The sequence below is a fragment of the Larimichthys crocea genome, chromosome XIII (assembly GCF_000972845.2).
Source record: "Larimichthys crocea isolate SSNF chromosome XIII, L_crocea_2.0, whole genome shotgun sequence".
NCBI lineage: Eukaryota > Metazoa > Chordata > Actinopteri > Sciaenidae > Larimichthys > Larimichthys crocea.
This window is the reverse complement of record NC_040023.1, coordinates 34,107,439-34,179,527: the sequence shown is the minus strand read 5'-3', so window position 1 is coordinate 34,179,527 and position 72,089 is coordinate 34,107,439. Positions and strand designations below refer to the sequence as shown.

The 72,089-nt window shown below is 41.6% G+C and overlaps 3 protein-coding genes and 2 long non-coding RNA genes across 5 annotated transcripts in view; 2 read left to right on the top strand and 3 right to left on the bottom strand.

Annotated features, from left to right (window-relative positions):
- The first annotated feature begins 18,883 nt into the window (after positions 1 to 18,883).
- On the top strand, positions 18,884 to 24,684 carry LOC113747256 (uncharacterized). The gene is made up of 3 exons (XR_003463499.1): positions 18,884 to 18,955; positions 19,736 to 22,885; positions 22,931 to 24,684. It is a non-coding gene; the product is annotated as an uncharacterized LOC113747256 (long non-coding RNA).
- plcl2 (phospholipase C like 2) lies at positions 24,318 to 55,121 on the bottom strand. The gene is made up of 6 exons (XM_010742981.3): positions 54,670 to 55,121; positions 37,826 to 40,309; positions 36,403 to 36,606; positions 32,136 to 32,211; positions 27,581 to 27,690; positions 24,318 to 25,383 (listed from the first exon to the last, which is right to left on the bottom strand). The coding sequence occupies exons 1-6, from the start codon at positions 54,928 to 54,930 to the stop codon at positions 25,180 to 25,182; spliced, it is 3,339 nt and encodes a 1,112-aa protein (XP_010741283.2). The 5' UTR covers positions 54,931 to 55,121; the 3' UTR covers positions 24,318 to 25,179.
- LOC113747257 (uncharacterized) lies at positions 33,974 to 36,395 on the bottom strand. The gene is made up of 2 exons (XR_003463500.1): positions 36,034 to 36,395; positions 33,974 to 35,991 (listed from the first exon to the last, which is right to left on the bottom strand). It is a non-coding gene; the product is annotated as an uncharacterized LOC113747257 (long non-coding RNA).
- A 3,719-nt stretch (positions 55,122 to 58,840) lies between the features above and the next one.
- Positions 58,841 to 63,730, bottom strand: LOC104928647 (cysteine-rich venom protein). The gene is made up of 9 exons (XM_027287177.1): positions 63,455 to 63,730; positions 63,151 to 63,234; positions 62,590 to 62,593; positions 62,183 to 62,286; positions 61,303 to 61,393; positions 60,791 to 60,933; positions 60,243 to 60,331; positions 59,915 to 59,997; positions 58,841 to 59,786 (listed from the first exon to the last, which is right to left on the bottom strand). The coding sequence occupies exons 2-9, from the start codon at positions 63,208 to 63,210 to the stop codon at positions 59,644 to 59,646; spliced, it is 717 nt and encodes a 238-aa protein (XP_027142978.1). The 5' UTR covers positions 63,211 to 63,234; positions 63,455 to 63,730; the 3' UTR covers positions 58,841 to 59,643.
- A 7,687-nt stretch (positions 63,731 to 71,417) lies between these two features.
- Positions 71,418 to 72,089, top strand: part of rftn1b (raftlin, lipid raft linker 1b) — a 108,335-nt gene continuing 107,663 nt past the window's right edge. The window contains exon 1 of the mRNA XM_019279111.2: positions 71,418 to 72,089. This exon is cut by the window's right edge and continues 60 nt beyond it. The gene's annotated coding sequence lies outside the window, so the exon portion shown is untranslated.

Here is a 72,089-nt window from a genome sequence, read left to right as displayed (position 1 = left end):
GCACTTACACGAAGGCTCGAGGCTCCTATTACTTCAGCGGAGCTGCTGAGTGGCCGGCAGCGGAGGACTGTGGTTGCACTGCACTGGGCATCTCCCAGGTGTAAAAGCAGGGCATCTCTGAAAGAAAGAACAGGCATACTTAGGCAAATTGAACCTTTTCTGACCAGGAAAGATTTGTGCATAAATAATCCACCTGCTTTGTCTGTTTAAGTCACATAATTGGGCTGCAGCAGAGAGCAGAGTGTCACTCTCGCCTTCATTAACTTCAGGAAAGTTTCTCTTCCCTCATGAAGTAACAAAACAGAATTTAAATACAAAACACAACTGAGCTTTTCCACTTTGTCCATTATTTTTCATCACATCTTTGACTGGTAATTGAATATTATAGACAACAAAGCTGACACTGCCCGCTATGCTGCTGGATCTGACCATAAAACATGACTCAGCATGAGTGCAATCTACCGTATCGTTAAGAAATTCACATGCAACGCTGTCAGTAACCTAGACCACCTATAGTAGACCTTCCTGTCCAATTTGTGGCCAGTGTGCATATTAATTAGCTGTTGTCTTCTGTTTGATCTGAAGTCACAGCAGCTGAGTGACCAGAGTTTCTTTAGAAAGCCCAATAATTGTGATGTGGTTGATGAATGAGGTGAAAAAAACAAAAACAAAGGAATTGACGCGGCGGAGGATGAAGGACAAGAAAGTAATACTGATATAATCACATCAACGTTTATCAGCCGGTGGCAGCAAGAAAGTAAAAATCATTCATCTTCTTTGTGCGGTGTTGAGTTGACTAACAAATTATCTGCCATTAAATATGGCATATGGCTATATGTGTCTTTGTAATGAATCCGTGTGCAGCCCGTGGAAGCATGTTTCAGTCTTGAACCCAGCAGCGTCTGTGTCAGCGTGATGATCAGACGTGTTGCCTCCTGAAATCCCTCAACCTTGTCAGCAACTGGTTGAACTCGGCGTTGAAGACATTAAATGAAGCATTCGATTTTTTTGCAGAAAGTGAGAACTGTGAAAGATCCATTTAACAGAAGCACTTTTTTTTTTGTCTGGCGTTGACCTTGCTCTCATGCTCATTTGAAATACTCATTCTCTCTGCCCTGGCTACCTTTTATCGCCTCTTGACAGTATGAAAGAAAGGTTGTGCTTGTGCTTTGCTCTTGATGAGGAATTTGCGGTTTGACTCCGTCTTGCCTCTGGTTAATCATAGCTTGTTAGAGTTTCTGGCACATTGAAGAGCCAGACCACACGGCTGTTTGCCTGTCAAACAGTCTGCAAGAGCAGGGCAATTACAAAAGCAAACTTTGCTCACACTCCTTGGCCTTAATGAAAGGGAGGTGTGTGTGTGTGTGTGTCTGCATGTGTGCACTTGTGTGTTTGTTCATGTGCACAAACTGCTGACTGGAGGAGTCTTTTTGATCTGAAATGGTTTCTGTAGTTAAATCTAATAATACTTTGACACTCATTTTTGACCCCCGTGCTTGAAACGTAGTCTTAGTCTTAGTCTCTTACTCTTTTTGTTCAAAATTCAAACTGTAATGAAGCTGGTAATGTTATATTATTATATTGTTGAAAATGGACGGCAAAACTGTCCCGAGAGCATCAGTATGTGGAAAGACTTTGAGTTCTACAATGAAGATGGCAAAGAAACCAACAAAGATGAGTCGACTATGTAGAAAACTGATGTCTTCCAACTATAGCATATCTGTAGACTTATCTGCTGGCTGGCTTGCCACCCAAATGAGACTGCAAAGGTACAACAGATGTGTGGAGCAACATCAAGTGTGCAACCTCATCTGGCTGTCTACTGTCACTACAGACGTGTGTAGAACTGGCATCACCGATACAGATATGATGTGGAAGATGTGGCCCATTGGTGTGGTGAGAGGGAGTGTCTTGTCTTTTTGTACAGTTGTGCATTGTGTCCTTTTGAATTTGGACTTTTATTAACTTTCCAGCTACCTGTTATCTCCTCTACAAGAGACACACGTGTTGTTACTTCAGTGTACCCAGAGCAGCAGGGATTGTATAACTTCAGTGGACGTCTGATTAACTGTGGCTCCAAACTATAGTAGAGCACTTTCACTTTGTGATTCTCGTCTGTAAAAGGTAGTGCAGACTTTCATAGTCACAGAAATACTTTAAGTATTTCTGATTTATAGACTCCATAAGCTTTCGTAAATAAAATATTCCCAACAATAACCACATCTGATAAAAATGCCAGTCGTGTCAGCTTTTACTTAAACATTAATGAACTGGCAGCGAAGGCTTGCTTGTGTCTTTTTTTTAAGAGGCGGTATTAGGCACCGTGGAGCAGTTTCTCACTGCAGGCTGACACCGCTAAGGTTAGCCTGGCATTTCCACCGGATTTGATGCTTGTTGAGAAAACCAGGAGGAGCAATAGATCAACCAGAATGGTAAGAAAAGACAATGTCGGAGAGAGCAGCTTCAGTAAAGAGAAGGGCGACATAAAGACAAGTAAACTCAATAAAAACAATTTGCACACTGTATATGTGATACATGTATATTGCAGATTAGTTTATATAGAGTGTATATGACCGTCTCCTGGGTAGAGATTCAGCAAGTCAAAGAAGTCCGTGAAGCTGCGAGGGGAAGCTGATTTGAACACTACAAAGAAACCCAGGGGATGTTATAGAATATCTGCTCACACTTCCTGAAGCTAAACAGACTTGTGAAGTGAAGCAAATGATGTCGAAGTACAAACGCAAAGTGAGCAACGTCAGCCTTTATCCACTGTTGGTGCGAGTGGGAGCCGAGAGGTCGGAGTTTTCTGGTTCTCAACTCTGACCTGCTCATGGGTTAGGGTTAGGTAATGTCCCTCTCTTAGTTCGATGTGCTCTTCATATTCAGTTACTCTAGTAATCATACTCTGTAAACCTTCAGGCTATGTGTAGACAGAGAAACTTGTATTTTTGCAGAGTGCAGTCCCACTGTGGTGAATATGGACAGCTGTACACGTGCGTTTGGTTTGATTATATTACTTAGAATTAAAAACTTTTCTGACAGCCAAACATCTAGCAAGTGCAACAACACAAGACATAGACAACCAGTTAATATCACTGACTAGTCCAGCAGCAGTCAGTCCAGCTCGGCGTCTGTCTTTCAGCTTTTTATTTCACCAAGCTCTCACCAACCACTAAAATAATAATAATAATAATAATAATAATAATAATAATAATAATAATAATAATAATAATAATAATAATAAGTTTAATTTATAATGCACTTTACATTTGAATCAAATCTCAAAGTGCTACAATACACACAAAAAGTATATGCACACAAAGCAACAAAAACAAATAAATCACAACAGAAGAAATCACGTCAAATACGATAAGATGTGGAAAAAAGGAAAATTTTAAAAGTCAGTCCCACATTTACTCTTGTCTTGACTTCTTGCTCGCCCACTCTCTCCTTTGCTTCCTTCATCAATGTTAACTTTGCCTCTGATATCATGTCCATAGATGATGTTGAGCCTGGTTACGTTGCCCACTTGCGTAGCTCCTGTTCTGGCACAACACCAGCTTTGCTCCCTGTCAGCATTCCCCTGAGCCCTGGGCCTTGAAAACCTCCTTTAACCAGAACACCTGTGGTACAAACACTACGACTAAGTCCTCCAACCCTACCTGACGTATTGGTTTCAGGACCAAGGCGACAACCTCTGTCTCAATCTAGGAGAAGGAGCTGCACCCATCTCACTCGTCATTGTGACTATGGTGGAGACTTGACCTTGACTCATCTGTTATATCCACGTGTTTTCACTTCGGCTTGTGTTTTTCTTTTCATACATATTGTTTGAGCGTTGCTGGAGGGAGCCTGAGAATGAAGTTTGGCTGCTTCACTCCAGTCGTTTTGCATACGACAATAAATAACTCAAAACGTATCAACATCTGTTGCGCTCGCCTCCTCAAACGTAAAGAGAGCAGCGAATATTAGAAAAAAAATATTGTTATTATCACCTTTTTATTATTTACTAAAAGTGGCAACTCACACGATTTTTATGTTTTTGCTTTTGCTTTATACGGCAGCCTGTTTGGTTCTAGGTGTTGATTGCCGTGGTGTTTATGCACGGCGGATCCCCAGAGATCACTTGTCAATCAAACGGTGAAGTATGCGGTTTGATTAGCATGTGCTAGTATAGTGTGACGTCTTTTTTTTGTTTGTTTCTCCTGATGAAGTTGGGAGAAGAACAACAGAGCGTTAAACCCTGAATAAGACATTAATGAACTGTCTATAGCTTGAAGCTTGAACAATACAGCTGAAATAATCAGTTAACTTGGGATAAGTCCAGCGTAAAGCAACAACACAAAGTAACATTAGTATTTAAAAAGCCAAGTTCTGACGGTGAGACGTGAGATTTATTGGCGCTGTCATGCCCAGTTCTGTTTCTCCCATCAGACAGATGTGATATTTACAGATGTTTCATCACGTGACCTGGACCACGCAGACGTACGCCACATAAATTGGAACACGAGGCGCTCAACCTACATACAAGTTGAGCTCTTCAGTTTGAATAGATGCCACGGCGGTAATTAAATCTTACATCACTCGCATGAGACCGCTGTCATAATTTTTTGGATTCGTGGTAAGTTGGCACATAGCCTGGATAACAATGAGAAAACAAAAAAAGTGAGTGAAATGTGGAGCTCAGACACAACTCAAAGGCACATTTCTGCAAGCTGGAATTAAAATTTGATGTGTTTTTTTTTATTCTCTGCAATCCATCCGGCTTTTTTGACATTCCTGGTCAGCACGTTCCTAATATGAGCAGCTCTCCAACAAAAGACGACGCAACAACTGACGATTCATTATTGATTTCCAGAAGACAAAGTTCAGGATCGACTAACGCTTAAAAAAGATATTTTGTTACCATCAGTGAGAGGCTGGATTGAAGTGTGTTTATTTTTCATGAAACATGACACAATTGATTATCAAAAATAGTTTGAATTTATAAATTTCAGCTGTAGAAATATTTAGATTTCTAGATCATGCTCCCTGTTTGGTGTTTCTATGGTCCAGAGCAGCCTGCCGTGCAGAGAACCTGGAAGCTCAAAGCCACTGAATCAGTTTTATCTTCATTACGGGAAATCTTTGTCAGTTTTGCAGTGCTGGTGTCTACATCTCCACTTCCTGTCTGATAACAAATGAGCGCATACACCGTCACAGTCTAAACCTGCTACCAGTGGCAACGCCAGGACCCCGAGTTGTTTCTCATCCATATTCAATCCCTCTGAATTGGGGACGGTGACATATGGTTGGTACTCGCGCTACATCTCCCCCTCCTCTGTACGAGAGATACAAATTCAGAATTGGATTTAACACTTCAATTCCCCACTGACCAACAAGGCTGACACAATTGCTATGCTGGATATGCCACACACACACACACACACACACACACTCATTCTGGTGTAATCCAATTAGAACATGTTCATGCCGGTGTGTGTGGATGTGTGTTCAGGAGAGGGTTTATTAGAAATTCACATCTGAACGCAGAAGTTTTCATGATGTCTGCTTCTAAAATAGAAAGACATTTCAATTATACTTCAACGTAATTGCCAAACCTAAACCTGGAAAGCCGTAGATGTCAGCCAGACCCGACCTCTTCTCTCACGTTACTGCACACTTACACATCTGTGACTGTGATGTGTTAAATAGTTAACAGCGCGCTGTCGATAATGACATAGCACCGGCCTTATTGTATTAAAGTTTTAGCGGATTTCTCCGCTGCGGCTCGAGCGATATCAATAAATAAATATCACTTCCACGAGAAGAAGCCGACATGATCCATGAGCTGCTTTTACACGTCAGACAACAACACGCATGTCTTAACTATGAATTCTGAACAGATGCTGCTCCCTTTGTACATCATAGTTAGCTTTATTCCTCGACGGTGTGTCCCTTCAGTGATAATCAGTGAGGAATCCTAGGAGCTGTGAGGGTCGATATTGTCTTTTGAATTGATTTCTGGAAGTCGGTGCCCATGAAGCATCAGCCAAATAAACAGAGAATGTGCTGATTTAGAGAATCTGTGCCGTTTCTACTCACTTCAGTTCATCTTCTGTTAATTCTTCAATTGTTTCACGAGAAAACAGAGCCTGGATTCGACGAGGAAAGTGCATTTTGACAAACTTTCTCCTCCACACACGGATTAAAAGCCCGTGTCGTGTGATCTACGGCCACTGTGAAGTTTGTCCAGTTCACTTCCCCCCGCTGAGCGATAAAAGTCACCCTTAATTCCTGTCGTAAAAAAAAAAAAGTGAGGACGCCGTTTAGGAAATCTGCCACCGAGGCATCAGCTTAGGTTTCACAACATTACATCACCTGTCTAATTGATCCGCTTGTTTGGGCTCATTTCATACCTGCAAGGAAGTGCTGATGAAGGGGGTCTGTGTGTGTGTGTGTGTGTGTGTGTGGCAGGTATTAGCCCTGACAGATCGCACTGTTAATTGCTAATTGTGTTTCTCATTAGGCGCAGGGGTGACAGGTGTTGTTAGAGTGTTGTGAGTTCTTTCGGCGCTCTCCCATGAATTGCGCTCGCTCCCCGCGCGCCACATTGCCGATCCGCTCGCTAATGGTTCCCCCGAGAACTCCCATCAGCCCCTGGGCTCGGTGCAGCAAGGGGTCGGCTTTAGATACTGTGTAGCAGCAACAGCCGCACTGGGAGGTCTCCAAACAGAGAGCTTTGTCAACTAGCACGTCCTTTTATCACAGTCAGTATAGTGCTGTGTATGTAAAGTTTATTTGTTCTGCATTTGATAAGGTACTAAATGAAGTGAAAGCACAGAAAGTTGCACGGATCAGTCCTGTAAGGATGTTTGTCTCAAGGTTTTGGGTGTGGTCTTAGATCTAAAAAGGCAAAACATCTTCTGCTCATCTTTGCAAACTCTTTCCTGGATGAACCGAGGTTTTTGAATGTTAAGATATCAATATCCAGCGACAAGCCTCCTCTCTTTTTTCATTAATATCTTCTTCCTTGGAAAGTCTAGCTGGAAGTTCTTTGTCTGAATGTGGAGATATGACGTTCGAACATCTTCCGTGGGATTAAAGAGCGCTGGGGTCAGCTCCCCATCCTGTTTACGTTTGTTTAAAACGTATTCGATGTCCCTAAGACCACTTTTACTTCCACGTTACAAGACAGAGAGGACTCTAATGTAATGCACTTTAGACGTGTCACATTCATATTTAAAACCACACTCAGCCGGTTGAGCGTAGCAGGTCAATAATTCCACAACTGAGTCTTGTACACACCGGGGACAATGAAATATGAAAATGTGTGCTATTTTATTGGATGTGGTAATTGCATGTTAGACCATCAGCGAGGACACAAATTGTTCCTTGGTAAAGGCCTGATCCGTATTTTGAGGATAATGGATAATGGGCTTCTGTCCCATTTTTGTTGAATTGCTGATAAAACATCTGCACTTATTACACATTCATTTCAGTGCTGGGGAAAAAAATAAAGATATTTGATGCAACATGAACAAACAGTGAGCTGATGCCAAGTTGAGATGTCACAGAGCGTTGGTGAGTTTTTCCTTATTTGGCCAAATTTTGTGAGATTTATTAAATGTGGTTATTTCACAGTTCTAAACTCATTAACGAGAACAAGAGATTCAACAGATAATTAAATGTAACCACCTGAACTAGACGTTTCCAGCTTCAATAGGAGATGCTCCAGAATTTACTTATCATTGGATCCCATGGATCGATGGGTTCGTCCGCCTTGAAACATTTTGAGTTCCCTAACCTGTCAGTCTCAGCCTCAAGCTCAAATGTGGCTTTTGTCTGGGACTATTTTCTGTCGTGAATTGATGCATTTGTGCATGAAATTTAAAAACTTCAGTGCCCGTGTTCTTTGTGCTGAAGGAACATGCCACCAAGTGCAACACTGGTCATTCTCACAGCCACTGTGGTCGTCTCGCCCCTGTATATGGCAGTGTGTAGTGTTGTTGTATGTAAATACAGGTGCAGGATCACCAGGCCCTGATTGGCCCCCAGCTATAAGCAGGTGTGGCCCCGATGTCACCGGGTTCCTGGTGGTCCAGGATTGGAGGAGCACTGTAGCTGGTCCTGGCCAATCTGGCAAAAAACTGGAAGTGCCTGAACATCCGGGTTGGCTTGTGTGTTGTATGTTGAGCCTGCCTCTGTGTACGACCTGTTAACTGTTGTTAACTTGTTTTTGGGGAGGCGTTTTTGGACCACAGTGGGTTTGCAGTACTTCGTGCAGAAATATATATCATCACCATCCTAAAGCACTGCTGCTGTAAAAGAACTTACGTCATACATTTTGTGCTTACTCTATTTTTGAACTCGGTCTTGACCTTAACACACAGTGTGCAGTATGTAATAGAATATTCAGCGCTGGGAGTTGATTGTTTTGGTGACTGGTAATTATTGTTGTGCAGGCCCTTGTGTACCTGCTTGGCATGCTGCGTCTCCTCTGTTGAGCCTTGTTGTCACCGGCTACTAATTACAGCCTGAGGACGAGGCCTCTGGACAGCCAAGTTTGAGTGAGGTGTGTCCCCACGGCGGCACCTGCCTGTCCCTCACCGCTGCTATTAGCTCGGCGTTAGCTCCACTTGGCAGCCATTATTAGCCTGGGTATCAACGTCTGGCTGACTCACTCTGATGTCTGTCACAGCACCCATGTGGATGCTCATTGTTCCGGAGACCTCGTGGGGACGCACTGCAGCCCAGAGTGCTAATAATAATAATTACCCCTCAGAAGACAGTTGGGTCCCCACTTGTGCAGCCATGTTTACAGTCAACTCCAACTGAGTCCCTGAACACTAATAAGGTTTTACCCCAGGGATGGGCGACGTGTAGACAGGAGTGAGATCAATGGCAATGTACCAATATCGGCCTGTTACTAGAAAGTCAATAATGGGCAGTAGAGATGTGCTCATCAAGATTTGGGGCCTCAGAATAAGGACAGGCATGGAATATAATATTCATAACTATGTTTTCATGCCTGAAAATAAGAATCTTTTTGTCTTTGTTTGTTTTGTTTGTCTGTCCTCTTCCATGGAGGCCGCCAGGTTGAAACCCTGTGTTTCTACAGTAGCCCAGAAAAGACAAACAAACTAAATACTGACTCTAGACGGGGCCTTTCAAATGTTTCTAGAAGGTGAAGGTGATGTGAGGACACACTGGACCTTTTTAAGTGTCAACGTAACAGAAACTGAACAAGTTTAATCGTTGGTGTGAGTGTGAAAGAAAAGAAGAAGAAGAAAAGATTTTTTTTACAGTATTACATGATTAATAACTAAATTAGTGGGAAATCGGAAATAATATTTTAGTTCAGAGCACAGAAACTATTAACAGTCAGTCACTGAGATGTTTCTAATGACTAATTTCGCCCTTGATTAAGCAAAAATTAAAAATATACTTAGACTAGTCAAAAAGTCTAAAAGGAAGAAAACACATTTAGAAAACAGTCTGCATACACACACACAGCACAGACACAGCCGGGCTCCACAAGTTGTTAAATGAGATACGTGAGGACAGTTTGTTACATTATCAGCATTTATATGTCAGCAAACATGTTGGGATACGACTGAAATATAGGAAACATACGGAGGATATCTTCCTGTCGGGCAATGTTGTGAATATGAAGAAAATGTTTTATTGTTGTGGGATATATTTGATTTCTTTTGAGGTTTTATTTATACATTTTCTTTACACCACTGGCTGCGTTAACTCTGTGATGTGAAGAATGAAAAACGAGGATTTTGCAATGCTTAATATCATCGTAGTTTATAATACTCTTTGTCCTTACCAGTTCCACTGTAAAGTTTCTTGCATCTCTGTCTTGTGGCAGGTGGCTGCAGAACATCTGAGACCCAGCAGTTACCAAGCGTTCATTAATAATTAGTGTAACTGACTAGTATCTGTGATATTGACTTGTCATCTAATCGTTCGCATCCCTACTTACACGTATACAGATGATGATAGTGTTATTATTGATTGTTGCAAAGACAACTCGGCACAGTTTGACAGTGTTGCTCTCGAACGTGCCCTCAGCCTCCAGCTTCATGCATCATCCTCATTACCGTCACATTTCCCTTCATTCTTTGACCTTCACCTTCCACTTTGACCTTTTGCTAATGTGTCTGTTTCACATGTCTTCCTTTTCTCATGTTTCTTCCGCTACATTAGCAACTACTCCATTGAGAAAACACACACACACACACACACACACACACACACCCCAGCATCTCCCATCTTGAGGTGAGTCCAGATCTCTGGGGATCTTTTTATTTTCCAGCACACACAGCAGATCCATCCAGTGCCAATTATCTCATTATCTACGCTAACAACTTCACCAACAACCTATTGACGGAGCGAGTAACGTCGAGCCGAGCTTTTGTTTTGAATCCAAACGGGGGGTGGGCGGCGGGTGTGGTGGAGGTGCGAGAAAGCTCACAGGGGAGCAGCTGACGTCTGTAGTGCGTGGCTTTATGAATGATAACCTGTGGAAACTGAGGTGAGTCTGCAAGGTCTGCTTACAGAACATGCCAACCGATCTATCTATTAGACATTCATCTTCCCTTTTCCTGAGTAACTCGAGCCTGTAACGGCGACGCTGACACCGATCCTTACACGAGCACCGTTGACGGCCCGCAGAAAGTTCGCCACCCCCTTAGTGAGGCCGTCCTGCAGCAGCGGCTGGTGTAGTGGATGCACCGCTCCGATGATGGGATGTGACAGCAGATCCCTGAGCAAGGCTGAAGTGTCCACACACATCTTTGTCCCTGTCACACACACGAGAGCGCGGTGACACCACCACAAACCAGTCAGCTGGGCCTTCAGATCGCTGCTTTTGTGCACGCTTATGTCTGCGTGGGTGCCTCGCTAAATGCTTGATGTTTCACGAATTAAATTAACTTGACATGCATATTATGGACACTAATACCACAATAATCCTGAAACAGTTGACAAGGCAAGTTCCCTTGCCAACAGCCTGCTAATCTTTTAGTCCGTCAACAGAACATTAACTGCCGACGGTTTTGATAAGTGAATAATTGTTTAAGTAATTTATGGAGCAAAATGATGAACTTTTTTTTTTGCTGGTTCCAGCTTCGCACGTTGAAGATTTACTGTTGTCAAGTACTTAACTGCTGATTTGATGAAGTACAGCTGCACTTTGGCTCCATCTGTAAGAGGCCAAAGACAGATTGCCTGAAAATATTTGCTTCTGTTTCATTTCTTGGAACTTAAGAATATTTCTTCTGTCCATTTTTAGGAATGTGAATGTGTGGGCTGAGTTTCATCCGTCATTAATTTGAGTTCTGCTCATGAAAAGACCAAAGTGCTGATAGTACGTCAACAAAACTTTCATCAGGTTACTGAGAGAAACAAATCAAACCAGTAAAAAGAAAAGTTTGTACTTGTTGCTGTATTCCGGCTATAATTTAAATCATCCACATATAAAGTGGCAGTAGGTATTAACGTGTATATACTGTGGGTTCAACAGTTATTAGACGGTAAGTGTAGTTTTAGTTGTTTAAGTCATACAAAAACAGAAATGTTGCGTCTGTGATATCTCAGATAATCTGCAGGTTTTTAAAGTCTGGATTTGGGATCATCACTTGATGCCATCTTGGCAGTTACTGAAGCCAGCAAGAAAAAAAAAATAAATCCAAATTTTGGCAAAAGCGAGGGAGCTTTGACGGAGCTGAAGAGCGATGTGCAACTGCCAATAGACTGAGAGACCTGTCATCATAAAGAAATGAATAAAAAAGGATTTATATTTCAAGTGAGAAGTTTGTGGTTTTCTCAGTTTCTTCGGCACAAATTATTTGGCACATCTATTGGCTATGAATATTTTCCTGTGACGTCATGCTCAGGGTGGGAAACTCAAACGTCGGACTGTTGTATTCAGGTTACAAGTCGCTTAAACGTTCAAAATGAGGCTAATCGTATTAAATCAACGTTTCCTGATTGATTAGCAAGTATTGTATTTTACACCAGTATTAAATGGGAATGTTGGAAGTGGTTGAATGCTAATGAATCTGTAATTGTAGCTTATAGGTTATGAAATATGTTTGTTTTACCTTCAAATATAGGCTGACATCCCTCCAGATCTTTGCTGTCCAGTGTCTTTAAGGTTGCAGATCAGTAAGAAAGTGCTAATACAACTTACAGCCTGAACACAAGCAGCATTGTCTTTACTTGAATATGAAATATGGAACATGCCTGGTTTTCAATCAACCCAAAGGGTCACGTTACCCCGCTGATCATCGAGCTCCACCTGTAGCAGCCCGCATTAAATTCAAATCTCTAATGTTCGCCTAAAAGTCTCCGGCACTACACCCACTTATTCGAACTTTCTTATTCTCACGACCATTGCGTTCTTCCTATGAACGATGCTTGGCTTTTCTCATCTGTTGTTCCCCGTTGTTGGAACGCACTACCACTTCCTACCAGAGCAGCGGCGTCCCTCTCTACCTTTTAAAAAAACTCCTGAAGACCTCCAACTCTTCAGAGAGTACCTCCTCTCCAACACTACACCAACAACTGAATCTATCTCCTCCAGAATTGTCACAGTACCTATCGCTGCACCGACGTCCCAGTCGCTCTCTGCACCTTGATTGTTTCCCATTTTTGTAAGTCTCTTTGGATAAAAGCTAAATGACTAAATGTAGATGTAACGCTGGTTGGTACGCCTCTGTCGTCCACCCTAAAATATTTTGACAGCAGTTGGATGAAACGCAGCAAATGGAATCTGTGTCGCTGTGCGGCAATTAGTAAAGCGTGTTCACGTGCTAAATTAAGACGGTGAACAACTGGTTTGAAATGTCTGATACATGTTCACTGCAGAGAGCAGCTCTGAGAGAACCTGCTACCAAGTTTGTGAGGCGGACCCGAAGTGTTCCGCAACATGTGAGCAGCGACAAAGTGATGTTTTGATGGTTCAGAGTAGATCCGGTTTGTTATGCCTCCCCCGCTTTGTTTCTTTCTACCTGACTCTATACCATTCATCTTATCAGTCCCTCCTCTCCCCGCCACCAAACAACAGTCCATCCAGATTCCACCTTCTCTCCTCCCAGCAAATACTGTTTAAACAACCTGGTAAACATGTCTGTCTTCATTCATTAGCCTGCTTCTCATCATGATCAAGCCTCCCGATTTAATGAGGCAAATAGATATTTCTGCGGTGATTGTCTCGCTCTCCCACAAAGTATTAAGACTATTAAATGGACACATCTGTTTTTAATTAGGAGCTAAAGTCACCTCGACGCTGCCTTCCATGTTAATGGACTCTGATTCCATCAAGGCTCCCTCAGCCTGACAAACAATACCGCGCCGTGTGGTTTGCAGTAAACAAAGGGCCGAGGATTTGTGATAAGAAAAGGAAGGACAGGCGAGTCTCCTCAGTTCAGACCAAGATAATCTGCATCGCATAATATCAATATGTCATTTATTCACGAAGAGAACGATATCCATGCAGATTGTTGCAGTACGCTAAAGAAATTAGGTAGCCCAAGGATTAGCAGATTGAACACTAAAGCGGCAGATGTTCCTGAATCAGTGAAATCTGCAGTGGAGCTGTCCAATCGGAGCGCAGCATTGTTGCCCCTTCTACCTGTTAAGACTTTAATTCATTCAATAAATACAACTACAGCCGAATTACATTTATCTAGGCAAGCCAGGTGTGACTGAGAAAATATATAACACATCAACAAATCCATCTCTGCGGGATAAAGACTCAAAGATGTCATATTTTCTGTTCTTAGTCAGATGAATTATGATTGCATGGAGCTTTAATCAATTGCAGATTGTGGCTATAGAAAGTCTCTCGGAGGAGCGATGGTTGAAGAGTTTCGCAGTAGAAAAGTTTGCAGCGTTTGCATATCAAAACGAGCTCCGCCGATGTATCCTCAAAGGCGAAGTTTAAAAAAAAAGTCTAAAGGTGTCACCTGACGCTCCGGCGCTCCCCACGAGCCGCTACGCCTGTCAGCATTTACATACAGCGTTTCATGGTAAAGGTTAATTTCTGACTTATTTTGTTGTTGCTTTTTAAGGGAAAGTGCCATATGCTCACAGCGCCACTACAGTGTTTCCTCACAGAGGGGAGCTGCGGTGCATTATGGGAGCCCGGGTTACCGCATTCCCCTGGCATGGAGGCAGAAAGGAAGTGGGCAGGTGTGATACTCCGGGAGGCAGCTCCCAGCAGAATAAGACATGATTAGATGGAAAACTCATGAGCAGCTTCAGGGAGGGGAAAAAAGAGAGACTGAGGCCGGCCGGTCTCTGAGCTCGACCTGCCATCTAGTGGAAATCATATTCACATGCACGTTTACACATAAATTACTCATAGTCTGCTCTTAATGCACACATTTTTATGAACAGAAGAGGCGTTATTTGTGGCTCCTGCATAATCTCTTTAAAGGACAGAAACTCCAAAATTGTCAGAAACAAGATATTACTGTGATGCTGTGCTGCAGACGTTCGGCTGCATCTTTAAACGTGCTGACGCCGGCGCCCCGTGCCTGCCGGGAAACAGCAAAAACATTAAACATTAAAACAGGTCATGGCTTCATTTAGAAGAGGAAATGCTGAGTTGATGTATTCAGCTGTGCATCTGAGTGTCTGACTCCCCCCTGGGACTGCGTTACACTTACACTGCTCCCCTTTAGCCACCAGGTGTCAGTAGACGGCCACACATCACAGGCAATACCTCAGAACACTGTGTCTTTATGTTTTTAAAAAAAGGTGTTGTAATTTATTGTAAGAACTTCATGAACACTCAAGTAAAGACATGTTTCACAGCTAAAACACCCCCGTGAGTGTGATATAATAAATAAATGGTGTGATTCTTCAGCCAAATGATAATTTAATGATGTTTTTTATTTTATTTTAGGTCCAATAGAAACAGCGTCTGTATGGGAGGTTCAGACGAAGCAATAATAAGCTGAGAGAACATTTGATTATGAGTCTAGTCACTTAGAGGAGACCTTGGCAAGGACAGTTGTTGATGTTGGACTTACAGGAGCTCTCAGGTATGATGCGCAGGGGAGGCGGCAGTTTTTATCAGACGACACAAAGGGCATTTTAGTTGTCGAGATAATAGCTGATGGCCTTCACGGCCGGCCACGCTGTTTGTCTGTTATGCAAACACATTTTGTTTTACTTCCTCTTTTTCTCTCTCTTAACAAATGCTTATTGTACCATACCGTTTCCCTTCTCTCTCTGATTCCCCCCCCGTCGCCGTTTTTTTCTCTTCAAACAATGGATCATATCACAGACAGGAACCAGCTGCTTCAGCAATTACATTAATATCTGTCCCAGAGTTTATTGGTTCGGCGACCACTCTAATCAAGTCAAAGGAAACGAGGCTATTCCTCTTCTTAGCTCCCCCTCAATCTGCTTTGATTGAGAACGGGTGTCATTCCCCCCCGCGCCATTAGTGCCGTGGCGTACAGTGTTCCTCTTAAACATTACATCCAGGCAAAGGCGAGCGTGAGTTATGGTGTCAGACACACAGGCAGCTCTGAGCAGAGAAATCAGCAGCCCCCCGACCCTGCCAGCGTGCCTCTGAGCAAGCGAGGCGAAGCGAACGGCCTGTGACCGCAAAGTGTCACATCAGCCGCTGTCACTTTCCGTACTTTAGTGACTGCATTGTGCCCGAGAAGAAGGCGCCATTATGCGTTGGAGAGAGGCAGAGTATAGTCAGAGTTTGTTTGGGGGGAGAGCTGGCGAGGGGGAAGCAAAATCCTGACAGCGCAGTTATGGCACCGGTCCAAACAGAGCCACAATGTTCAATGTGCAAGAACAAGTCGTTACTGTGTCGCACTCTGAGAAACACTGTGGGCTGCGGCGTGACATTGTCCGTAACAACAGGTCATTCAACACGACTTCCTTCATGAAAATCCCTGCCAGCTTCACTTTTTTTTGTTTTTTTAGTTTCATGATGATTGTTCCAAAGAAACAATTACCCCAAAAATGGCTTTTGCTTATCTTTTATTTTTGGACCAGCGCTTTGTTTACTTATTTCACCTGGACGTCCCGTCAGGATCTGGAGTTTCTCTTGCAGGACGGATCCGTCCGAGGCAGCAGCTGTTAAAATGTTCAGTTCAACATTTGTAGAAATACGTTCATTTATTTCCTTTTTTTAAGAGTGAGATGAGAAGATTAATATCAGTATTGAGTATATCTGTAACCTGAAGCTGTGAGGCGTTTGGCCTCGCTCTCTCCAAAGTTAAAAAATAACACCTGTTAGCAGCTTTAAATCTCACTTAACGTGCTCTATCTCTTTCATTTAATCCCTACACAAACAGAAATATAAAAACATTTTGTGGTTTTATTGGGAGTCATGTGCTGTCATTATTTATTGGAGGAGGAAAGATAAGAAAAAAATGGCAAATGTTCAAGAATTTCCGTCAGAAACACTTTCTGCTTTCTATTTCAAAATAAGTATCTAAGCTGTCAGGAAAAAGAATTCAAGCCATCAAACATTGGCAGATAAATAAAAAACTGTGTAAAAATCGGTCAGGGTCAGACTGAAACTGTTCGACGTCCCTTTGACTATGTCTTTGCTTGAAGAAAACACCTCCTGCTTTAACAAGACAACTTGTAAAACAGAGTGCCCTGATGGCTGTTGGTGATATAAATTTGGCTTCCATTAAATATCTCTGGAGATAAGCGCGTCAAACAGTATCTCATCCTTCCAGTTGAGGGGGAAGCGGTGTTACTGGCTGATGTATTATCCACGGCAGCTGCCCGACTTCTAGAGCGTTACTCACTGTCCCTGAAATGAAAGCCCTGTCTTTCATCCTGAAGATGAGCACTCTGCCGTATGACTGCGTTTACTTGAAGCTCCTCTGAACACCGCCTGTGTGTACGCCTGCTCTGTCTCTTCCTTTAACTGCACAGTCGTGGGGCTCATGACTAGGTCATGATCATGGCAGTGCTCAATCTGCTGCGAAGGCACTAAGTGCTGCTGAAGAGCGACCGCTTGCTTCCCACAAAAAGGGGAAAGACGGCGCTCTGGGACGGGCAGTTTAGTGACTAGCAGAGCATGAAATATTCACAAAGATATGTGGGGTGGAAAAGGTAACTCCGCCGCAGTGAGGGTGTTGCTGAGGTACGCCTGGATGCCTCGAGGCGAGGAGATTCTTTGAGTAGAAGCAGATGTATGAAGTGATTCTGTCCTATGAAAGGCTCATTTGAAAGATTAGATACACTCAAAATGGGTTGGTGGTGTTGCTGAGATTCCTGGTACCTCCGAGGGGCGACTGTGACTTGGATGGTAGAACGGGTTGTCTTCTGATTGCACTGGTCGGTGGTGGGACGATCCGCACCTCCCCCTTTTTCAACATGTTGAAGTGTCCTTTGCACTGCAGCCACTGGGGATGCACAAGCCGGTGCATTCATAATTGCTAGTCCCAAGCCTGGATACATGGGGAGGATATTCAGTGTGCCAAATTATCAACCTCTATCGGGAACAGTTGGAAAAAAAAAAAAGGACAAGAGCGAGGGCCGATTTTTAGACGAGGGCTGTGTGCGAACAGTCGATGAACCGTGGCTGCAACGCAACGTCATCTTTGTCCCACTTTGGAAGTTAAGTCACAGTCGTAACATTTCATTACTGCGGTCTGCTTCGAGATTCCACCAGCTGATTTCACTCTCCCGTCTGACCGTCTAACCTCACGAAACAAACCAAAGTCAGGGAAAGATTGACAGTGGAACCGGCGTTGAAAAGAAAACAGCGTGGTTATGATGACATCAGGCAGAGAGAAACCGGCAATCACGTTACGAAACAGCCGTCAGCCTCGCTTCAGACGCTGACTGACTGATGTTTACTTATCCACTGTAACTTCATATTACAGCCGATGCCATGTCATCTACGCTTTGGCCCACTGCCGTGAGAGTGATGTCTCTCTCTGTCTAAACAACACGGACAGTGTCTTCATTTTCTTTATCGTCTGGCAGGAGGATGTCGTCCATGTGTTTCCAATTTCAGAAGCATCCCGACACTTTTACATTCAAATACCGACAATGTCACAAACTGTAACAGGCTATACCAGAGTATCTCATTTAACATAAGAATAACTTGTGAAGTCTGACTGTTTGTGTGTGTTTAAACCTTTTCTGAGCATTTTCCTACTTTCAAGACTAGTCGACCAGTTTGGATTTTTTGCGAGCATCCCTATTCGAGACACGGTGGTATCACAACACATTTGTACTACATGACAAAGCTGCATTATTATAAAGATAATCTTATATAATTTATCTAACGATATATACTTTATGTAATGATAGCCGGCTTGTGACATAAGTGATTTTGCTCTTTACATCGACAACAAAGCGGTGGCAGCAGCAGAAACAGGCGTGTATCGACGTTGCGAGTGTTTCTGGTTGTCGATAGAGGTTGATAAAGGTTATTGATTTTTTAAATGCTCCCTCAGAAGTAACCTCATTCAAGAAGCGGTTACTCAAAGAAGTACAAATCATGTTCAGTACATTGGCTTTTGTTAGTTTGTGTGGCCCTCTTTGATTTGAAGTCAGAGCAGCACCTTCAGTCTTCTGGTGTGCTGTAGTAAGGATTTAGTTTAGGTTGGAAATGTGCCGAGATCTTTAATGTGGTGCTAAAATCTCAAATCTTTCAACGCCACGTATAAATTCCATTTCACCTGCTTTTGTACTGCAGTGATCACATCAAAACTGTACCAAAGTCAAACCTCAGCAAATATAAAAGGACCGGCCTGCATGTGTGGGTACCACTCGGGTTAGCAGTGAGACATGAATCTCGTGTCAGCATCTGTCTCTGTTCCACCCAGACCACCTTGTGTTTTTTGGGTCATTTCCTGCAGGTCGCAGAAACCGGATCATAAACAAGCTATAAACTGCAACGCATTGATCCACTGAACCATTTGGCAGCTGGGGCGTTGACGCTTGAACGAACTCAAAGGTTGTTTACTTCGTTAATTAACTGTCAAGTAGTATTGTTGGTGAATGTCTTAGTTTGTAAAATGTCAAATGCCAATCACAATCTTCAAATGCACGAGTTGATGTTATTAAATCACTTATTTTGTCCAACCGATGGCCTAAAACTCAAAGATATTCAGTTTACCAGTATGTAAAACAAGAGTGTAATAATAGCAAGTCATCCAAGTCAATAACCACTTGTCACTCTTTCTTATTCTCTTCTGAGCTTTCTCCATCAGCGTCTTCTTCAGTCCTTTTGCCTCTGTCATTACGTCCATAGAGGCTGCCGGGCCTGGTTACATTGCCTGCGTCCTCAGCTCCGGTTCTGGCACGACACTAGCTCCAACTCCCTGCTGTCTATAATTCTCCCGTGACCCGGGCCTGAAAACCTCTTCTCTCTGATCGTCCAAAACAACAAACAAACTCAAAATACCAACAAACCTGAGCTGGATATTGGCTAAGAGCAGCTGTAGTTTTATTATTTTATGGTCGAAAAGTTACACAGTGTTGTTTTGACTATCAAAGTAGTCACCAACATCAGTGACATTATCAATTATTAGATTCAGTATTTGAGTCTACTTTGAGTCATTTATCAACCAAAGCTGCCACTTATCGTTTTCAGCTTCTCGAATCTGATGATTTACGTCATATATGATACTCAACTAAGACTTTTGGGCTGATGGTTGGATAAAATGAGTGATTTGGAGATGCTCATATGTTCATTACATTGATTTGAGAGAACGGTCTGAATCTTTTACCACAGGGAAATGCAGGCGATGCTATCGCTTTCCATTATTCTGACCGTCTCTCGGGTCACTGACAGCACCGCTCACTCTTACACGCACTTGGCGCTGGGCTTAAATGTCATTGCTCTCCCCCAGCTGATGAGGCCAAATGCGGGGCCACATGTCTGAGACGAGAGCGGTGCGTTCAGTGGAAGGGACTGTGCATAGATCAATAACCTGAGGGAGCGAGGGAAGAAGAAGAAACTGTGTTAGACAGAAGGGGCGGATGGAGGTTGAGTGTGATGCATTCAATGACCTTTACTCCGTTTGGGACCTCATCTGTAAAAGGTATCTGGAGGCTGTCACAGTGCGTCAACATTGTGTTTCGGCTGCAGAGAACTCAGGCACCATCCTGCCAGCAGTGGAGCTACCGCAGGATTCGGCAGATGATCTAAACAGAAAACATCTTCGCCGAGAACACGTCCTTTTGTTTTACACGTTGTCCAAACATTTCCCGCACAGGCCATTTGAGTGCCACCGCTCTGCCGTAAACACCCAGATGATGATTTAAGTTGAGACGCGGCGCTCGACGGGACCAGACTCATCCATCCGTCCGTCCATTCATCGTCACCGAGCTGCCGGTCCTTACTTCTGGGAACGGCGAGGGCGCCCCGTCTGCTTTCTGTGACAGCGGCTGATTCATTCCAGACAATGTTTACCGTCCACGGTGACTCTCGTATTGTTAGCCAGACTCCTGCACAGTTTGAGAGCTCAAACCTTTAAATGGCGAAACCCAAGACTCATCGAGACACATGTTTTGTCATTTGGTCCAGCCTCTATCACGTCTCAGGTGACGTATCCGCTGCACAAAGAACACTTCTTACTTCAAGTTTACTAAACTAAACCTGCACTTTTGTCATTTCCCCCCCAAGAAGTGTTTGGATAAATTGACGCCAGAAGAAACTAAACAGCGGTCTGCTTTTAAAGTGACGTTAGATTCACTGTCACTGACGGTACATCAGAGCGTTTAACGATTCCCTGCAACTGCAGCACACGGCTTTAAAAGTGCAAACAGAAACCCTCAATTTGAACTCTCCTATGGCCAATAAAATCCATTTTACCCAATCAACATTATGTGACACGATAACGCTTGTCAAAAAAAGCTCTTTAAAGGGTGCATTAGAGGCCCATTCTGCTCAGTTTACTTGTTGGTTACACGTATTCAGCCGAGGGCAGATCTGTCTGTCTGAGGTAATAGAGCAGCAGGAATGGTTTTGTGTATATATGTTTGCACGGCTTATCTGTCAGCGATACGACAGGCGGGCTTTTAACTCGGTAAGAGGAGAGATCATCATAAAAATCCACCCTGCCTTCCAGCTAATTGTTTCAAAAAGAAGAAGTCATTTGAAGACTTAAGCAGCGGCTTAAATTAAATTTCTATTTTTATACTGTATGACTTTATAATCTTAGATCCACAGACGGATCTCTTGACTTTGTCAAAGTCTGGATTAAAGCTGAGTGATGACTCTCGCATTAAGGGGCTCTAAACGTCATTTATTCTTTGTGGCTCACTGTCCAAATAAAGTTTGTGTGCACGGCGGTGACTACACAGCTGGTTCGTAAAACGGTGCCTGCTTTTTGCCTGTGTGTCTGGAGGCAGATCCATCTGAAGCTTTATTTCCCCCAGGCGCTCTCTGCTCCACTCAACAACACGTGGAGCTAATCGATACTGATGCATGCACTCCGCGAGTCCTCCTGGAAAAACAGCTGCGAGAGTCAGAACTCGGTGTATCCGTCTCTGGAAATAAATAATGGCATGCTCACGTGGCCTTGCAACAAACATGACCGATGCGTATATCCTGTGTGTTAAATGTGCGTCGAACCTCTGGCGAACTCGGCCGAGATGTTTTAATAGAGTGATTTTGAAGAGCAGCAGCAGACAGAGCTTTAATTTCTGGATTAGAAACCAATATTCAAGCCTGTAATAATCCAAAACCACAACGAGGGAAAGAAAAACATGAAATATTGCTTTGACCCGAGAGTGACATTTTACCCAAGAGTGGTTTTCCTATTTATTCTTTTTGCCGCTGAGAGCAAGTGGAAAGGAAACATGATTTAGTGCAACGCTGGGATGTGAATTACTTTTCATAGCGGCTTACAAAGGGGGAGTAACAGCAGTGCGGGGAGGTCAATCCAACATGGTGCAGCCTCGAGGGAGAGTTCAAGAGTCGGGGGCCGGGTGGAGCATCGAGCGGCTCGCTGCTGGGAGGAGAGAGCTAATCAGTGGGCAGTAAGAGAGCAGGTGATGGGACTTCACAGACGTAAACATTGCTTAGAAATGAGCTTGTGGAGCACCGGATAAAAGCCGCTGCTGGGAACAATCTGCTTTGTCCGCACAGCGTGTAAAGTGAAGAAACGGAGCATTACTTATTCATGCCGCTTTCCCAACAAATTGTCGAATTACACAGAAGACTAGACACACAAATCTATCCAACATTGTTTATTCAGAGGTTTTTTTTTGTTTTTTGGACTTGACAGATAAAGAGATGAGACTGGAGTACAGTTTGAAATGCTTCTCTCAACAACAATTAGAAACACGCCGACTGGCACAGCACTGAAACTCAGAGACAACGTTTGACGCGAGTCATGTGATCTGCAGGAGGCGTGGACGGGATTTAAAACCGTAGAGCACAACATTGTGAGCGATTTTTAAAAATCATTCAACAGTCCAGACACCTTTTTTTTTTTATTAAGAGAATTTCCTGTGGATTCAATAATTGATTTCTTGCTGGTGATTAATAGTTTTAACTAATTAAGCACATGCCCTAAAAAATCCATGGAAAGAAGACGAGCCACAGTTCTGCCAACTTTTATTTTTTAAGGCTAAAGTGTACGGACTTGAAGTTAGGCCTTTAACTGCGTATCTACCACCATGTTTCTCTTTTGGATCAGGCTCAACAGCTAAAGCAAGAGACGGATCTGTAAGCACGTTTTTCACACGGCTAGTTACCATTAATCCAGGCAGCCACAGTGCACAGCTGTCAGCGACAGCATTAACACGACTTTTAGCCGTCGATGAATCAATAGTACACAGAGCAGAGGCACCTGACACGCTCTACAATAAATCCTACTTTCATCAAAGTGTTTGTCTCAACTGTGTCGATTCATCTTTTTTTGGTATTTCGGAGGTTGTACTTCTATTTCGTGTTTCTACTTTTTTTGGTATTTCGGAGGTTGTACTTCTATTTCGTGTTTCTATTTTTAGCCTCCTCTCGCTGATATAAACACCGTGGACAATATATTAAGACGTACTTACTCAAAATAATTCAATAAAACTCTGCGGCGGCCTAAAAAAGGCGACCATAAAAAGCGAATCAACATCTCTTAAAAGCAGTTCGGACAAACATTGAACATTACAACCTTCCTGAATGTGGCGTTTTATTGCAGGGCTGTCGTATTAGACCGTTTAATTGTACCTATGTCTACCTGATACACTGGCACTAAGCGTAGCTCATATAAACATGGCAAACTTTTACTGATGATTTCGAAGCATCCTCAGTCCAACCTGTAGAACATAAGAAGAACTAACGAAAGACACAAATATGGACTGTTACATGAAAAGCAAGCCAGAGGACTACTGCAGCAGCATGAGGAGGGGGAGGCATTTTAAAAGACTAAAACTCTTTTCTCACTTCCAACTGATACAGTATGCTTTAGTTAACAGTAACATGGCACGATTAAATCACAGGGTGAAATACTACTGTGTCAACCAGGAATGGTTATGAAGCTATTATTACTGTGAAGTTCACGTCCGTCTCAACCGTCTCACCAGACCTGAGTTTAAATTCTTACAAAGGGTTGTCAAAGTGTCGCGACTCATTTCGTCCGACAGCCTCGAAAATGTGACCAACTGCGAGATGAAACATAGCAAAGCTCGTGAGCGTTGGACAGCGAAACACGTCTTCAAACAGCATGTGTGAAATTTAACCACAGACTTTCTTGTTCTTGTTCTCATTCGTAGTCTACAATCCAGATATGTCACGTTTGTTTCCTGTGAGACGTTTTCAATCGTTCTGCTCTGAAAAATAACCAAATGATTACAAGTAAACAAGGGAATTCGATTTTTTTCTCAATGTGGTGTTTTAAAAAAAAGAAAAAAACTTTTTATGCGATGCAGACTTCTGAAATTATTTTTTTACGTGTTGGAACACTAAGAGTTGACTCTTTAGCGCCCTGAAATGGGAGGACCATGCCGCTGAAATAACAGATTCCCAACTATGAAAATGTGTCAGCGTCCAAACTGTTTTTGAGTGTGTCGTGGTTCCTTCTCATGCAGTTGCTGGTTGAGACTTTGCTTTTGTTTGCGCCCCGTAATACATTCTGTTATCAGTCCTTGTGTCTCGACGTGTCGGCGCTCTCCGCCGGGAAAACTCAGGTCACTTTATTTTTTTTCCTAGTGACAACCCTCCGATATCAGATACCTACAGACAAATAAAACTTTAGTTTTTTTTCCCCCACAGACATGTATATATATTTTTTATAAAATAAATCTTATATTTCCAAGTATACAATAATAAAATGATGCACTCTGCAGAAAAAAAGGTAACAGGAAACTCCATATATACACATAGTATATTTATACTATTTTGGCAGACAAGAACATGGACAAAGTTCAGTATTGTAAACAGCTCTTTACTCTCGTGACGTTTTCATCCGTCTTTCCTCGGCTCCTTCCGCTCGCTCCTCGCTCGCTCTGTCCTGTTACATTCATAACTCCAGAAAAATTGTGCTTTAAGAAATCTCTTACAACAACCTGACGTCTCGCTCTTTTTTTAAATTTTTTGTCTTCTCGGGTAACACCCCGGTCTGCTGAGTAGAAGTGCACTGTCTCTGAACAGTAGGTCAATGTCTTAATCGGTCACGTGGCTGGTAGTTCACTCAGCTCCAGAGTCTGGGTCAGAGGAGTGAAGGGAGGGCAACAAACTAATGTTAGGACTGTGGATTTATGAGTTTTATGCTCTGGAAAGTTCGGATTTATGTCTGACACTGAGTCGTCAGTGTTCCTTTCAGCTTTCCCTAAAGGTTTCTGTTTTTGCTGCGTGGTGAGATTCAGTATTTATATGACGTGTGCATATAATGGCCGGGCAGCATCAGATGTGTAGCATGTGTTTAAGCTTTCAGTGCAGCTCCTGAACATTTTAAGACTTAGAAGTAATGATAGTCATTTTCCGAACTTCTCTCAAACCTTGTGTGATCCGCGTCCTTGAGTGGCGGTGGCATTTTATTGACGATTACAAGGCAGAAGTCTGAGAGGTTACAGCTGTGCCTGGGATGCAGGAATGTACACGATGGAATGTGGAAAAACACATGATGCCGGGATAAAGACACAGAGAGCTTTGGGTTTTTGAGCTCAAGAGGCAGGAACAGAGTAGAGGTCTGAATGTGGGTGCCGGGAGAGCACCGGAGCAGGACTGCGGGTCTTTTAGTTGTCCTCATCAGTGAGCTCCTCCTCCGCGGTGGCCTTCTCAGGAATGGCCTCCAGGCTGCGTCTGCTCTTGGACTCGGAGCCGGAGGAGCTGCCCGTTGGTCCGCCTTTACTCAGGTTACAGGTGAGCGCGGCATAGTGGATCTGCTTGAGGTTCTCCTGGACTTCACTCCTGGCGTGCTTCAGTAGGTCTGCCTGACCCTGAGGGGGCGATGACAGATCAAAGTGTTACAGGAGACATGAAGGCCATGACAGCTTCTGACACGTCTAAATAATTTTGACATAAAAGTCACAACAGCAGTCTCACTCGATCAGACCTAGTAACATTTCCAACACGGCACAAGTCTGAGTTAAATGTCATCACGTTAATGTAAAGTCAATACACAGAGAGCTTAAATGTCCAAACCGTAATAAATGATCATTTCATTACCACATAGACACGTAATAGACCTCAAACAGCCAATATCATACTTACTTATCATACTACATACGTACTTAACAAATATGAATTAAGGTGACGTCCTCGAAATATCTTCTTTTGTCCCCAACCCAAAGAAACCAGAAAATATTCTCGTTTGAGAAGTTGGGAATTATTTTAATAGTTGACATCTAATCAGTTAAACGTTAGAAAACAGGCAGCAGACCTTTTTATTTAGAAGTTGGATCTGAAGGCAAAACAACTTTTAATAACCATCACTGATCATTTCCTTCCAGCTCAGCTCCGGCTCCGTCTCACACCAGCTGCCAAGTATCACACCATTTCCATCAAGGTGCTGTCACGTCTGCAGAAAGCTGTGAGGAACATTTACGCTGAATGAAGAGAGGTCGTCCCGTTAACAGCTTTAACTGGGACGACCTCTTGTCATGAAGCCAGCTATGTTGTGTCCTCGTATGAAAAGGCCTTTGGACGCTGCGCAGAGTTCCAAGTTTGGTTGGACCGAGGCCATTTTAAATCTTTAAGACCTTCAGTCGATCACTTGATGTACTTTTAATGATCATTAAAAATCTCAACTCTGTTTATGTAACGAGTCTGCCAACAGTAAGATCCATACAAGTAAAGCCTGATTAAACATGGACACAGCACACATTGTGCTGACTCAACAACGGGCGGGGACGAAATTATTTATTATTATAGCTGAGCTACTCGTGAGGTCATCATGACCACATACGAATAAACATATAAACATGCAGGAGGTATAATAATTACACCTCACATTGGCTGGTTATAAAAGATATGTGGCTGAGACTAGTGACTCCCCAAACACCGGTGCTGACCTCCACACCGCCTTGTTGTGTCCGTAAACTTTGATTTTAGTCAAAGGCTTCTTCCTGTGCTTTTATTTTGTTAACTGTGCCTTTTTAATTATCAATAACTCTCTTTCCTCTCTTATTTTTGTGCCAAACAAATCACAGGATAGCTCTCGAATCAACTCTCTCTGAACTCGCTTACTTCCTTGATCAACCACCCACCCACCCGATCACAATACAGGAAACCAACCGGCTGCTGTGTTTAGGAAGTGATAAGAAGAACCAAAACCTCTTAAAAACTGATCACACTAAACTCTTGCAGGTATTGACTTATCTGTGTCTCAGTGTCAGAACAGTATTGGGTTGCAGGAACAAGCAGCACAGAAGCCCCTTGTGATATTAAAGCCTGCTAGGCGGTTTCCAGACCGCTGAGTCACTGGTCACATCTCAGATTTGTTCAGTGATTCAGGCAGATCTGGTACTGTGTCTGTTGATGAACGTCAGCCAGTCTTTGCCTTGTAGGCAGGAAAAAGAACGTCCTCAACATCTTCCTGTAGAGCTTGCAAGATTCATGAAAAACAGCATCAGAAAAATGGCAAAACACAGCTGCATGAGACAACTTGACATATTAATCTCAGTGACATTTGAGCAGCCGTCAACCACTTCCGCGTTGACTGAAACAAGGAATCGGCTAACGTGAATACGATATCAGGCTGAATGAATGAGGCCAAATCAAATGGCAATCGAGTCTGATGATCAGCGTGGATGACGGTAATTTATACAAGTGAAACCTCGCTCATAGGAAACAGTTTCAAGTGTTGTTTACTAGACGCAAGCGATCAGCCTGTGCACATCCAGCTCCCATGTGTTTGCTTCTCATGACAGCTGCCCTCAGACACCAGCCTGTTGTCCAGCCCTAACAGGAGCTGTCATTCCTACAACAGCTTCGACAAATGTCCATGAGGGGGAAAAAAACTACCCAACACCACTGACCCTGAACTCTCTGATCATCTCTGTGTGTCGTGGAAATATGAGAAGTAACACATTTCAGATTACAGTGCGGTGCGGTGGCAGCGGCACGCTTACTCAAACAGGAAACAGGATATGTTGGAGTAGCACAGTAGTCAGTGTGTGTGAATCAAAGTCTCACCTTCAGTATGGTGATGTTCCACGTGAAGCTCTCCACCGCCTTGTGCAGCTTCCTGCCCTTCAGCCCTTCCTTCACGGCCAGGTCATGGAGGTTCTCGTGAAATTCCATCGCTGGGAGAAAAAAAAAAAGATGATGATGATGAGAACGAGTGTGGAGTCCGTCTTTATGGTCGGGGAAGTTCATGTGGTTTGCGAGAGAAGAGCATTTGTGAGGTGACTGGGAGTCTGGGACTTGTAACTGGGTGCTAAGCCTGTTGTCACTGTGAGGAAATGCATTAGAGAAAAGACTCTGGCATGTCCTGTCAACATTTCACAGTCTCCCCCTGCAGCGGAGGGGCTGAGTATGTAAAAGTACAGAGACTTCCTGGCTGTGGAGGAGGATTCCTCTCTCCCCACTCTACGTCTGCAGGGTGATAATAGCTAGCAGCGACTGATAGCTGGTGTTGAAGGGGGAAAAAAAGGAGACGTCAGGTGCAAATTTCTGAACAAATTTAGAAGACAATCGGAGGATGGTGCTCGAACAGTTTGATATTTCTCACTGTTTTCTGGATCGCAGAAAGAAAAGTTAGAGAGGAAGTGTGACTGAATTAATTTCTATTCTGTCTCGGTTATTTGATAGCTATCAAAGGCAAGATATATCCGGTTTCTCTTGGGACTCTATCATTAGTTTTGGCAGCCAAGAGCCAGTTTGATGAACATGCGTTGCCTCCTTCAGCAACGCCTCGCTTCACAGTCATATATCTGAAATCTATATTCTGGAGTTAAACATCGGCAAGTGGAGAGAGAAGCACAGCCCAACGAGGTGTTGATGGGCTGTCAACGGACGGGAGTAGGCAAAATAAAAAAAAAAAGAGAGAAAGCAAGACAAAAAAAGGAAGCAGAGAGAAGCCCCGCAAACAGGGAAGAAGAAGCAGAGGGGAGATTCGGCGTAGGCAGACAGACATGACGTTCTTTCACTGTGGATTAGCATCAAGGCATCGAACAGAGGAGGGACTTGTCTCCTGAGGAGCTTTCCCACCTCCTCTCTTCCGCTCCCTTTCTTCTTCTTTTTTTCCCCCCTCTGCATGACTGAGTCTGAGGAAGGACATGTTTAATGTTGAGGAGCTTTTTACAGTGCAGCGCAGAGACACTGCAGCGACAGGCGAAGCGCGGGTTTGTGAGGTAAATAAACCAAAAAGGGAGCTGGAGCAGACTTCCTACTACGCACAAAAGCCCATTACCGCGTAACACACTGCGTGCACTGGAAACTCCTGCAGAGGACGCACGAGTTTTCCTGCTCCGAGCTCTGATATCAGCTAGTGTCGGCCCCACCGGCCCCTGTTGGTGCCGTTGTCATGGAAACACAGTGTGCATGCAAGAGAGACTCCCTTTCCTGTGAAATCGCCATAATAGGTGTTGGGCTGGGCTGTTTGACGGCCTCCCAGCTGAGGATACAGGTCTGTCACCAGAGCTCCGGCGTGAATACGACCTCAGACCAGCGGACAGAATTTACTGACATACTCGACACATTTATCATGTCTGCACAGAGATCACACCACCGCGCCTAAATCACGTTTCTCTAAGACCCACCACTTCTTGTGTTCTAACGGATCAAATCATTTCTTTGATATCAAGTCGCTGTTCTGTAACTGCTGCCACCGTGCACGTGAACCATGACTGTGCTGATAGAGGTGCACAGCTACCTCTATCTCTCTCTCTCGCTCACACACACACACACACACACACACACACAGGGGGTTGCCTAGCAACATTTCATGGAGTCTGGCAGGCAAGAAAAGGGGGAAGCTCGTTCTCAGCAAGGCATTTCAGAGTCTGTGAGGTAATTCTGCAAGACAGCAACTGTACATTAAAGGCTGATGCTACAGTACGGAGCGTGACCTGAATTATTTATTGGATTGATTATTGATAAATCTTTCAAAAAAGATGCAAATGCATCTACTCATACTGTGCCACTGGTAGAGCACGTTGTCAGACAGAATACGGAGGAAAAGCTGTGATCGTTTAACGATGAAAACAGCAATTCATCTACTGCTTATTCTTTAGATTACTCACACACATTCACACTCACTTTAACATTTTCTTAGAGACTAAGCTGACTGAACTACAGTCTAAAACACAAATTACTCAATTTACTATAATGTCTGGCGCTGAAAAGCAGGAAACCCTCACATCCGAGAAGCTGTAAACGGTGAATGTTTGGCACCTTATGTTTACTGAAGCACGTGTGTTTCACAGAAAATTGCTCTCAGGAAATCTACCTTCGAAAAGACATTTCAACTTGTCTAACACAAACACTGGCTCTGTGCTTTTGTGTCCTGTAAAATGTCACCGCAGCTCCACTCTGCACACCGTCGTCGTTTGTTCACGTGGCATTTGAGAACATCTTCTGCACTGATCTTGTTATTCTGCAGCAGGTTCAGCCATCCAGCTGCCCTGAATGCTAAGTGAGTGTCGGGTGAGGGAAGTGACATCCGTGTTTGGGCTGCAAACACCTGACCGTTCTCTGACATCACCTTCTGAGGGAGGAAAATGGGCCCTGTCTGAGCAGACGTGATGGATTATTCACAACTCTAATAGCTGTTGCTGCTGGAATGTTCTGCTCGCGCCGGAAAGGGGGAATTGGGTTTGTACTGACCCAGTTTCTGCACAACAGACAAGTGCACGAAATCACAGCACATTTAAAAAACATGTACATGAGTGTGAGTTTGCATGCACACACACACACACAGACACCGCTGGTGTGCTGCCGTCACTTCAGGATGGAAAAAAATAAATCAATGCTCACGTTCATCAGTTTGCCATCTGTTGTGCTTTTACTTTGCGATTGTTGGCTGCTGATTTTTCTCCAACTGATTTTAGATAATCATATATAATGGCGCTTTGAGCCTCGCAAAGCTTCTGTGGAGGCTTTTGGATGACTTTTCACTGCTGTGTTATTCATTCGACTATTGTTTTATGTGAAAGAATGATTCACTCTGACAAGGCGTTCATCAATAAGGGCTGGAAATCTCGCCGTACCCCTCAGAGCACGGTTACATCAGATCCTGTTGTTGTTTCCAAACGCACAACTCATGAAACGGATCGTCATCTGCCCTCGAACAGAACCTACTGCTAATGAAATGCCATGAAGGAGAGTGGGATTTAATAATGTCTGGCAGAACTCTCCTTCAGGCTTCTGCTTGTTCTTTCAGAAGAGTGATTTACACACGAGCGAGTCCCATGAACGGAGAGCAACAGGTGGAACTCGGGCGCCACAACAGTTGACAACGTGCACGAATCAAACAGTGTGCAGTATTAATGTGTCAAGCCAACACATTTGCACAGTGTACATATTGTAAATAATTTCTGCTAATCCTGTAGATCTGTACGCTGCTGGCAGAACAGCAGGGGCTCTCGCAAACAGCATAACAAAGATGCTGACGACGGCCTTTCATACAGTAGCCATTTTAAATAGCTGGTTCTACGGCCAAACAGAAAATGGCCAAAATAAGATTCCCAGCTGCACATATGTGAGCCGAGGCTTTAGGGGGGGGATCTCTCTGATGCCAGTTAGCTCAAGCACGACTTTATCCCAAAGCCACTGGCTGGTAATTGTTAAGGGCTGGACGGTGGTCGAACTGAAAATGCCAAAAGAAGAAGAAGAAAAAAAAGAAAGGCACACAAAGCCTTTGATCCGTGTTCGTTAGAAGACACAGTCCTCCTCTCTGATGTGCCAAGACAATAGAAATTGAATATTTTATAAGTCATCCATCTGGAAACTAATAAAGCTGAGCCGTGGTAATGATGGTCCATCTTTCCTCCCTTCCTCTCTCACTTCCAGCGAGGCTTACGCAGTGATAAATTAGCCTCCTATGCTTCTTGGATGGAATTCATCGCCAGAAAGCGCCACGTTGTGGAGCACATTAATTTCAAAACTGAATTTTTTCTCATTAACAGCTTTTAGCCATACATCTACATAAAATGAAACACCAATATTAAACAGGAATTTTCAAGGAATAAAGACAGACCTCTGACAGTCACAGCAGCATATGCCAAGATTTTTTCCCTCTTGAAGCTTCGTCTGCATGCAGAGCCTTCAGTGATGAGCTGCCAATCAAACCTTTCCTTACCAGAAAACCTGAATGGAGTCACTTTACCCCGGTCTACACGAGGTCATTATGTTACACTAGGCTGTAACACGTGGGGGCCTAACTGACATGCTGTGTCTGATGTAGAACTACAGGTGGACTGTTCGCTTTGATGTCGTCCTGCTCCACTTCTCTCTGAACCCAACAGCAAACCTTGTGATCAGAATACAGCACGGGGGCTGTTACTGGTGTGAATTAAACACCCCTGTATGATCCACGGCTTTTCAAAAGGGAACACGCTGACTGGATCACATACTTGAATATGATTCAAATGCTAATTCTGCTTCTGCATGTACGCAAAGCATAATCAGCTCTAACCAAATGTCAAATCGAGTGATCTCTCTCTCGTGTGGCTTCAGAGAGACGTTGGGCTTTCAGCCGAGCATTCAGGAGCTACCTGACAACCTTTGCCATCGGACCATCTCTTACCTGCTTTTTGAGTTTGTAGGATTCTGTCATACACCCCCTCAGAGCTCTCCAGCAGAGTCTTGCTGGTCTGGATCACCTGAAACGAGACATACACATTGTTCATACTTGCCCCCCCTTTTTTTTTTACCCACATCAGCACAAACTGGCATCCCACGTGAAGGCAGGAAGCAGTCTGCGCCTGTTGGCCGGGTGTTTCTATCCAGGGAGGGCTCCGAAAAACAAGCTGTTATTTACAGCCACGTCAGTGGGTGTGGTCACTGAGCTGCATTTTTGAAAGCCAAAATTAGAGGGAAGGAGACACGAGCGATTAGGGTGTTTATTAAAAGTCGGGTTTTTCTTCTCCTTCAGGAACAGTGTCTTTAAATATAGATCCGTCAATCCTGATGGGCTGGTTTTGAAAATATCTCTTCGAAAGAAAAGGCAGATGATCGAGGTTATATGATAACGATCAGACTTGAGTCATTTCGAAGCAGACCGCTAACGTGTTATCTGTGAAAGACGCTAAGTTTAGCTCCTGTGGTGTTATGCTCAGCCTTAATTGAGTGCACAAACTGTGCTGACCTGCACACTGTTAAAACTCTCATGGTGGCCATTAGGTCAGACTCAAAGACTTTGGGAATCCATTTTTATATTAAATGCCAACGCTGCATCCCCCTTCCTCCCTCCTCCCACCCCCCTACCACAAGGACGACGGCACAGTGGTGCTTCATGAGGTTAATGATGCATATGTATGCTGTCACTGAACGAGGTAAATAAGCACTGAGTGAACACAGTGCCTGACAGACCATCTGGATCTTTGTCTCTGATTATCTTAGTAATAGCTTAATTGTTTCATGTGAAGGAGATGATATATTTAGCCAAATGCTTTGCTCTGCTCTTGATTTCAATTAGTGCGGGCCGGGTACCTTGGCCTTTTGTGTATTCAGAATTGTTATAATTGACTTGTACATTTACTCGTACACTCGCTAAGTGACTTAAGTGCACCACAAGGTCATGTCACAAAGCCAGGCTGCCCCGCTCAGCTGCCAAGACGGAAAGGACGGAAAGAAAAACACTTTTATTTAAGCTCGGTATAACAAAAGGCCAAAAAAAAAAAGAGCAGTGACCAACGCTGTGCCCCTGAGATCGATCTCTGGAGCAGGCCGGCTCTGTGGTCAGTCAGTGAGAGAAGAGAGAGGGAATAGCACTGAGGGAAAATGTGAAAAAAATGGAAACTAATTCCAGCATTGAGACGAACAAACATTTTAATTAGTAACACTCTCATAATTTAGATTCATCAGAGGTTAAGTCTGGTGCTATTCCTGATTTTTATAATTGTCAAATCTCAAGACCTATTAAAAATACATAAATGAGCTACATGGTTGCACAGGTGACGTACACTATGCTGCAAATACACAAGAGCACCAAACGTCTATTAATCCTCGACACATGCACTAGTTATTTCTGTTTAAGTAACTGTGAAGTAAAACGCTGTTTGAAGAAGCCTCCACTGTTAAAAAATATTAAGCGTTTGTCACAAATTTATCAAGATTTTTGTCATCAGTAGGAACTAATAGGCTCGAAGCTGAGAGCCCCTGACTGAGTCAGACAGTGAGAAGATATTAGAGTCAGGTTAACACGTTGTTGGTGGAGCAGTAAGAAAAATATAGTCCAACGCCAGATTCATTCTTTAAAAAGGTCCAGTGTGCAACATTTAGAGGAATTTATTACATATTCATGAATATGTTTTCATTAATTTACACCTGAAAATAAAATAATAATCATGTTTTTGTTACCTACAGAGGGAGCAGGGTCCGCCATGTTGCATGCCAAATACTGGCTCTAGATGAGGCTGTTTCTTTTTTTGTGGCTACCTATACGCTTGGAAGGTAAGCTGAGGTAACCTATGATTCAGTTGGCTGCCAGATGCAACCTTTAAGAGCATCGTGGTAGGAGAACTCAGGATTTAACACTGAAGATCGTCTCTAATAAACTGGTTGTTGAGCTGTCGTCTTATCAACGTATCCGGATGTTTCCCACTGGATAATCCTCAAATCTGGCTTGTTTTAATGCCATGACAGTTTCTTATAGTAAGCTCATTTATTCACCTTCCTGAGTTTTCAAACTTCCATCACATCATCACAATTTAAAGCTAAATCATTTTGAGAGAATTAGTGAGGGATTTTCTAAAGATAAATATAAATCTGCGGCCTTTTTTAGCCTCTAATATTGTGCGACTTATGGGGGACAGATACAGTTTCACAAAACCTTGCATTGAATCACCATGTTCTGCTACGAGCAGTCATGACTAAGTGATTGTGGCTGTTTGTCACTCCGCAGCTGCAGTTGTGGCACTTAGAGCTGTCGCACATGCTGTGATTACTTCCCTGATGGGAGAAGAAATTACCGTCTTGGTGGCAGACGCAGCATCTCAAATGTATTTAAAGGCTCATTCCAAAAGGTAAGTGGGTGGACTTTGGCCCGCTAAAGACGATCTCTTGTAAGTGGTATGTTTGGTTCTATTATCATCACCCACATTTAACAAAAGACAAATGCTCGTTTATGGTGATATTTAAGGTGATGTTATAGATTAGCAAAACCATGATGCATGAGTATGCAGATAAAAACATAACTAACACTTGGGCTTTGTGTTCTTTAATGTTTGAGAGATTCCCAACTTATTTCTGTTTCTGGGCAGTACCTTAGTTCTGTTGCGAATAAAACCAGAAATCAGACCTTCTTATCTAACACCATAAGCTGGCATCACACTGAGTCCCTCCACCTTTCCTCAGCACACACACACAGCCAGGGATTGAGACCCAGATTCTATTTTTGCCAATTAGGAAGCGAGAGCCCAGTTATTCCCAGCGGTGGATTTTGACACAGTGCCTGAATTTCTAATTGTACTGTTTCATACATTATTTACAACTCTTTAAGTTTGGCTCTCCTCGTTTCATGTACGCCTCTGTGCGTGTCAGCTCCTTCCTGCCTCCCTGTCTCCTCTGGCACTCTGCAGATGATCAAGGCCTGCAGCCTCAAACCTCTTAAGCCCTTGCTCTTAATTTATTCCATTTTGGTCAACCGTCAATTTCTTCTTTCTTCCATCAAACTCAATTTTCTTGCCGCTCTTTCCATCAGGGCCAATTAACTATCCCTCCACTCAGGAGTCTGAGTAGAGCTGAGGGGGTCACCTTAATCGGCCTGCGACTAAGTCTTTCAGCATCAGCGCCCTTTTCAGAAATCCATCTGTGAGTCTCAAGGGATGAATTCTGCCACAAAAACAACTGTTTCCCAGAGCTTTGTTTCTATTACAAGTTAAAAAACATGGGAAATGTTTGCGTTCGTTTAACATGTCTCAACTTTGTCTGAAGTGCATCTTAAAGGTCTGAGTAAATTGCATGTGTATCAAACCAAAGAACTTTATATGATACCAAATACTCAGTGTGTGCCATCACCACTGTGTGTTCACCTAACAGTACGTCCTACTTCTGTTGTAAATGTGTGACACCGAGAACAGCTGGGCTCAGACAACAATGCTAAACACTGAATCAGATCTTACAAGCTGGAGTAAATATTCTGGGGACATAATGTTACAACCAAAAGCATAGAGATAAATCTGAATAATTTTGCCTAGAGTAATTAAGTTGTATCAAAGTCGTTCACTTGTTGCTCTACTTCTGCCAGTGGATTCTTTGCAGGGGATGTCTGCCTCCTGCCTGGAATAATGATGGGAAGTCGGCTTGTTTATAATTTGCTGAGAATCAATGTAAGAGAACAGGATGTTAAGGCTAATGGTGTCTGAGAATGGCCTCAATAGCATGTTGCATAACTTGCGAACATTGATTTTATTACTTAACAAAAGCTCCAGACCAGTTACCTAACCATCTCTGTATGTCCCCATTAAGTCCAGACCAGTTACCTAACCATCTCTGTATGTCCCCATTAAGTCCAGTAAAGCTGAGGTATTGATTTAATTGGTCCGAGCTAGTTTCTGTCTTCTTGAAGTCTTATTTTTCTCCCTCAAAGTTTGAATTGAGAACATTGAATTTATTTGTTCTATTGTGTCTGCACAAGAACCCTCAGGAGACGAGGAAGAATAAAGAACATTTACCTCAAAACAAATCATGCCTGCTGATTTCTTTTTTATGTATTCACTTACAGATCTGCTTTTATATTTTATCTGCAACGATCATTGATTTGTTTTTAAATTGTGGCACTATGTCTAAATCATCTGCTTGTATCTCTTACAGGCGTTATTGCTGTCCAACTCCTTCCGACTACTACTCACCATGTCGTACGTGGTGACCACTTTCTTGAGGACCTCTGGTAGTAGGCCTTGGGGCTCCAAGTTAGGGTACTGGTCGCTGAGGTTGAACACCAGAATGGGGCTGCTTTCGGGCCCAGTCAGTCGAGGGGAAAGGGCCAAGATGCACTGCTTCAGGTTAGCCACTGCTGAAAGGCCACACAGCTCTTTAAAGGACACAATGGCATTCTGCAACAAGAAGAGAGAGAGGTTTACACAGACATAACAAGCAAAACATGTGTCTAATAGTTATGCCATTAGTCAAGTCTGAAAGGAAACGAAGAGGAACTTAATATTCCATGTTGCTAAAATCTGGCACGGATCTGATTTAAATATATAACCACAATCCCTCAGAGTATCAGCCTGTAAGAGGATGTGGTTGGAAGCTCACTCATTACCTGTGAGGACTTTCATTTTGGCACTTGTTAGCTACTCATAAACACTTAATGCTTCTGTACTGACACCAGCGTCACATGGAACAAACACACACACAGAAAGCCTAACCTTCCTGTGAAAGGCCAAATTTAAACCCTACGTAAACAACCGGAGGGACAAGCTGTGACAGGGCGGCCAAGATGTGTTATAGTCTCAAGGCCAGTGTCTTGTTATCACACAATGACTGCAATATAAACAGGGCTACCGAAATAAATCCTAATACAATGCCTGAAGAAACACAACATGAGACCAACCACAAAGTGTTGTGACAGCATTTCTCTTCCTCACAGAGACTTCAAATGTGGATTGAAGACCACAAATATGGAATAAATGCGATCATGGAAAATACTGTTTATGATCCCAGAGGTGGCGAAGCTTGCTCTGTATCAGTTAAGAAAAAAATAGGGTGTGGAGTGACACTGCGTTTGTTTTGATTAAGTCATTTTTAACAGCTTGCCAAAGGCCATGTTCGTCTGTTGTACCTGCAGGGATTTGAACATCGTGAAAAAATGAACCGATCGTTTCCTCGTCCATTCCACTGTAACCTTTTGCTATTTAAAACATTTGAAGTCATGAATATCTATTACACAAATCTACCTTTCAAACAGGAATGTCATCGTTATGGTTCTCAACTTGTCTCCCTGCATGAGTTGCGCAACACATAAGGATTAGATCAAATGTAATTCAATCAAGGCTGGTGGTTTTGTGTTTCCCTTTCCAGAGCGGGAGCCTTTTTAGATTCAAGATCCTTTGTAGTAAATCTGGTTATAATCTATCTTTGACTTGGGGTTACATTTTCTCCAGTCCACCTTTTCACAGAAAAACATTCCCATGCTGGAAGAACAAGTAATGCAGTTACCACATAATAAATCATCGATGATATTGCACTATTGAGCCAGTAGTGACACATCACAGGCTGAGGGTATAAGTGAACACAATAACCATTTAAGGGAGTTCAATTTAAATGTCTTACCTGCATGTTTTCTCTGAGGTCTGTTGCCTCCCTCAGTGGCAGCAGGGCTGTTTTGAAGACATCGTCCACAGCCTTGATCAATAGCACTCTCATGCTGGCATACTCTCTACTCCTCTTGCCCTTTCGTACAGACAGTCCTCTTTTGTGTGGTTTGCCACCTCCTCTTCGATTGGTTATGGCCACATGAACAAACAACAAGGTATGTGGCAGAACCTCTCCTGTGAGAGACTGCAGCGGCACATGGCGAAAGCCTGGCTGGAGACACTCGAAGGGGATCGTGTATTGGCCGATGAACTCGTCACCAATGTAGTCGTCGTCCAGCACCACAAAGCGCACCATTGCAAGCTCGGGGAGGTTTATCTGAAACTCAAAGCTCTCATCAAACAGAGGGTTGTCCCCATTCTGGTTGACGGTTTTAGTCCTTTGTTCAGCGCAGTCAGCAGGAATGCCGTGTATTTCCACATACACGTAGGGGTCCACCACGTCTCCTTTGGCACCTGAGCCTTTGGGTTTTGGGAAGTTTTGTCCACTGATGATTTTGATGTGTAAGAGCTGTGGAGAAACGCCAGGCACCGAATCTTTAGTGTTGGCACTAAAATAGGAAACCTGCTCCCTCATGATCGCCGGACGTAGCACATAGCCGCAGTTGCCATTCTGACGGAACCAGCCGATGTTCAAATCCATCATCAGGCCTGGAGTCTGATAGTTCATTGCCACGATCTGGCAACCGCACTTCCAGAAGTCTTGTGGATTCATGTTGCTGGAGTCAATCCGCATAGGGCTGGGGTAAACCCGCGCCAGGAACTTCTTGTTGTAGTTAACAAAGTCACCTGGGAAGTCACTGGCACAGCGACTGGCAAAGACCTCGTTGAAAGAGCAGAGCTCCCATTGTTTCTGGCTCTGGAAAGACGTCGGGAAGTCTTTGAACTCCACAGACTTACACAAGGTCACCAGATCAGAGAGGTCCTTCGACAGCTGGAATTTCTTGGGTGCAATAGTCTGTTGTTCTGCAGACTCGATGCTCATCCTTTGAGACATCTCTGCCCCCTCGTCCTCATCTGTCACCTCACCTTCTGAAGCAGTGCAGTTTGTGCTGAGTTTCTTACCCTTCAGCAAGATCTTTCCCTTAAGTTCAAAAGGAGAAGGGAGGTAGCAGTCCTCAGGTTTTGGTGGATCCAGTTGGATCTTGTCTCCAAAGATTTTCTTTAGGTGCTGAAACATGACTCTCTGCTGCTTTAAGGAGCAATGGTTTTCTAAACATAGAATCAGTGGAAACTCAGATGCAACAAAGGCATACTTGTTGATGACATCAATGACGCTGCGAAAAACAATCTGCGATGTCATCGTGTGACCAGTGTAAATAACGGGTTCGTTATCATGCCCATCCCACACATCCAGTTCTACACTACGGCAGCCCATCTTGAGGGCACGGATATACCCTGTCACATCAGATGGACCTCTGAATTGATCTTCTATGAGATATGTGTTGTGGGATGCATTGATGTAATAGTGGGACAAGGGCTGTTTCATGTCTTGGCACACCGTTTTTTGCTCAGGGTCAAATATATGGCACTCTGCAGACATGAGATAGTTGGTGAACCCATCGAGAGAAAGCCAGCCCTTAAGCTGACCCTCTTTAGATGGTTCATATTTCTGAATGACCTCTAAGCTGATGTCTTCACTGACTTGTGCCATACCCTGCTCTGCCTCCAGAAATATCATTAAGTCCTTGGTATCCAGGAACTCTTTGTTACTGGAGAACTGAACAAAGAGAAAATAAATTTCTGGCCTGGTGCAAAGATCATGAAAGACCTCGATGAACTCCTCTTTTGTCACCTCAGAACCTGCCTTGTCCTTAGCTTTATGAAGCTCCTTGAACTTTAGTTCTATTTTCACATTTTTGAGTCCCGGGTTCAACTTTTTGACTAACTGCACAGCAGCACATATCGTTATTTGTTTGCTGTTGTTTATGTCTGCCTCATCAAAAAGTTCGCCTAGCCAAGATGAGCGCATGTTGTTCTGACTGCTCTCTATCATATTCAAGGTATGTTTCCCATAGGAGATCAGGTACCTCAGCCCTGTAACCCAGATGTTGGCTACATCTGCAGTATTTGCCACCAAGTCCAGGGACTCATAGTTCTCCCCAAAGATGATTGAGAAAGCACAGTCCTCTGATATCTGATCGTAGGTTCCATTTGTTCTAAAAGTGTCTGTATTTTTCCCTGTTCGAACCTCCTTGATGGATTTTACATCAATTTTGGCCTTTTCTGATTCCTTCTTCGAGGGCTCCCATCTCAAAGACTGCATGTCGGCATCAAGCAGAAAGTAGCGGTGGTAAATGCGAGAATTTGATCGCACTTTCTTCAGCTCAGAGCCATCCACCATTGCACTTATACAGTCGCTTGCACTGCTTATTTTCTTCTCAGTGGGCATGCTGCTGAATGATACAGTCTTCTTTCTTTCTTTACGCTGCCTTGAGCCATCCTGCAGAGGAAAAACACATAATGCATAATTAAAAAGCCTTCCATAGATACTGAGTGATAAATAACATCATAGATGATTTATAAGACTATAATGCTTCAAAGAAAACCAGAGTGAAAACTTTGAAACTTGGCTTGTGAATAGGGTAAAGGGGAAACTTGTTTGTTTGAATCAATGACAGATCAAGATGCTGTCCCATGTGCTTATTTCTGTTTGTTTTTACTGGAACTTAAATTGGATTTAGAGCCATCATTCCATCAACTAACCTCTAATGTGATCTCCACAACAGTTCATTCCCTTAACCAAATTATATAAACAGAATATAAATGTGATAAAATCATTTTTGCCTTCAGCAAAAGACCAATTTAATGTCACTATTTACTCACAATAAATTTGACAAATGTCTTACCGTAGGATGGAGGATTAAATATTCTGTACTGATTTTCAACAAAGACAGAATTCAAGTAAATATCTGCCTTATAGAACACAACATGCTGCCTTCTCTGATGTACTGTTTACATGTCATGTCATGTCCTTCCTGGTTCCTCTTTGTTCCCTCTGAACATTTGCTGAGCAGAATCACAGCAGCAACTTTGTTGGGTAACTTAAGGTACCTGTCACTGTATATTACGGAGATACAACGGGAAAACTCCCCCAGGAGCGTATCGCCCACACAAATCGCCCGCACTCGTCTTCAGCAGCCACGTTCCTGACATTTTCAATGAACCCTGCTTTTTTTCCTCTGCAGCAGGTTCCCTTGGCACAATATATTTGGATTATTCAGACTCATTTCTGAAATTTAGCACCGACCAAACCCACACCTCCTTTAATCATCTTGTGGCAGCTTAATGGTACCACTTTATACAGAAGGAATGCATAATTTTATCAAATATATAATGTTGCCAAGTTAAGAATTCCTTATGCAGCACTTCAGTAGAGAAACCCTTGATCTTAATTTTCCTTTGGGGTTTAATGAAATGCTCAAAACCTTCACAGGCTCTTATGTAATCAGACTCAGATGTGCATACCTCACGTACTGGATGAACTCGTGCTCGTAAACATCATTGTGTCAAGGAAAGACGGGCAAAGTCACAAAACCTAATTTAGTGATGGGAATGATGGGTTTATATGTGTATGATTTATATGGGTACCTATATCTATAAATGTATATAGGAGCTTTCACACATCCTCCAACTGACATTCACATCTTCCTACTTCAACCTACAAAGGTGTAGCTGTCACTTATTAAAGGTTCATCATCAGGTGAAGCCTTATCAGTTTCACCATAACCATAACTCTCCCCTCTGTGATGGTTTCCCGGCACTACCATTGCTCAGCAGTTGCTGTTAATGACACACAGGGATTAGCTGTACTATATCATCTATATACACACACTCAAGTTTGCAATCGGACAGGAAGCAGCAATAGCAATGGATACTGACTCAGTGCAGCCTGCTGCTCACAGTCTCAGCCAGATTGTTTATTTGTCTGCGTGATGTAGACGACATACAATAATAAAGCTAAATGTACAAAGGAGGACAGAAGCTAAGGAGGCTTACACATGTCCTCCCCAACATTAATAAAACATCTGAAGTACAATCTAATGAAATAATAATCTTCAAACAGATCCAGGGAGGTCGGTCCGTGGGCAAATACAGACGGCAAAACAATATTATGTCATGGTTTTTTCAAAATTAATGAATCATTATAAATCCCATCTGTGTGTTGGAGTATTGCAAAACACAGACTGGCACATTCATTCAGACTGGTGAAACCCTACAGCTCTCCATATATGGTCTATTACAAGTGAAATGTAAACATAATGATCACATTCTTCTGCACAGTCTGCTGGGTAAGGAGAGAACACTGTAACAAAAGGTGAGCTTAAAACCCGAACTGCATGACTGCAGATAATCCCTTTATGATCTGGGCAAGAATGTGGACTCGTTGTCTTCATGTTAACCTTGATTTGCAGTCACATCACTGAAATGTCTCTGCTTCCTGCTGTATCGCCGGCATTCTCCTCAGGATTTCCCTCCGTTTCCTTAACCAAAACTACAAAACAATACCGCACACACCCATCTCTGTCTCAGCATTTGTTATTATTTCCTGATCACGCCGTTTATTATGCAAAGGTCCCTTATCTGCCACAAGTCAGGCGGATCAGAGTGTTTTCTTTTGCGAGTTTTATTAGCCATTAAATGGTACTTAAAGACATGGTCACCATTATCAGATTGTATATTTATAGTTCTATCAGATATTTTCTTTATAGGGTTGTATTCTTCTTTACACAAATATCATTTATCGTCTCAAAGTGAACTTCAAAACTAATGCTAATGCTAGCAGCACATCAATTAAGACCTTGATCTTTCCTACAAAGATCAAAGCTGCTGTGTGTTTTAGCTGAAATAGGACTGAATGCTTTTAAGGATCTAAGAACCTTTGCTGGTGATCCTGTTGATCAGTTCAGTGTTTGTTGTAAACATATGAGCTGGAAAGTACATTTCATAACCCGGAAAGAACATGCTGAGTCACTGGTATTGATCAACAACATTATTCAATCCCCACATGCTGTGGAACCATCATTTTGTGGTAATTAGCACATCTACTAAAAAGATGCTGCCTTTCGCTGGTAAACATCCCCAACACAGCAAAGATTGCTGTTTATCATCAACTATTTGAAACATGTTTTTGTTTTTTTAGGAGAATCAGGGTGAAAGTGTATTCCATCGCAGAGAAAAACTTTTTGCGTAACAGTGCGAATTATCCATTACCGGGTTTTTTCTTTTTAGCTACATTCAGAAAAAGAAGAAAACCTCTGATACATTTTCAAAGCTAGTCAGGAGAACATAAAAAGGTTATTGGATGTTTTCATGGCGTTTCATAATAAGGAGATAATAACAAGGCTAATCCCATCAGGCTCTCCGTGACAGGGGAAATTACTTTTATGTCTTTATATACTGTTTCAATATGTGTTTGAGACAGTGTGTGGACTGAGTGAGTGAGACTGACTAAGTCATAGCAAGGCAAACACGGGACACGACAATGAGAAAACAAGTGAAGAAGTATAAGACAGTATAACCAACTGCTCACAGATCCCACAGGACTCTGAATCCCCTAATGGACTGAATCCTGCGTTTTTCTCTGGCTCAGTGAGCAGTTATGAAACGTCTGTAGAACTGAGGACATGGCGGGGGACCCATTACTGTCTGCTCCACTGTTCTACTGATAACCCCAATGACAAACAATGTGAATTACCTTCGATTCGCAATAAATCTATCTAGAATTTCAACAGAATGCGATATAATAGGGAAACCCGAGGCCCTTTTGTTTACCTAAAAAAATACACACATCACTGTTGTTTCAAATGTACAAGCAGTAATGATGTTTCTGAGAACTCCTAGTCAGTGATCAACTATTAGATCAACAGAAAGTTAAATTTCAACATCATGCGCATTTCTAAAACTAGAAACAATTAATCAGATTCATAATATCCTGTGACAGAATATAAAAACTGATAGCAAGAGTCAGATGCTGAATTGTTTTCTAACTCTGGATTAGACCCAAGACTGCATTAAAGTCTCCTTCACTACGTACCAAGCAAACTGAGGCAACCGCATGGCTACCTACGGAGCAGAGGATACATACCTTTTTTTAGGACTAATAGTCCAACCTAAGAGTAAATAACCAAAGAATTACAAAGCTGTTTACCACTTAGAAAAGGAGGTTCTTATACAGCAGTTATTAAAAAAAAGACTAAAAGAAACAGCAGCATATTTGACAGTGAGTTGGAGTATTATATCATTTAATTCCAATCCCTTTCCACAAGTTTCTCTCCATATAGATCTTTAACTTGACAATGAGACAAACCTAGATGCCTAGATATTATGGCCGGTATAATATTATAAATGTCGCAGGGATTATACGCAACACATGGACATGGACATGTACTAGTAGATGGTCAATACTTAACTTAATGAGCCTTGACTGCCTACAGTGTCTACAGTGCCTACAAGTCTGGACTGTATGGGTCCACCACTCCTTTCTACGACTGAATGATGATTCAACTTTATAATATTTAACTTAAATACTTGTGTTAAAATAAAGCTAAGAGTATTTGATCTTAGATTAAGATGCACACTAAGATTTGGGTGTTTAAGTACAGTTTTGGTCTGATTAAACGTGTTAAAAATCACAATGCTGCTGCGTATTAATCGGCAAAGAGATCCGCTAAGCACTGCTAATTTCTTCCCAGGTTGCATCATCAAATAACAAGATGGCATTCGCAGTCAGGAGGCAGGAGGCTGAGATGAAAACAAATCAAATGCGTGTGAAAGTGAGAAAGGAGAGTAACACTTGTTGACAGAAAAGGCTTCGGGGGAACAACGACGAAAAAACAAAGACAATACTAATGGCGAAAACAAAGAAGCTCTACTGGGAAGGAAGAGGAAATAAATGTAATCCAGTTCTGATGAAAAACATTGCATCCGTTTCTGAAACTGTGATGACTCACTTTGCCACCCTGCAACAAAAAGCATATCATACATTGCATAGTATCACCTTTACAGGTGATAGAAGTTATTGTAATGCAATGCAAAGTGTCTAGTATGCAATTACTCGACTTTAAATACTTTGGGCCCACAGAGTAGAGAATAAGTGCCGTTCTTCTATTGATGTTCGGTAGATACTGACAACTCAACTGAATGGAGCTCATCGTTCAGCTTTAACATGGGCACTGAACTCAAAATACTCAGGGGCAGTGGCATTTTTCTTTTTACTAGTCCTGTAACGTTATCCCGACCACTGGCGGTCACCATTGAGGGTGGTTGAGCCAAAAAGAGCAAGCGGCAGAGCGTGACGGTGAATGCGGCGTAGTAGACAAAACGAGCAGTGAATTTACAGAGTGGGTTAAAGTTTGCCAATAAATAAAGGCTGCAGCTTCTCAAGACCAAAAAAAAAAAAAGCTTGTGTGTGTGTGATAAGTGAAAGGGGTTTTGTTGTTGTGTTGTACATGTTGTCAAGCAGTTTCAGGCATCATAAGGAAGTAAAGTCTATTTAGTATCAGCACCTTTCACTAATGAGGTCATAATGTGCTTCATGAGAGTAAACTGATTCAAAAGAAACCATAGAAACAGTAAAAACAAATGCATCACCCTTCTATGATGAGGGTATTGCTGCAATACCTCAATGTAGCATCATGATTTCAATAGAAATAGAAAATAGAAAGTGTCTATTGCACCATTTTTAATGGTATTGAAAGTCATAACTTTGAGATTTCTAAATACTCAGTGTACGTGTATGTATTCAACATTTAATATTCTAACCAATACTCCACTAACAAGCTTGTTGTTTGATTAAAATAGCATATGGCGCGTATACTTTGTTTTCTAGCTGCACTGAAGTCAAATCCCACAGGAGTTTAAACCTGGTAAAGGCCCAGCTGCTTCTGTTTTGTACCATATGATATCAGTCGTTGGTCAAATGAAGTGTGAAGAGAGCAACCACCCTGGGAGTTAACTTTTAATGCTCTGCCATTTCTTCAGTAAATATAAATGAGAGTTAACGTGTCTATTTGTAGAATGCTGTGGTTGTGACTAAAAGTCATTTGAGTTCACCGCAAGTCGACTTCAAAATAAGGCATTTAAGATCCGTTTGGGTTTGACGTTTGATTGGGTTTCTGAAATGGTTTCCTGTTCTTTTATTTCTTTGTTCTTTATAAAGGTTTGTTTATAATCACGTTGTACAATTGTCATTATTCAGACCATGTGTTTTGGATTTTGATGGTTTGGGCTGATGTTATGTAGCTAACAAATGGACTAAGTACAGCTTCAGTCACTGGATTGTCTGACCTCCTAGGACCACAGTCTGCTTGGTGGTTGGAAAAATACAAGTGACAAAATGAGCACGGGCAGTTAAAAAAAGACAACTAACTTTTTACGGTTACTGCCCACATGGTCCAGAAAAGCCCCAATTCAATAGTAACTTCTTTCCAAAGCTACGAATGAAAAACTTTACTGAAAGCAACAATGTTTCCCCAAGTTTACATTTTTCTATGGCGGTATCTCATTTCAGAAGAAGGAAAATAAACCATTAACCAGCCAATTGCCGTAGGTGTTAATTGTTCACCACCATGTGCCTCCTCCAAACTGTTCTCTATGGAGCTGTTCTGAGATTTACATCATCAGCTCTTACTGGCTCTTTTTTTTTTGGCTCTAGGCTTCCGGAGAGAGCCTCTCGTGTTCTCAAATATTGATTGAGCCATTAACCACAGTTAAAATAAATTCATTTGATAATTCAGTAACATTAATAAGTACCTTTACACAGTGTTCATGCTTTATTACATTACAGACTACCCCCTATGCCGAAAGGAGCATACTGAATACCTTCTCTGACAACCAAAGCCAAACTTCTGATGTCATTATGAAAGCCAGGAACAGGTCACTTCTACGCCATGCTAATGAATATAATCCTGTGTAAATCACTGGTGACTTTTGGCCTGCAGATATCAGCTAATTAAAAAAAAAAAGGAATGGACTTCCTCGTCTACCCGTGCCGTGTGCCAATTGTTTTTACTGCAAACCAGCTTTAACCATGAACCACGTAACCCTCTACAACTGGTTCTCTGACATTTTTATGAATAAAACATTTAATGAGACCTTGAGAGAAATGTCGACCAGCAAGCCAAGTACAAAGTTTTAAATTATTACCAGTGCTGTTTCTCATTTCACGGTGTGCACATCATTTTCACTGTGATGGGCATACTTTGAATGAGACAAGACAAAGAAATAATGCCCAGCTGCTCTCTTCTGACATTACAAATTGCAAGGCCTCTTTTAATCATTTCAGTAGTCATAGGAATAAATAAAACTCCACCTTAACCACTTTGTTTGTCCCTTTACATGCCACGCCTAAGGATTGCCTTCGCTACCAGATCTATAGGATAAGAAACCTCTCTCTCTCTAGTTTATGAGCCGCTGATCCACACTACATAGGAAAAACTAATTTCATATTGGAGATGGCCACAGCAGATATATATGTGCTTGTATACTGAATTTGCCACAAAAGGATGCCAGGTTGGGCAATATGTTTAAAATATCCAACCAACCACCACAAAATGAGCCTCAACCTGTGACTATTTCTACTGGGGGGGGGGCACATATAGTGTATGGGTGAACCTCACACCTTCAAAAATCAAGCAATCAACACCTTTCTGCATGCCATAGTTCCACATGTCACCTATTGGCTACGACCTTGGCTTCATGCTGAGCAAGAAAAACCCTGAGATATCAACTGCTGGCCCTAGAAATACCAGCCACCCCAAAGGTGGTTGGAAGAAGGAAAAGCTCATTATTTTTCTTTAACAGCTGTGTCGCACAGTTAGGAACCATGCATATTACCACATCTTTCAGTTAGGCCAGCTTGCAAACTGAGTTTCGACAAACATGACTTGGTACTTCCTTTTCTACCAGTTTATTGAGGAGTAATGCAGTGTAACATTTGTGAAGCAGAGTGTGCACAAAACTGCCATGTCAGAGTTCAGGCGGACAGAGGACAGAAGAGGGATTGAATGGCCTCGGCACTGCTCAGCATCTGATAATCCATGATGAGGCACTTTAAGAGGGCTGGCAGGCCTCAAACACTCTGGGTACAATTAACATATTAGCTGCCAATTTCATAAGATTTCCACAGCCAACATTGCTATTATTGCAAAACAGCTTAGCTGATTCATCCTTGAAGGCTCTTGAACAGCAATGCAAGACAATGCCGAGGCACTGGGAACTAACTGGGTACTTTTATTTCAATTAAATCAAAACAAGCTAGTCCTCTAGTATTTAAGTCAATTTAAAGGTACATGTAGGTACATGATGAGTATGTAACTGTTGTACTAATATAACATGACTCACAGTAAAATAGTTTGACCGTCATTGTTCAATGTGTCGAACATTGACTGTATGATCCCTACTATGGATGAAGGTTTCCATTAAATAGCTGATTTCAGCACAACTTCAGTTTGTGATTTCTTGAAACAGAGCTTTCCAGTTTGTGAAGCCAACAAAAACAATATTATAGATCAAATTAGAATGAGAGGAGATTCAACTAAACACTAAGGAACAGCATAAACACTAAAATGTTCTCATGGTTGACGATTGCAGTCTTATGTGTAGGAAATTGGTACCCAAAAGGAGCTACCCAAATTTAAGCTTGAATAAGTCAGTGGAATGTGAAGAGACATCCTACAGCAGTGTTTTCATAATATTTTCAATAATTATGAAAAATAAAGGAATTCATAATTAAGCTGCATCTTGTTTTGTCAAACCAACTTTCTAAATCCTACAGATATTAAATTTACTCTAATGTAATACAGGGAGAAGCAGCAAGTTATCATATTTGAGAAGCTATTTGTTTGACAAAATTACTTAATTATAAAAAAATGTCTAACGATTAATTTTCTGTCGATCAACCAACCAATCGTTGCAGCTCTAGTCTACAGCAATTACTGTCAAAATAGAATCCATCAACATATTCAGTCTAGTATAGGTTAATTATGAATCAGCAATTGGGTAAAAAGTTGAATTATAAAACGTCACACTCAAACAGTGAGCCTCCTGAGCAGGTGCTGGGTTTCCACGGTCCATTCTCACAAAGTATTTAGGTTAATTTCCTGTCAGGGTGTCGCTTTTAATTAACATACACTCAAGGAGTGAAAGTCAACAGAGGTGCTTATTAAATATCCTTTATTGACATCACAAAGTCACAGCCGCGATTGTTCACATTCTAATAATGGTGTGAAAACTTAATTATTGATAATAAACCCCATGTTAATTGTATGTATTCTCTTTTGTGTGCTTCATTGCTTATCATGGTAAAATATTAATTCAACTCCTCACAAGGGCATAGACCGCCTCTCCCATTAATGTGGCAGAACTGTAATCACTGCCAAGTCATTTGAGCTATCCTTGAAATAACTGGGTGAGGCGAGCGCCACTTGTGTAAATCAGTGACACCTGAGCTGATGAATGAATAGGCAATTATTCAGGTAAGCGGCTGAGTGCTGCCGTGAGTCGCCTTGAACACACATGCGGACACAATGAGTTAATGTGAGACTGCAGCAGGACGCTGCATCGAGGGTGGCTGTCAAAAGATCTTTAATAAATAACCCCATTGGCTGCCTATGGCATCGGTTTGAGCAACTGGATTACACTCAAGCATGCAAGCTACATTGCTCAGATATATTCAGCAAGTCCCTCTCAGAAGTGAGTTCAGTCTGGGTTAAACAACAATCTGTGGTTGGCAGATTCAAACTAAATGATGGTTGGAAAGTTGGTTATATTGCTTAAGTGGCAGTGAATAATTAATTAGACAATGCTAGGCTACACCAACACCATTTACACCACCACATTCTTAATGGGAACTTAATGCAACCCACTTCAAAAAAGGACAATGTGTAGCTGGCTTTTCTTTCCATCTTTCTTTCAGCCCCGGGGAATTTGCTGAAGATGGTAGCTCACAGTGAATGTCAGAAGTTATGTTTCTTGCTCAAGGCCGCTTCAACAGTCATTTCAGGAGAGATTCTGTTTCACATTGCATTCCCCCCACCAGACTTATTTTCCCTGCTTCAGTTTGGTCGTACAAAACAGGACAAGCCATGACTACATTTACCCATCCCCAGTGAAGGTACTGACATGGACAAATGTACTGTAATATATACAGCAGTAATTATTTACCACAATTAATCAGACGGCAGAATGGAAACATCAGCGTTACGTTATAAACATGGTGAACACTGATGAACGCATTAGCATTAACAGTGTGCAGCACAAAGTACTTGATATACAGTAGACATATTGAAAGCACTGTTTTACTTAAAGTGATAATATAACATCTTATTACTACAATACACACTCCCAAAACACTTGAATATCAATATTTACACCAAGTATTCAAAGTAAATCCACAACTTAACACTGACCTTCAGCTGTGCCAAGACTTAAAGCTATGGGAAACCTGAGCTGAAATCATTACTGTCAAATGGAAATGTAGATGTGCTCAATGTAGCGTGCGAAGATGTACAGTGGAAACTTTCTGACACAGAAATGAGAGACTGCTTCTAATCATTCTTTGGCAGCAAAATGAAAAGGCTGGTAGTAGGAGGCGTTCACCTATGAAACACAGAGGTGAATCCAAAGGGGACTCTAACTCTCCAAACAGAACAAGTAAAGAACAAGTCAGTGTGTGCTGTTAATTTGCTGTTTTTTTTAACCAGATGCTGCAAATCAGGCTCATCAAATCACATCATCACATGTCAGCTGTGAAGCACTTGTCTGAGTAACACAGCCTGACATGATACAATGTGCTGAATCCCATGGAGAAACTTGTCTTAGAGTCTCGATGCTGGTCCACCATAATTAATACTTATTGTTTTATCTTTCTACTCCGTGATATCACAGACTGAGTTTTCTTTGCCTTTCACAGCTGTGGAATAAGTGTTTTTTACCCAGCCTCCTTGTTCTTGAGGATCTAAGGTGAGATGTGAGGAGGGAAGCAAAGTGTAGCCATGGGCTCATTATTTCTCCCGCCACTGGCCACCCACATGCAACAGAGCTACAATTTGCTGGTGAAGACAGAGTTTAAAATGGACCAATAAACACCTAAGCCATTACTCAAGCTATGCATGTAAGTGCCTTAGTATTGCATAGTCACAATGTAACCTAAACACGCGCTGATCTATTTTTCGAGCAGCGGTTTTAAACTACCTCATTTGATATTTCAAGTGCATAGGAAGTTATAATTTAAACCACGAAGCACATGAAAGTGTGCATGCCACTGGCAAGGCTGCAGAAATCTCTGAATTTGTTATTTTCATAACAAATAAATGATTTTATATTCAAGTAGTGCATGAGAAAATTACATAAAATACAGTACCACAAAATCTAGATTCCACTAATAACACTAATCATGTGTTTCCTGGTCCATTGCTTAATTTTCCAAGTTGATTTTATGTCAAAAGGTTAATCATAAAGTGGCACTCCACCAAAATCAATCTTTTGGTTATCACACATTACCCTGTGGAGTTTTGGTGGCTGCTAAGAGTTGGTAGTTTCATCTTTCGTAGAGAGGATGTGGTCTTGGATTGTGGTGAACTTAGAGTCGTGTCAGTTAAAATGGTTTCCAAATAATCAAGCATGTCTAAATAATTCTCCAACTACTCCGACTGCATAACACTCGTTTCCATTGTAACCTATTTTCCTAATAAATAGATCTGTGTGTCGGTGAGGACCAAAGATAGAAGCAGTGTGTTTAGTGCACGTATTGGTTGCTTGAAAACTTGCCACCACTGGAAGGTGTGGGAGGGTGAGTGTAGAGTTTGGGTGGGGTACTACTTTAACAACCAGCATTCAGCAACCATCAAATTAAAAGATCTACAACAGTTGGAAGACTGCAAGCTTTGCTTTTCTTTCTGACGGTGCACATACAATTTAGAAAGAAAGAAAGGTCTGAACGTGCCAGTTTCGATGTGCTCTTTGCTCGTACCCCCACCACACCTCACCATTCACACATGCCTGCATCACCAAATATGTTCAACAGAAACTTTTATAGAAGTCAGGTTATTGTTACGCGCTAAGTGTTACAGCTGTTACTCTGAAAATGTGGTCGGCGTTGGCCCGACCACATCCTCCCATTGCTTCAGAGAAGCAGTTTAACAAGAACTCAGGGCCCTGACTGACAGTGAAACAGACTGCCTTGTTAACACTGGGCCAGCCCTTCACAGCCCCCATCTCAATGCAGAGTTCAATCAGTCATGGCTGTCAAAAAACAAGAAGAAAATATTGGCATGCGGACAAGAGTACAGCTTGCTGGATACTTTTACTTTCTGTACTCAAAATCACATTTACTGAGCATGCTACTTCTATTTTTTTCCATAACTTAAACTTTATGTAATATGTCAGTAGAAGTCAAGCCAGTCAATTCAGAACATGAACTCTTTACTTACTCACTCTTTGTTTGTTGGTCTATGAGCAGCATCGATTCACAACTTCATAACAACATTTTCCTACTTCCTGCATCAACCCCAACCTTGGGACAAGTCCATGTTCTCTTCATGCTAACTTAACGTGGCATTGATTTTGGCTCCGACTTATCGGAGGTCGTCATCTCTACTGTGACTCACTGCATGTTTATCCATCTGTGTGTTGTGTTACTAGGCAAACTGCAGGAAATTATTTCAGACTGACCCGTTGTGCGTTTCACTTATTTCTTATGCCTCGTCATGAAGGCTTTCATTGTGGTCTGATATGGCACTTAATTGAATTTAGGTCATTGAGCTTTTCAGAATGATTTCTTGTCTGCATGGATTGCCTGGCACTGGACCTCCATGTAGAAACCTCTGGACCAGTTCACTGAATTGGACAGGGGTATTAATCCTGCCAGGAATGTGTTATATAAAGAAACATTTCTGTCTTCAGTGTTTCCCAAAAGGAGTCAAAAACCTATTGACACTTATCTTATTTAAATAAGCGTCTGCATGTTCCGACAGGGCCAATAGATCACCCGAGCGGACATCCCACTGAAATAAATTGCGCTCAAATGGCCTGGGAAGTGACACAGATCCTTGTGTAGTGAGAGATTACTATGGACTTTACAAGGCAGAAATGTCAATATTACCCCCATCAATCTACAGGCAGAGGGCACGTCAAAGTTCAACACCCACTATGTGCCAAGAATGCGTTTCCTGTATAACCTGCCGGGGGGGAAAAAAACGGCCGAACCCCGTCCACTGCCAGAGAATGTTGTGAATCCAAAGCAGAGAAATGTTGATTGGGCACTTGGTAATGAACAATTAAGCCACCAAATACAGCCAAAAACATCAGACGCCACTGGAAAAGTGCTTCTCCACAAAATCCTTACACTAACTCATGCATTTTAAATCCAGCTGGCCCTAGAGAGAATGAAATCTCAGAGTCTGACTACTAATTTACTGACCTCTGAAAGTCAAATGTAAGCAACATCAAAATGAGAGGCATGCATCTCATTCAGGGCCCATTATGGCTCTGTGCTAGTATAATATTCTGCTGGGGGGGGGGCAGGTAATGTGAGGAATAATGTAATAATGTAAAGAACTCTCCGCTCTATACAGCCCTTCATCGTTTTCAGACGTGTTCCTTGTGTCTCGAATTAAGACGGTGAGAGCAGCAGAGACGAGGCTTACGTTACAGAGTTGCTGACATTAGCTACAGATTAGCTTCAACGTCCTGGAGGCTTTCAACATACAATAGATTGATGCAATGTGAGGAAGTGTCATCACCTCTGTTAACCCTTGAGCAACACTCCCAACGTCCAGCTCCTATGAGATGACTAAACTAAAAATGCAAAGCTTTAGACTTTAGCATTAAAACGTATGTTTGTTATTTCCTTTCAGAGACACGTACATTCAGCACGGAGTCATCAGAGTCTCCATGATCGGCACCTGGAGCAGGTTAAGACTTGAGCGTCTCGCTCAGGGGGTTTTCTCTGACTACCTGTGTTCCTCTTCCAGTAATGTGAGAAATTTTAACGTGTTACTCAATTCTATATTCATATTAGGCAACAACAGCTTCAACAACTTCGAGGCAGACTCTCGTTAATCTGTGCATGTGTGAAGTCGACATACAAAACACTCCCTGCATGCTGCCTTAATAACAGTAGTCACTACTGCCATGATTGTACATTATCTGCTGCTGCTGCTGCACTGAGCAGCCTCAGCTGTGTGTATATATATATATTGCTATCTACTTTATGGACACTCTGTCTCATTCTTGCTCAAGTGCAATGTTTTATTTCACGCTAGTTGCTGTGCATGCAACATTTACATCCACTCCACTTTCATCCATCTTTTGTAATCTTTAACATCTGCCTCGCATGTTTGTTTTAGCTCTAACCACATGCAGAAGAGATGTTTCTATACTATTTATCTGACATTTTATCGCTTTATATCCGTACTTCTCTGCTGCTATAACACTTTATCTTTCCCTCCTCGGAGCAGTAAAGACCACATTATCATATCCTGTCTTCCGTAGGCACACGTACGTATAGCTTCAAGATCAAATAAGGAGAGGACCTGCTATACAAATTCTATGCAAAACAGTCAGTTGAAGTACAGGATGTGCTCCTGGTGATCCCCGTTACTGGCCTGTGTTGTGACATGTTGTATGTTTACAGGCAAGGTTGATGAAAAGATGTGCACAAAAGAGGCTAATTAAATTAGAGCAAAAAAAAAAGGGGTGTGTTTTTTTATTTTGCATTGTAACTTCAAACACCCTATGTGCAGCGTAGATGTGGAGTGACATAACACACACACATACACACACTTAAATTTCAGTGTTTACCTTGATTATGCTGCTCCTGCGTGGTATTTCAGATTTGCCATCCAATCCGACAGAGGTGTTGTTGGCGCTGGTTTCCATCCCGTCTTGGCTGCCAGGTGGGACGATGGATCCCGAACCGACCATATTTTCTGATATCCCACAGTCTCCATTCAAGACCGACACTTCTTCGCAATGCGTCTTGCCAGCTGCTCCGTCGCTGGGCACGGTCGTATCCTCAAGATTCAATGGAGGCAGGCTGCCGTCATCCCCAAACTCCGCCATAGGCACTTCTCACACACACACACACTCTTTCTCTGCCTCTCACACACATACACAAAAAGCGTTTTACTCCAATTTCCTGCGTGGCCTTATTATTATTATTGCAATTCTGCCATATCATGTCCTCCCGGTGCACATTTCTGCCAGGTTCCTACAAAGACAAGCGGGGCTCGCTTCGCTCCGTGCATTGTGCTCTGTGTAAAGAGAGAGAGGGAGAGAAACCACGGCTGTTAGCATGCTTGGGAAACATTAGTATCAGCAGCCAGCAGAAGGCGTTAATAGTAACCACCTATTTATTTATTTATTTATTTATTTAAAAGCATGGTGCAAGCCCCGTGTGAAGAAGGAGGCATGAAGCAAAGCGGATGTTTAAAAAAAAAATGGTACAATCAGTGTGAACGCTGTCACCGTGAACGCAGCACATGATTTGAACGTATACAAACGGACGTGCTGCATTTACGTGACATGGACTTTGCTTTTTTTAAAGCACGTTTCTAACCGCTATGTTGCTTTATTTTATTTAATTTTAAAACCGTATACTAGTGATAACCCACCTCCTTCTGTTTCTGCTCCTTCTTCACGGTTAAGTTAAATCATGTTTTCAGTTAAAACAGTTTTTTTTTGTACTTGCCTTTTGAACTACCGTGTCTCTCCATGTGAAGGACGTGTCTTCATTTTGCTTTTTGTTTTTTTTGAAAGTTGCAACTGAAGCAGCCAGGTAACCGTTTGCTGTCTGTCTGTCTGCCTGTCTCTCTCTCTGTCTGTCTGTGTGCTGAGAGCTAGTTAGCCTAGCAGGCTAAACTCGAAGTTTTTTTAAAAAGTTTTCACAACTCAAAGTCCGGTCAGCACAAACACCCCGAGGTCGGTTCGTCCAGGTTGGCAAACGAAAGACTAGAGATTCCCCTTTGACCAGCCGGACAAACAGCCGGTGTTTATCCCTTTTTCTTTTTCTTTTTTTAAAGACAAACGGTCGGACGGTGATTCCGCCGTTAGGTGTCTCTTCTTCATCAACCGTCACTCACTCACTCACACGCACGCGGCTCGTTTCTAAGGGAACAAAGTTGTCTCGTGAACGCGCGACAGGCAAAAACAAGCTGTGCTGTCAATCAAACTTAATTATTATTATTATTATTTTTTAAACAAACAGGAGAAGACACGCCTCCTTTGTACTGTTTCTACAGGGGTGATTAAACTGTATGCCCACACACACACACAGTTCACACTGTCATCTTTTACATTTACCGGTTTAATGCGACTTTATATATATACATATATTATTGTATGTATTTTATTTTATAGGGAAGTAATAGGCATATATCATACCACATGTCACAGGCATTTATGTTTGTTGTAGTTTGTGATGCCCGTACCTTGGTGGGTATTTGAAAAAGTCATCAAGAGTTACACACAGTTCAAGTCCACTAAAAACATGCAAAATAAAAACAAAAGGTGACAAGTAAATACATATGAAACACATGAATACAAAACAGAACAAAATTCAGCAAAAAAAAAAAGTAAATACATATGAAACAACACAAAAGTCAACAAGAATATATATATATATATATTACTGTATGTATTTTATTTGTATAGGGAAGTATATAGGATATATCATACCACAATACCACAGCATTTACTGTTTTACTGTAGTTTGTGATGCCCGTACCTTGGTGGGTATTTAAAAAAGTCATCAAGAGATACACACAGTTCAACTAAAAACATTACATTACATTACATTACATTGCATTTAGCAGACGCTTTTATCCAAAGCGACTTACAGAGGAGGACATAAGCTGAGAAAGGTGTAAAGGAGCACAGAGTAGTTGTTAGTTTTGTTAGGCAGGGAAGCATTCTCGAAACAGAAAGGTTTTTACAAGTTTTTTAAAGGTCGAAAGGGATGTTGCTGTTCTAGTAGCCGTTGGTAGGTCATTCCACCATTTGGGGACGACCAAACATACTGAATAACACAAAAGGTGACAAGTAAATACATATGAAACACATGAATACAAAACAGAACAAAAAAGCAAAAAAAAATAAAAAAAAAATGCACAAAGTCAACAAGTAAATACGTATGAAACAACACAAAAGTCAACAAGAATATACATATATATGCATAAGTAAACAAGAAAATACATACAATGCAAAACACAAAAGTCCACCAAAGATACATACAAAATATCTCAGAGGTCAACATGAAAATACACACAAAAAAAGTTTAAAACACACTATTTTATTTTTGGTTTTGTTTATCTTGAATTTTCACACAACAATCGCATTAATAAAAGAGGCCAATTGTTCATTTTCACATGTAAGTTCAGGAAACTTTGAGGTGCTGATGTAGAGGAGAAAAAAAGATTTTTTTTTCTCTGGCAGAGCAAGGAGAAAACTTTACTAAGAGTCTATTGGATTGTAACACTGACCTCATGCAGTATAAATCAGGTAGTAACTGTTTTAAACCAACATACCAGGCTAAATAAAGGCATTTAACTTCTCCTTGTTCTGCTGCAGCGCGTCCACATCGTCTTTTCTATGTTTTTAATATTGTTGCTGTTGACATCATCATCATCATCCCAGAAAGGCTCACATGACAATTGTTTTTCTGTTCAGGAGTCACATTGTGTGTCAGGTCTTCCTCTTTATGAGATCAGTGTACAGAGACGATGGACTGACTTCAGTCTTCGCTGAACAGTCTCCTGTTTTGTTTCATTTTTACTCAAAAGGAACCCACACAGTGAGATATGTGACCAAACAGAATCACCACACACCACCTAATCATAAATTCTTGAAGATGATCAAGAGCTTTGAAATATTAGTCACACATGGTAGATCATATACCTCACATGCAGTTCATAGAGGCTCATACTATAGCCTCCTGCATAGGAGACAGAGATAGTGAGTGATGAGGCATGACATTGTTCTACATGATTTAATGCATTTTATTCATAGACCACTGGTTCAGATGAAAGCAGATAAAGTAAATAGTGTGGGCTACAGAGGAAGAGGTACGGTGAGTTGTACAATAGAGCCATCTTCTGGTCTGCAACAGTTAATGACATTATTACGCAGTGCAGATTTTCTTATTAGCATCCTTGTGTCTTCTTGAGACAATATACTGCTACATTTTTTGGTTTGTGACCCCCAAATTATCCAATAATTCTTTAGTAGAAGAAGTATCTTGCAATCCCTCCCAGGCTTGAGACCACTGACCTCAGTTTAGTTTGTGACACATTTAGCCTAACCCCCTAACCTTTTTACAGAAAGGTGATGTCTAAAGAAATACAATTAAAATTGTAGTAAAGACAGGGGAAAAGTTTAAGTCGATGAGGATACCAATGCTGCGATGATTCTTAGCCTACTTGCATTCATGCATCATTAATATTTATTAGTATTTATGAAGGTAGCCGTGCTGACATTAACGGAAAGATCTCTTGATGTTATTAAAGATGGAGCATGGTATGATGGTGTTTGTGTACACTCAGGGCTCCAGAAAGAGTTATATTTGCTGTATTTGAATCTATTTGAAGCTGTCTGTTGCTGTGAGAAAGCAGTTGTTGGTCATAAAACCAAAACAATGAGCTAGAAGACACTACAATGGAAACTGCAGAGGAACTGGATTGAATGAGCAATTTCTTTCACATTATATATTTGATTCATAGTTAATATTAAATATTAATTAGTACAGCTTTGATATTTGACAGGTTGAGTGCCACTTGAAGTAGCAACCTCAGGCAACTGGACATGATTGTGGATTTGTGAAGATATTTCACCTCTCATCCCAGAGGCTTAATCAGTTATGGTTAACTGGTGGGGAAACCCAGGCATTTAGCCTTGGTGGGAATGTTTTTATTTGGTTTGTTAGTGCTTCTTTAACAGTCAGAACAGAAAAAAGGTTCTTTGGATGAGAGGTGAAACGTCTTCACGGATCTATGGCCAAGTCCAGCTGCCCTAGATTAAACTCCTCAAAGAACACCTTCATATAAGAATACACTCTCTATCTCCGATAAACGCTCACACTTCACCATACAGATTGACTAAAACAATGACATATAACATTTTTTGATTCAAGTTTTAATGTAGAATATACATCTGAGAGTTGAGTATTATACACTCCATATATGTAAAGTGAAACCTTTCTTTATTTCAGTAATAATGAAAAGGTTACTTATAAAAATAAATGTATTTGTACGCCAACATGTGTCACTCTCATGTCACATGGAGGGCCAAATTACATCAAACTCCCCACCTAAAGCATTGAAATGTTTAACACTTATCAATCATAACAAAACAGCACACCATCGCCATGTGTAGAATTAATGTTTTTGATTTATACTGTCTTGAGATTGAGCTTATGTTGATTTATTGATTGTACTGACACATTTCTGCAATTCATAATGCTGGGTGGGAGATAGTCCCCATAAATACACGCCATGCTGCACTATCCTGCAGGATAAGTGAAATCCAACATGACGTGCATGCGGCAGTTCTCAAATCTCTGATTAAGTGTAGCAAGAGGTTTTGATTAGAGGTGAATGCTTTAAAAAAAAGACTCCCCAAAACAAAGGCAAACATTACTAAACCAGATGTTTCCTGACACGTGTGTCATGGGAATACCATCAAAGCTTACAGGAAATTGATCAACGTTACAGTAGCTTCCTTCACAGACTGAGAACCAACAAAACTGTAAATAGTCTGAGTTTAAGTCGCAGACTCAGGAGCTTATCTTTTGTATATTGGTATGATCTTATCAGGGCACCGGCATGAAGCAGGACACCAGCCACTCACAAGGTGATTGTCGCATCCATACGCCCTCACCAAGCTTGGACAGTTGAGGAATCTGTTTATGTAAGAACAGGGGTTGGCTGAAATGGAAAATGGACAAAACAATGAAGAGGTTATCTTGTTGTCTCTATTTTCTGCTCTTCAGTGCAGAACATTACTTGTTACATGCATCTTATCTGCGATACAAAGAAGTCACAGTGTAACTTACTGCAGAGTTTATCTTCACAAGCATTGGGACATGAAGCACATGGAGGTCCGGCCTTGTAAGGTATCCATCCCTTGAAGTTTCCTCTGTTAAACAAAACAGACAGATGTTAAGGTGCTTGTTTGATTAAATATATTAGCTTCAGATTTTATCTTTCCACCATTGTTAAAGGTCCAGTGTGTCAAATTTAGAGGGCTGAATTTACAGAATATGGCAGAAATGGAATATCATATGCATAACTATGTTTTCATCAGTGCACGGTCCTTGAACATCTCCCAGAAATCACACGTACTGTACAACAAAGCCATGGAGGTGAATAAGAGTCACATACGCTCTGTAATAATGGCAGCCGTAGAAATAGACGTCGTTAGGGCACAGTGTCACTCCACAGCCAACTCTGTAGGAGCTATTCCACACGAGCTGACGACAATAACAAAAAGTCATTGTTACTGTTAGCCACTTTAATTTAGAAAGTCATAAATAGTTTAACATATTGGTTATTCATGTATTGTCATAACTCATTCATGTTTTGGAAATATCTCATTATTTACTATATATCAATTGAGTGTCACATGCACATGCGGCCAAGCCATAAACAGAGAAGCACCTTCCTATTCTGAGCTTCTTAAACAACAAATCCTTTCCATACTATAATAAAAAACTAAAACTAATGAACTAAAAGTAAAATAAACATTTTAAACAATAAAAAAACTGAAGTAAACAAGAAAAAATGTAAAATGTAATCAAACATCCAGTAGGACTAAAAACATTAAGTAACAAAGCAGCAACATTACTGTGATCTTTTATTATTATAACATTAAAAAACACAATAATCTTTGTCAACATATTATTGCTACCTTAGCAACAGGTAAATGTTACCTGTGTGTAGTGACCAACAGCTTTTCCGTTGGTGGAGCCATTGGGATATATAAAGTAAGACCCCTCACTGTTCCAGGCGTTGATGACGTCCGTCCATGATTTAGGTGAATTTGAATAGAACAGATTCTCGCCCAATTCATATCCTGTTCGTTGGCGAGAAAAACACGGCAGCGCTGATTAATGTGTGTCTGCAAATGCACCGTGTTATTTTCATGTCCCACCAGATTTAGATAAATTTAAATTTAAAAGATAAAACAGGGTTCATTAAAGGACCCATTGATGATAATCTCCTTCATGATAACACATCCTACTCTGTGTAATTTGTTATTAAAAGAAGATATTAAGCCTGGAGATAAGATAATGTTCAGCGTGACTCTGGCCATCAATCACAAGGTCAGTCAGTTTACAGGGAAACTACAATGACTTTACATCTCTGAGGTATTATTGAAAGTCCTGGCATATATGGAGAAAGGTAAAAAGAGAGGGAAGGAATAAAGGCAAAAGAAATATACCATCGAGCATGCGGGTGCTGGGTGCTCCATGACTCAGAATACATTTGTCAACCCAGGCCTGAGCACTGACTGCTACCTCTTCAGAATAGTTCTGTAAAGGAAAAAAACACAAAGATTTCAATCCGCCAATTCGATCCAACAAATAAAGACCCGTTCTCTCACAAGCTAGAAGTTTAAAAAAAAAAAAAGACTGATGAAATGTTTCAACTATAACCCTTAAAATACGAAAAGTTTCTGATTAAAGTGGCCTTTCCCTTTGAGCTTTGAGACCAGTTGCTGTCCTTTTCATACAACGACTTCCAATATAAACATGACTTTCTTTTATTTTTCTGCAGAAACCTTACACCTCCGAACATTCAACCCTTTTGGAAATTACGTAAATCATCTTTATTCTCCTGTTGACTGACAGATTTTCAACTGTGTGCAAAGGATTTGTAGTTGTTGGGCTTGGCTCCCTGAGCTGAAAAGATTAGAAGCTGAGAAACTACATTTCTCAACTGTTATAAACATAAAAACGACATTTCTGAGTGATTATATTTATCTATGACTGACCATACAGTAGTCAAAATGTATTCTCACATGTCAAATGGCATTTAAACATCATTTGTAAGAGCTTTATGGTTTTGACCTGCTTAAGTTTACTGCATGAGAACAATTAAGGTTGAGCCAGCTCTTAGAAACCAAACTGTACAACCCTGATTTTCAACAAGTTCATCAAGTGCTTGATGACTTTTATAATTTTCAGGCGCCGCACGGAGGACCTCACCTACTATATTGTTTTTTTTTCTCCACCCACAAGTGATGAATAACAAATTCTCAGAAGCATCAACAAATATTATCTGAGCTACTTATTATTGTGTGAGTAGAAAGCAGGACCAACCATTCTCAGCATGTCAGAAGCAGAAGGCTGAACCGCTCTCCTTAAGGCATTGTGCACATCAATTATCTCAGCCTGAACCACTGTGTTTTTTGGACAGATGTCTCCTGTTATACACACATGGACACACACGCATACACACACAAAACCAATAGGTAAACAAAAGATTAAATACCTAATAGAGAGTGATATTTACTTTAGTGGCTTAATACCCACGATATGACTCACAAAACATATCTTGGTATAATTACTCTGAAATGGGTTGACATAACAAAAGAACACACAGAATGGATTCTTCCATGAATCCCATAATCTTACTGGGAGACTTATTGTCTCAGAGTCGATGCTGGGAAAATAAAAAATGCCCTGCAGAATTAAAACATGTCTGATGCATGGAACTTTGTGCTTACCTTGCTGTGGACACACCATGGCACGCACAAAATGTACATTTGGAAATGAGAGGAAATTAAAGTTAAGTTCACATCAGAGGAATGAAAAAAAGTTTGACTTTTTTGTATGTCAACATAAAAGCACAAAGCCAGCCATTGACATTTTTGCTTAACCTACATAAAAATGTACTTAATAGCAGGACAAAAACTTTATCTAAAGCAGAAATACTACTATCATAGTGTTACATTATCTATTCCTGCTACATATTTTGCGGGCTGGTTTAAATATATGTAATATATATTATATAATATATCATATATAATATATAATATTCTGGTGTCTAAAGTAAGACTGCAAGATCTTTAGTGAGTTCATTTGCTACTTGAAAATTTCAGTTTAATGTCTCTGCACCAGACTTAACTACTACTAAAGTCTCACAAAATCAAAGTACTGTGCAGAATGAGTACTTCAGAACTGAAGAACTGTACTTAAAAAAAATCCAGCTTGTGAACAACACGTATTGCATTACTTATTATATTACAATAATCTAATATGAAAAAACTTATTACACTTCTGCTCACCAAAACACAGGCAGCTTGCACTTGATGCAGTGCCAATGCGCACACCAGGAGTGCAAACATTTTCCTTGACGGACAGGTAAATACCTATGTATAGTGAAGATAAAAACAAAGTAAAAAGATCCAAATCATTCCAGTTTTATAATTATTATTGTTATATTAGAATAATTGTGTTATTCTTTTTGCTTAAACTGATCTTTGCAATTGAACATCAATCAAAAAAGTAAAAGAAAAACAGATATTTGATAATTAATTAAGTTCCTCGTATCATCAAAGGATATATGTTTAGACAAAAGAAAAATCATACCTTCTGCTGCTACTTCAGGAGGTGCAGGTGAGCTGGCACACTGGTCTGCTTCTTTTTATAGATCCAGCCCAGTTGCCCAAGTATCGTCTTTAATGTAGCACATACCTCTCCAGATACCGATGATGCTGCAGTATTCAGGGCTCTCCACAATGGACACTGAACAAAAATATGAATCTATCACATTGCAGGGTAAATAAGGCATTGTTAATCCATAGGGTGTAGTGACTTCTTGATATGTTGACTGACGTTTGCGCAGTATAGAATTCAAAGGTACTGAGGACAAAGTAAATAAAAGAAAAGAAGCACTGGTATATTACAAGATAGATCCGTATGACTCTGTATGCAAATGGATTAAAGTAATTGGCTCATGTGAAAGACACACCTTGTTTGTTTTGGCAAAGCAAAGGTTGAAGGGATAGCACAGGGACATTTTTTTTTTTCTGCTGCTGAACAAAAAAAAAAAAAGTTAAAATCTTTTCTGCAAAGAACGATGTGTTTAAAGGTGACGTCAGTCATACTGGCAACTGATAGTTGTTGATTGAGTCTAATCCCCAGCATGGACACCACCCCATTGCTTTTCCCATTTACGTCAGAATTTAATGATTTTTGATTCAAGAATCAACTATCTTTCTCCAATATGCCTGACCAAACCTTTAAAGCTGCACTAATCAATATTGATGCTTCAACGATGGATCAAATGACTGTAAATGTGTCACTCATGCTGAAAAACCCATAAGAAATGTTGCTTTGCTCCTTCGCTGTACAAGCCATTTTAGTGTCTTTCAGTTCATTGCTTTGGATTTTCTCTTTTGGTTCACTCTTGATGAACCTGAGCCTGAGCAAGGAGCTGGAAAAAGCTCCGATAAACCTACTCTACATTACGCCCCAACCCCAAATGGAGAGATAATGCTACCAAATAGCTGATGACAATGCAAATGTTTCAGTGTGTTAGGACTATATAAAAATAGGTGACAATTTGCACACATTAGACACTCCATAAGGTAACAATTGAATTAATGCTGGTTTAATTTTTTCTAGCACAAAATTTAAAACATATCTTGGGAATGAAAATGGGAATTAAACCCATTAGTTGTATAGCCTAAGAAAGAACAAATTAAAACCAAAAGATGATCAATAAGGGGGATCATACTCTAATACACTGGATGACTTCAATAAAATATGATAAATCCAACTATTATTAGTCTGTAGAAAACACTGTGAGGAACTTACGTGTGAACAAAGCAGAATTTTACCTTTGGAGCAACCTCAAATGTTCAGAACATAACACATTCCTCTCTGTTGATTCTTGATTATGTGTCCTAATGCACAATAAGAATTACGCTGCTATCGCCTCTTATCGCTGAATTATTGTGTCGTTTGTTAGAGAGAACAAATTGAAGTCAAACAACCTCGGTGGTCAACAAGTTCAAGTTCTACTCAAGCATGCTTTATGGAGTACGCTTACTTGGAATCATGAGTCTTCTTATCTCGTTCGTGTTGACTACTTAGAAATTCCCTTTTACGCCTATTGTTTTCACCATTGTGTAAAAGTATACAGGAGTATGAGAAAAGAACATTGTCTGATTTTCCACCTGTAAAGGTTTTATGGCTTGATTCCAGGTTTATTTATCTGTTTAATGGGAAAGTTCTGACTCAGTGCTAAGTTTGAGCCGACGATCGCCCAATACCTTTTGGTCAGTTTCTTGAGTTCGACACACTCCTCTCACACTCACTAATCATTCTTATCAGAGACTTCTTCAACTATCCTCAAGAAGTTTGGAGAAATTTTCAATTTTCTTCTCATGCTTTTTGACCTGTAGCACTTGCTTTCATCTTTTTTATACATATTTCTTGAACTGTTTATTGTGTGGTGCAGTGGTTAGCAGCAAAGAAGGTCATCAGCTCCAGCCGTTTGGGGCCTTTTCTGTGGGGAGTTTACATGCTCGCCCAGTGTCTGCGGTCTGTAGTCCAAAGACATTAAATGTAAATAAGAGACTCTAATTGGCCCATAGGTGTGACTGTGAGAACAATAGTTGCTTGTTTCTATGTGGCCCCTATGATGAGCAGGCAACTCGTCCAGGGTGTATCCCGGATCTCTCCCATTGTCAGCTGGTATTAGATCCAGCTTCACATGACCCGGATAAGTGGTTAGGGAAAATGTTTGGATAATAATAAACTTAATTTATTTCGGATTATGATTCTGAGACGCGCTTAACTCCGTTTGTTTGCACTATTTTTTGATCCAACTCTTTTGTTTGGATCATTGTAAGTCAGTCTAGACATAAGCGCATCACATGTAACGTGGAATGTTTGTGCCGCATTTCATGGCAATCCACCTAATAGCTGCAGGAATATTTCACTTAAAATCCAAATGTAAACTTCATGGTGCAATCAAGGAAAGTTAATGGGATCACGAAAATATGCTGTCTCCCATAAAGTGGGAATAAAATATTTTTACCTCTTCTCATGAGATGATTGTGACAATGTGATTTATTCTCAATAGATAAAGTGTATCTTCTCTAACCTTTATTGATCAATCTCTTCCAAACATATCAGAGGGAAAATTAAACCACAATTAACCTGATGTTTATAAATAGGAATAAAAAGAGTCTGAAAACAAAATGATTCCAACTTTATGGGCAGCAGTGTGCTTAAGTTTTATCTTCTGGGAACAGTGAATGTCTGTATAACTTTTTGTGCCAATACATTGGGTAGATGTAAAGACCTGGTGATGGTGGTCGAGATGTTCAGGAATTTATGTACATAACTACGTGGCAATCCATCCAATAGTTGCTGAGATATTTTAGTCTGGAACAAAGCGGTGGACTGACCAACACGTCATCTCGAGAACCATTCTGCTGGGATAAAAATTAAGATATCAAGTTTGGTGCAAGTCAAGATAGTTCAGTTGTGTGTCAATAACTGATAAAGTTACAATGTGTGTGAACCCAGCTCCACATAAACTGTAAACTAACAGTATAATGAGAAATGCAAACCAGAGTGCGTTTGCTCTCCATTGTCAACAGTGTTAAACGGTTCATGATGATGGATATCATGGGTGTAGTGCTTTATGTACCAATGGCTTTGTATACGTCCAGATACGGTTGTCTTGGAACAAAAGTTCTTACAATTACAATACGTAAGAGTGAAGGCACGCCATTTAAAGTAATAGTAGCCATTAAAGAACAGAATGCCAGACAGCCCTGAGTGCAGCTACAGGCAGACACCCCGGGCAGAAATCTGACAGCCTAATGTAGCGTGGTTCAGTGGAAATTATGTGAGAAAGGTTGAAGTCTTTTGTCGGAAAGTTTTTCCCATTCGCCCCTGTTGCTTATTTCAAATATCCGATCACGGGAAATGTGCATTCACAAGGATTTTTCTTTTTTCCAAAGGGTCCGTACAGCTGACAGGTTCTTTTAAAAAGCAAATGAGAAATAAAACAGGTGTATTTATACATTTTTCAGCGCTACTAAAATCTTTAAAATATTTTAATCATGATAATTCACTAAACAAATGTATACAAACTTTGAGACATTTGACATAAGCAGACAGCATATGCACACAAATATAGATTGAATCTAACTGAGGCTTCCATCCTTGTAGGTCATTATTGAAATCATGTTGAGACACCTCATTTGCTCGTGCTAATGTGCTAATAGTATACATTTTAGTATTTTAGCACCTCATGCTAATCTACATTTACTTTTGTCTGATGGTTTCTTGCTCAGTCACTCTCCTTTTCTCTTCTTAGCTTCTTCCATCAACATCTCCCATTTGGTCTTTTTTGCCTTTGTTAGTAGTCCATAGAGGCTGATGTGCCCGCTTACCCAGCTCAGGTTCTGGCACAACACTGGCATTGCTCCCCTTCAGCACTGCATAAAACCTTCTCTTCACGGTGGTTCAAAACACCTCTGAGCTCACAGTCCAGGCAGCCCAGCCAACAAACAGAGCTAACAGCAGCTACAGTTGGCAGCAGTTTACCTCACTGTCCATCAGGAAACTCTAGACACAGAGAGTTGATACGCAGCAGCCAGAGGACCTCAGAGAGAAAACCAGAAAACATTTCCTTCAGTTTCACCAGAATCAGTGAAATAGTTGGTGGTGTGTGACTTAGTGCAATAAAACATTATATACTTCTCAACCCGGAGCACAAAGTAACATAGTGCAGCAACAGACATACAAGGTGAAGAGTTGAAACGACACCATTTACTTGATTCAGTAGATCATCAACATGATTTAAACATGTTATTTAAGGGTAGAAAAGTTATGTATGTTAATGTTAGTATAGATAATATGTACTATATATGCCTCGTTCATGTCCAAGACCACAAAGGTGGACAACTCTGACACATTTTTAAAAGCTCACTTTCCACATTAAACACTAGGGGGCACTGTCACATCTCTAGTCACAGACTGTGCTCTTTGTATGAAACCTTGAATATAATAGACCCTGTGATCAAACAATGTTGTTATTTAACAGATGTGTTTTGTTCCACTCACACTCCCGTTTAATCAGCTGTCTGTCTGTCTGTCTGTCTGTCTGTCTGTCTGTCTGTCTGTCTGTCTGTCTGTCTGTCTGTCTGTCTGTCTGTCTGTCTGTCTGTCCTGAGTCCTCAGTCACACATGTAAGACCGATGCTTTCACAAATATCAGCTTGGACCAACACTATGCTTGGCTGCCCATCTTTATAACTCGTCTCACATTATTTGTCCCACTTCAGTTGTCCCACAGTTCTCCAGTGGGGAAGTGTCTGCAGAAGACATTCAGCAGCGTGCCCTTTGTGGCCGTGTTGGCGGTAAGGTCAAGTTTCCACCAAGTTCCAGAACATTAAACACACATAATTTGGACCTACACAATAAACCTATTGAAGTGTAAGATTTGAAGATGACACGTAAATGTCATCTTACCAAATCTGTATTTTTTCATTTATTTTTTTTAAACTTTTTGGCATGTTTTTATGTTCTCCTAAGCTAACGCATGTTGGCAATTACACTGTGGGTGATCATTACGGTCATTCAACCCTCAGCGCCAGTCAGAATGGCTTCAGCATTTTGGCATTTGTTTGATTTCATTCAGTTTAAAAGGGGTGAAAAACAAGTCAAGCATCCACCCAACGTTAACAAATTCACTTTTCTTTTGTTCTTTGATAATTCCAACCCCAGGTCTCTCCATGGGTATTTCAAAGATATGATTTTCCAGACGAACCTTTCCCCTTCCAGAACTGAACCCTTTTTAATTTTAATGTGCTCTAATGCCCTTCCAAAATCCGGACGCACGTTGCCCAGATCTAGATACGCGTTGGCAAACTCTCCACTCAATGCTTTCAGGAAGGGTGATTAAAGTCTAATGGGGCTCCTGGTGTGACGGCAAACAGAGACAGGAAACCTCCATCTCCAAAAGAGACATATCATTAATTTGCGGCCTGCAGTTACATTCTCATGGCAACCCGAGCAACGCAATGAGGTCTCTCTTTGACGAGGCAGCTTACAACCCTGCAAATGAGCGAGTGAATCCCCTATTAGGCTAAAAATGACTTTGAGATGAGCCCAATGTCACGATCACATTGTGCGGAGCGCAGTAAGTCTAATCACAGTACGTTGACAGTAATTATGGGAGCTCGTCAAAAATCAAGTCATCCTTTGTCTCACTTCTCATTCAGCCAGGTTTTGTTATTATTTATTCATGTTCATCACTTTTGTTTTCATCATTTGATTGAAACTGAAAGATATCTACCACATGCAAGGAGGGTCACACATTTTGTTTGTTGGATTTATCACAGGATATCTACAAATAACACATTACAGGAGTTTGGGGAAATAGGTACATGTATTGCATAATGGTCAATGTGGTTATGATGCAGATGTTGCAGATTAACAAGACTAGACTCATAGCCGCCCTGTCAGGTTGCACTGTGCAAACATCAGTGCTGTGGCAGGGCCAGCATGTTTATATTAACCTCGTAACAGGTTCTCCATCTTAGTTTAGCATGTCAGCATCCTAACATATGCTAATTGTAACACTAAACTCAACTCACACGCTTTGGAAGCAAACCAACATATTGAGTTTCTGGGGTTCACACACAGCTGTACAGAATTTCATGCCATCCAACAGTTGTTGAGGTATTTCAGACAGGACCGGCGTTGTGGTCTGACAGACAGATGCAGAACTTTTTCTGTATAACAGCTGTGCACCACTGTGTAAACATTGTTTTTGTCTCCATAGCCTTCTTCGCATCCTTGAGAAACATGTGCCAAGGCTTGTTAAAATAGTCACCATTGTCAAATATCCTCATTCCTATTGTGAATCAGTGACCTGGCCACCCCGTCCTGCAACAGAACCAAATGGAACAAACAATCTGTCTCTTTATCGACCTTAAAAGACGCCGATGAGATTCAAACAGAAAATGCTGCAGTCAGTGGTGAAGTTAAGTTAAAAACCTGAGCTTCATTCAGTGAAAACAGGCTTAAAAGAACAAAATCAGATCACTAATCTTCACATAATTTACAGTCCCAACAGCCAATGGATCCAATATGTTATGTAATTTTGGTCATGTGACAACAGGTGGTTGTTTATGAGCGATTGTAACTCTTGTTTTCGTCAAACTGCTGTTCAAGCGCCAATAAAACGTGTTTACTTACTTTGAATCTGAGGATAAAGACCTTTCATAAATAGTTTTCTTTCATTAGTTTTGCCTCATTCTCTTCAAGGCCAAATGTTTCCACTCCTCCGAGGATGTAACTGAGCCACCGGTCAACCCGTTTGACCCACCAGGATCCAGTCCAAGCCTTGTGCCTCTATCCAGACACAAGGGTCCAGCGTGTCACGACGTGGACTTCTCTCTGTGAAACATGAAACAGCAAGTTTTATCACCTTTTTAAGTTGATATTAGTAATATCTGGATAATTATCTGGTTCTTTGGCTGCTAAATGTTTCACTATAATCACCAGCTACTTGCTAACTTTGCTTGAACATTTGGGGCTTGGCAGGTTGTGTACTGCGTATTCATTAAATATGTCCAGCTGAAAACAGCTGCCTGCTTATGCTGTGTGAGACCCCCAAACAATTAACCGAAACACGCTAAAAGCCGAGAGGAACAGCAGATGATCATTCCCATTGCACACATACATAACAAACAAAACATCATCATGAAATTCAAAACACAGTCAGCACAAAAAAAAACAGAACCAAGGTCAAACCACAGTCACTTACACTGTATCCATCAATAGATTTTAAACACTGCAGAGAGTTAATGGTGCAGACAGATAGACAGTGATGGAAACGTCTTCCCTGATGTCAGCAGACATGCAGGTCTGTGATCGCCTCCAGCAATGAAACCCCCCCGTACCAACACGGATCTCTGCTGCTGCTGCTGCTGCTGCTGCTGCTGTTGTTCAAGGTAGAAGTAGTTGTTGTCATGGTGGAAATCACAGTTTATGTATCAGAAGCTCTGGTGTTTCTCCAGAGCGATGGCCCCTCATACGAACTGGCTTAAATAATAAATACAGAGCTATAGGGGGTCCTGACCCTGGACGTATTAAATATGCATAACCACTACGGATTAGTGAAGTAGTGAGAGTCACACACACACACACACACAGCTGTACTCAACAAAACAACCATCATGCTTGCACCCTTTATACTTCTTGCACGAGCACCCAAAAATATGTGTGTGTGTGTGTGAGAGAGTGTGTATTATCGACTATGTGGCACAGCATTCAGCTGCTTTCCCTTCTACTTCTCTCCATCAACAAAGTATTGATCACAATTTCTCTCTGCCAATCTTTCCTTAGTCCTTCGCTCCCTAAACAACACCCACCACCTCTTCCTCCCTCCCTCTCTCTCTCTCTCTCTTTCTCTCTAAACTCTGGTATTTCCCAGCGAAGCCCCCTCCCCACCTCCCCTCCTTTCCCTCTTCCTCTCCCTCCCCTCTTTTCTCTCTCTCTCTCCCCCTCCTCTCCTCCTCTCCTCAGATGGATTCTTCAGTCAGCCGAGTGGAACTGGTGCGGCTGCTGGAGAGATAGAGAGGCAGTGCTGAACAGACGCTGGGTCAGAGCGCTCAGTTGCTTCAGACAATCACAGGGGAGCGAGAGAAAGACACAGGAAAAGAGACACAGATACAGACAGAGAGAGAGAGGAGAGAGAGAGAGGACACCACACCACACAGAAAGACTGAAAAGAGAGAAAAGGAGGGGAGAGACAGGGGAGGGAGGTAAATATGTGACAGGATGTGGTTTCCCTGAGCTTGCAGAACATCGGTATACAGGCATACTTTGAGCATGACCTAAACACACCGAGCTTACAAGTGTGTTTGAGAGCTCTGTGAGGTGGCGAGGAGGGGAAGACGAACCAAAACCGCTGGAGCTGCTGCTGCTGCTGCTGCTGCTGCTGCTGGAGCTGGAGCTGCCGCTGCTGCTGTTGTGCTCGTAGAGGCGACAGACGCTCTGGTTTCTCTTCTGTTGCCTTGCCGGAGGATTGGTGGTTTGCTTATCGCCAGCCAGCTGCACAGCAGCAAACCACAGTCATCTTTTGCCGGACAGCATCTGAAACCTCCTGCTCCTCCATCCTCTCTCTCTCTCTTTGTGCGGCTGGTCTCCTTCCAAGTTAGAATGCGTTTCTCTGCTGGAAGTTCTGGTCC

Bases quoted from the DNA above. Each gene is read 5' to 3' on its own strand.
- plcl2 (XM_010742981.3), bottom strand. From the start codon at position 54,930: ATGGCGGAGTTTGGGGATGACGGCAGCCTGCCTCCATTGAATCTTGAG. The intron at 27,691-32,135 runs GTAAGAGATGGT...TTTTTCTCCCAG, and splicing joins CCTACAAACTCAAAAAGCAG to CGATGGAATTTCACGAGAAC. The intron at 25,384-27,580 runs GTGAGACTTTGA...TCGCCCCCTCAG, and splicing joins GGAACATCACCATACTGAAG to GGTCAGGCAGACCTACTGAA.
- LOC104928647 (XM_027287177.1), bottom strand. From the start codon at position 63,210: ATGTTTGCACTCCTGGTGTGCGCATTGGCACTGCATCAAGTGCAAGCT. The intron at 60,934-61,302 runs GTATATTTCTTT...GCCAACGAACAG, and splicing joins CAGCACCCGCATGCTCGATG to GATATGAATTGGGCGAGAAT. The intron at 59,787-59,914 runs GTAAGTTACACT...TTTCCATTTCAG, and splicing joins TTGTGAAGATAAACTCTGCA to CCAACCCCTGTTCTTACATA.